Raw genomic sequence first — 72,089 nt, forward strand, 5'->3', positions numbered from 1 at the left:
ATTTTTCAACCAAATTAGTCCAGCCCTACTGATTATCATCAGGTTGTCAGAGATTCTGTAATGAAATTAAATGATAATTAGGATAAAATGCAAAAAAAAAAAAAAATCCTAAAAAATGCTAACAGCATAAAGGTATCCCGAATTTGACTATATTCTCATTTCTTTTGTCAAATTCCTAAAGAAATTTAAAGGCTGAACATTAAGTCCCATTGCAACTCCAAGTCCAAAGAAACTAACTACCAAAATAAAATTTTCTTGCCTTTCTGATAGACGCCCATAAGCCAAAGCCTAAATTTCTCTCAATTTATAATTCTCAAGAGTCACAGCTAGATGGATTCTTAGTAATTTCGTAGATCCTGGGGTTCTTTCAGCAGTTGTAACCTAAATTTTGTCATTAGAATGGACCTAGTTTCTTCAGGGTCTCAGAAAATCTAAGGCAAGTTTCTGATGTGCATTATATTTAGAAGTTCAAAGAGTTAGTAGCACACAAAATAATATCATAACCCCATCACTGCCTATACTACATTTAGAAAAGAAACTATTCCCTAAAGCAACTATTCCAGGTAAATGTGGGCTTCTGAACCACAATATTTAGTATTCATCAAGACCATAGCAGAAATTCAATGATATTCAAGGAAAGGAGAAATTATTCCTTGTTTTAACCTTTTCAGGGTGCCAATTACTTTATGCCAGTTACCCAGATACCATGTGAATTTTTCAGGATTCTCCAGAGAAACAAAAACCAATGTGTGTGTGTGTGTGTGTGTGTGTGTGTGTGTGTGTTCATTTATTTATATTCATACATATACACACATACACACGTATATCCCTATATATCCAGATATGTGGAAGGGGAGTATGAGTGACTGTGGGTATGTGGATGTGTAAAGAGGTTTTTTTTAAGCTTATTTATTTATTTTCTAGTAATCTCTGCACCCAATGTGGAGCTTGAACCCATGACCCCGAGATCAAGAGTCACACTCTCTTCTGACTGAGTCATCCAGGCACCCCGAAAGAAATTTATTTTAAGAAATTTATTCATATAATTTTGGGGGCCAGCTAGTCCAAAATTCATAGGTTGGCAGACTAAAAATTATGCAAGAGTTGATGTTACGGTCCTGAGTCTGAAATCTGTAGGTGTCAGGTTGAATGCTAGGGCAAGGTGTCTATGTACAGTGTTGAGGCAGAATTCTTTTTTAGGGGGGCACCTGGGTGGTTCAGTGGGCTAAGCATCTGACTCTTGATTTTGGCTCAAGTCATGATCTCAGGGTAATGAGATGGAGCCCTGCATTGGGCTCCATGTTGAGCATGGCGTCTGCTTAAGAGTCTCTCTCTCACTCTCCCTCTGCCCCTCCCATTCCCCTTCTCTCACTCTCAAAAAAAAAAAAATTTCATTTTTTGGGAAACCTAGTTTTTTGTTCTTAATGTTTTCAACTGACTGAAAAGGCCGACCCACATTTGTGAAGATAATCTCCTTTACTTCAAGTCAACTGATTAGAAACATTAATCGCATCACAAAATAACTTCACAGCACCATTTAGACTAGTGTTTGACCAAACAACAGTGCAACATAGTCTAGCCAAGTTGACACATAAAATTAACCATCACACCATTCCCTGTAAACTTTAATTAAGCTGTGAACAAATTCCCAGAAAGATGTTGGTTTTCACACAAGATTAGAGAGAGGTGAGTACATGGGGGGGACCCATCGAAGATTCCCCTTGTTAAATAAGTCAATAGCTGACTTAAAATCATGTCATGGGAGGAAGGTAGCCTTGAGTTTGTGTTCAGCACCAGATGGGTCCAAAGTTAGCTTTTCTACCGTTCCTCTGTGTCCCTGAGCACTGAATAAAATTTGAGTTAGTGGTTCTACCATTGTCTAGATTCCTGCTAGAACCTGATTTTTAGAATATCTGCTTTCTAGAACCTGATTTCTATAATAACAAGGAGCTCAATTGCTTTGCAGTTAAGAAGCAGCCAATACTGTTCTGCCAACTAATGACTAAAAAGGCTAAAGGGATTTTTCTCTATAAGACATGTTTGTCTCAGCTGTTACAGTTGAGGAAAAGCAGGGCTTGCTAAAGGACCTCAGGGCCATACTTTGTTAAGACCCCTTTGGTGTTCTTACGTATCTGTGCCTACAACTGAGTCTTTGACTCTCCTAAAACAAAGCAGAAAGTTCTGCTGGCATCTGCAAACTGTCTCGCAGACCTCCGTGCATTCTCTGAGGCCATTCATTCGGCTGCCTTTGGCTTGGGTCCTCTTCTGGCTCTTACCAAGGCTGCTCTCCTGGACTATACCACTGTTGCCCAAGACCTGTTCAAAAAGAACCACTCACTTAAGGTTAAATCATACGTAAGCTGCAGTTACCTCTAAGGCCACGGTGCCATAGATTGATCCAAAGCTTCTCACCAAGGCTGCAGGGGTCAAAACTGGCCCAAAACAATCCTTATTAAAGCACCAAAGTCACAAATCTCTCCCTTTATACCAGAGATTAAGGAACAGAAACAAATGCCCTTTTCATTCCAAGAGCCTCTCCTCATGTGTGCTTTATCTACAATTTTGTTATTTCATTTTTCAAGGTTCTCAGTCCAACACAACTGGGTCCCTTACAGACCAACAGAGACTACTCTTCTTGGCCCAGCTTCTGTACAATATTAAGAAATAAAACAAATGATTAAAGATGAAGCTAAATTATTGTCATTATTATTGACAGAGACCAAGCTGGAAAATATGACTTTAGGTCTTAGCCAAAGAGAATTACTAAACCAGAGAGTTAGACAGAATTTCTCTCTTAAGAAAGAGTACAGGCTCACTCCCAGGAGAAGAGAGTAGCAATGAGCAAAACATGCCAGCCATTCTCTCAAATTTATCAGTTAGATAAGACACTTCACCTCTCCAGGAGCAGAGTGAGTAAAGGAGAAAATAGCAACTCAAAATTAAAACAACCAAGCTCTCTTCACTTTGAGGAAATCTCAGAAGTGTCCTCACTATCACTGGGCAATGCTCATCCGTTCACTCACCTGCCCCAGCAGCTAATTTTTTATCATTTTGAGATTTTGGCCAGCCCTAAAGAGGGCATGGCTCAGCCTGAGAGGGTGTTTCCTGGTGCTTAGCTGGAAAGCATGAGCAGCACTATTGTCCTGGGAATCACACAGTTGGGAGGAGTTCGGCAGTTCAAATATTTCTTGGTTCCTAGTCCTGCTAAATCCTTGGAAGGATACTTTTTGAACCTATAATCTAATTCTAACTGCATAGTTAAAGAAAAATAGATTTTTTGAAGAAAAGTATCTGAAGAAAAGGCTATGGTTAATGAGCTCTATTGGAATAAAATAAAGGGTCAAATAGGTCTTCAGGGACCATCTGGCAAAAGAGTTCTCATAGACTTGAGGCATAAAGTGTAAGAACTGTATGACATTCCTCAAATTATTTTTGTTGTTGTTATTATTCTTGTGAGCCCATTAGATTAATTATCAATTAAGAGGGGCACAGACAAATTGGGTCTAAGATAGCGATTTGAGAAGGTGCAAATAATAGTAACAAAAATAATAAAGTGACAAAATGTTGGATAGAGTCTGTAGCCAGTTATTGGAGCCAGATTATGAGGTATCCAATAGATGGTGACAATTTTAAAAATCTTTTACTACATTTCTTTCAAGAAGAATTATTTACTTTGGAGATGATATTTCTACATCTTCAGACTTTCCTCTAATTCTGAGCCCTGAGACTGATTATGAACTATTATTACAAAAGAAAGAAATAGTAAGTGAGGAAAAGAGTCATGAATTTACTATGGGTGAGGTAGATAGAAGTTTGTTTAGTACATAAGTTGTTTTCCTCTTCTGTATGCGGTCTCCAAGTTTTCTTTGGAATAGAAGTCATGTTTTCATTGTGCAAGTGTTAGTTAAGAAAATAACTTCAGGCCTCAAATGCTCTCAATATATTCTCTGTTATATCAGTTAAGGAAATAATTATTACCACATATCTTTGGCAGATAAAAACATATTCATAAGTTGTCATGTGCATGATCATCTGAATCTGTGCTTACATATTTTAGCTATTTTCTTACATAGTATTTCAGAGCTGAAAATTTATGCATCTGAACTTCTATAGACCTTATTTTTTAGCCATGGTTGGCCTATATTCTGTCTGAATGAAATTATTTTATAAATAAGAAAATAGATAAGCCTGGAAATTGGTAGGTATACTTAGAACTCTTTTTGTGGTATGTCTTAAACCTATGCATATCATATCTAGTAATTTAATCCTTAGGTTGAACTCAAGGAAAATGCACCAAAAATATGTATACCAAAAATATGAACAAGAACATTCATAGCAGTAGTATGCATAAAAAACAAACTGGAAACTCTTTCAATATACAAATAAATACTTGTATATTCCCACAATAAAATATGTATAGTAATGAAAATGAAAAAAAAAAAAAAAACAACTAATAGTACAAGCAACACGGATAAATCACCCAATAATAGTGTTGAGGGAAAAAGGTCAGAAAACCAAAGAATCCATCTATATAATTCCAATAACATAAATTTCAAAAAAGCAAACCTAACCTATGGTGTTGGAAATCAGGATTGCGATTTTCATTGTGGGGATTATTGACTGCAAAGGAGTACAATGGAGGGGAAGGCTCTGATATGCTGATATTCTGTTTCCTGAGATATGGATCTGGTTACCCAGATGTGTTTATTTGGGCATATTTATCAGGATACTTAAGTTTTGTACACTCTTCTGAGTATGTTATGCTTCACAAAATGTAAAACTGTGTTGACAATTGAAAATTCACATATTGCCATAGAACTTCTGTAACACTGAACATTGCCTTCACCAGTAGGCTGCATTGAATTTTACTTTATATCTGTTGACTTTGTTATGTATTCCTGCCTTTTTCTGGTTTATTTTCCTTGTGTTTTGGCTTTGTTGTAGAAGTCCAGTGTGCTTCAAGCCTAAGACCTCAACATATATTAATAAGAACAATTCAGGCAAAAAAATGTGAGTAGTTTTCACATATAACGATCTATTTAGAAATTTAGCTTTTATTCAATGGAAGGAATAATACGCAGGAAATAAGCAAAAATGTTAATGAAATGGAATTTGCACAAATAGTTTAAGCTAGTGAATAGGTCACACATTGAGCAAACTGTGCTGGAAAAGTTACTAATTTCTTTTATTTTGAAACACAGTACACATTTGGCTATAGGCCCAGGGTAGAGCTGTATAATTCACTAAACTTCCTCCTTTCAAATTATATTAAATCACCAGTTTTAAGTTTTATTTACTTAATTTTTTGCATTTCCAAATATGAATCCAGTCAGTACTCTTACATCTATCTATCTATCATCTATCTGTCTATCATCTATCTATCATCTATCTATCATCTATCTATCTATATATCTATCTATCTCTATCATCTATCTATCATCTATCTCATCATCTATCTGTATCTATCACCTATCATCTATTATCTATCTATCTATGTATCATCTATCTATCTATTTATCATCCTGTCTACCTATCTATCATCTATCCATCTGGAAGTTACTTGGAAAACAAGAAATAGCTCATCTTCATCACTTGGAAATAACAATAGGTAATATAACCATTGAATTAACTTTTGTGTTTATATAAAATGCATAACCTGAGGTCACTGTCCAGGCTACATTAGAATCTCTAAGGAGAAGCACAAGAATTTTACGTTCTTTACAAATGCCTTCAATATGCTCAAGAATTTTGATAGTCCTGTTAATAGGACTAGAGGAAGAGAGGAGATATAGGGGATACAAGTTGCAAGGAAATATTTGTCCTTTCTCTTCCTTTTCCTCCCCTACTCAAATTTGCATGAGAAGTTTCTCAACAAGATTTATGACAGCTTGTTCTCTTCCTCCCTGAATAGGAGAGAACAGGACAGTCAGTCCTCATCTTATGAATAGGCTGCATTACAAAAACTATCTTATTAGTCATGTATTTGGACTCTATGCATTGTACCAGAAACATTCCTTTCTAATTAGCGAGTTTTTAAATCAACACTCAAAACATACATTAATTTAGATGAGCTTGAACTGTGCCATCTTTTAAAAAGTGATAAACAAATGCCAATAATACCATAGCTTATGAGAGAAAGGCATTCACAAATCTAATCTTTCACAAGTTTGCAGGAAGTGTACCTGCAACAGTGGGTCTCTGAAAGTGGAAAGAGCTTAGAACGTTTACATTGTCAGCTTGGGCATCGTTACATGAATATGTTTATGAGAGTATTTTGAGAGTTAATCTAATATCTGAAGGAGATTATTTATACATAATTCTATATATTGTCAGAATAGTTAAGAATGACATTTTGGAGTAAAACAGACTTAGATTGAATCTTAATTTAAAGTTTCAGTTTTCTCACTTTATCTTCTTCCAGTTTTATTAAGCAATAATTGACGTACATTCCTGCATAAGTTTAAGGCATACAGCATGCTGGTTTGATTTACACATTAATGTAAATGAGTCCGGTGGGTCCAGTTAAGATCCATATTCTCATATACATACATTAGAAAGAAAAGAAGAAAGGAAAATTAAAAAAAAGAAAGGGAAAAAATTCTCCTCTGATGAGAATTCTTAGGATATACTTTCCTAACAACTTTCTTATTTATCATAAGCAGTGTTAGCTATAGTCATCATGTTGCACATTACATCTCTAGCACTTAGTTATCTTATAACTAGAAGTTTGTACCTTTGAGCACCTTCCCATAATTCCCTCTCCCACCACTCTCTGCCTCTGGTAACCACAAGTCTCATCTCTTTTACTATGGATTTGTTTGTTTGTTTTTCCTTAGATTCCTCATATAAGTGAGATCATACAGTATTTGTCTTTCTCTGTCTGACTTATTTCACTGAGCATAATGCCTTCAAGGTCCACCCATGTTGTTGCAAAAGGTAAGATTTCCTTATATTTTATGGCTAAATAGTATTCCATTATATGTGTATATATATATATATATCACATTTTCTTTATGCGGTCATCTGTTGATGGACACCTAGGTTTTTTCCATGTCCTGCCTATTGTAAATATTGTAAAAAATCTTTACTTTATATGTATATATATACTATAACTTCTTTATCCATTCATCTAGCAATGGACCCTTAGGTTGTTCCCACATTTTGTCTATTGTAAATAATGCTGTGGGGTACAGACATCTTAACAAGTTAGTGTTTTTGTTACCTTTGGATATATTACCAGAAGTGGAATTGCTGGATCATATAGTAGTTCTATTTTTAATTTTTTGAGGATTTTCCACACTGTTTTCCTCATAGTGGCTGTACCAATTTACAATCCCACCAACAGTGCACAAAGTTTCCCTTTTCTCCACGTCTACACCAGCATTTGTTATCTCTTATCTTTTTGTTGATGGCCATGCTAACAGACATGAAGTGATATCTCATTCTTATTTTAATTTCCATTTCCTTAATGACTAGTGATGTTGAGTATATTTTCATGTACCTATTGGCCTATATTTTTTGGAGAAATGCCTATTCAGGTGCTTTGCCAATTTATTGTTTGGATTGTTTGTTTGTTTGTTTGTTGTTGTTCTGCTGTTGAGTTGTATGAGTTCTTTATATGTTTTGGATATTAATCCTTTACCAGATATATGGTTTGCAAATATTTTTTCCTATTCTGTAGGTTGTCTGTGCACTTTATTGATGGTTTCTTTTGTTGTGCAGAAGCTTCTTAGTTTGATGTATTCCTACTTATTTATTTTTATTTTGTTGCTTGTGCTTTCGGTGTCATCTCCAAAAAATCGTTACCAAGACCAACGCAAGGAGCTTTGTTCCTATGTTTTCTTCTAAGAGTTTCATGATTTCAGGTCTTACATTTAAGATTTAATTCACTCAAGTTAATTTTGTGAGTGGTGTAAAATATGGGTCTGGTTTCATTCTTTTACATGTGAGTATCTATTTATCCCAGCACCACTTGCTGAAAAGACTATCTTTTCTCCAGTGAATATATACTTGGCTCCTTTGTCAAATATTAGTTGACCATATATGCTCGGGTTTATTTCTGGGCTTGCAATTCTGTTCCATTGGTCTATTTGTCTGTTTCTATGCCAGTATCATACTGTTTTGATGACTATTGCTTTATAGTATAGCTTGAAATTAAGAAGAGTGATATCTCCTGCTTTGTTCTTCTTTCTCAGGGTTGCTTTGGCTGTTTGGGATTTTTTGTCATTCCATATAAATCTTGTGAGTGCTTTTTTCTATTTCTGTAAAAAATACCATTGGAATATTGATAGGGATTGCATTGACTCTATAGATGGCTTTTGGTAGTATTTACATTTTAACAAAATTAATTCTTGAAATCCAGGAACATGGGATGCCTTTCCATTTATTTGTGTCCTCTTTGATTTTTTTTATCAATATATTATGGTTTTCAGCATGGAAATTTTTCATCCTTCTTAGAAATTAAGACAAAGTATTATTGTAATTACTGGTAAGAAAATTCTTTCAACATCAGGTAGACTTCAATTCTTTGCTTTCAACAAATAACAAGGAAGGAAGACCTATGATATGAGAGTTGTCATCCAATGAATTGTTAACATTTTTGATTCTTTTGATGATTTTTGGCATTTGATTTTTGTCATGTAAATCAGAACCAATGGGGATACACACACACACACGACATACATACATGTATATATGTGTGTGTTTTATACACTTATGTGTGTATATACATACATGAACATATATCTATATCTATCTATATATATATATGTATATATCAAGAGATTTATTGCAAAGGGTTGGTTTGTATGATTGTAGGGCCTAGGTAGGCAAGTCTGAAATCTGTAAGGCAGACCTTGAGACTGGAAAGTCTAAAGCAGGAGCTGATGATATTGCATTCCTTAAATGGAATTTCTGAATTTCTTCTTCTTCAGGGATATCTCAGCTCTACTCTTAAAGCCTTTCAACTGATTGGGTCAAGCCCACACAGATTATCAATGATAAGTTCCTTTATATAAAGTCAACTAATGGTAGATATTAACCATATCTATAAAATGTCTATACAGCAACACCTATATTCAAGTTTGGTGAAATAGCTGGGTAGCATAGCCTGGACAAGTTGATATATAAAACTGACGATCACATATACCAACCTCAATGAATATATCAATATAGTATTGTGTTAAAAAGGAGTCTGAAGCTATAATTTAATCCAGCATGGAAAAGTGCCTTGATCTATTAGTGCAATAGATATATGCTATGTTTATTTAATTTGTGTCATTTATTTATTTTTTTAATTAGGCCCTTATTTTTTTTCCATGCAAAAGGGTGCTTTTATTTTTATTTTATTTTATTTATTTATTTTTTATTATGTTATGTTAGTCACCATATCATTAGTAGTGTCAGCATGGAAACAGCACTTCTTGGACCATGTTAATAGGGAGGAGGGGAACTTCATTCTAAGCCATAGCACACAGAGTTTGAATAAGATAAGTACTTTCTCTGTTGTCCATACTAGTCTAGGAAAAGGCAAGAATATCCTATAAAAACATAACAATTGGCCCTAAATTTAGGGAATTTGGAAGCTCAGAGTCAGGAGCAAAACTGAGACCTGATTGATGACATGCACACAAATCTGTTTTAAAGGCACATTTTCTCCTTTATAAATCCATTTGACTGCCCAAATCAGGTCATAACTGCCCCCATTTTAACAAATTATAGCTCTGTTCTTCAGATTGGTCACATAGACTCTAAATCTCTGTGCGGAACTGAAGCTCGGTTCCAGACATTTCCTTCTTGTAAATGACATCAAATTTCTCATTTTGGGCCACTGTGAAGTAATTCTTCCAGTCACCTGCTTTCCCTAAAAATAAATAAGAAAACATATTAAGGAATAATGTATTTCCATTATGAAGGAAATCTAATGAATACCAAAAGAAAAGGTTCAAAGAGTTAAAGACTTTCCTTGTATTTGAATACTTTAAAATGCCATTTCTCCTTTACTGGTCATTCCTGCCATCTAGAAAGGTCGTTTAGAGCTAAATAGAACCTGACTTTTTCTTTTTTTGAAATATAGTTGACATACAATATTAAATTTGTTTCCATTGTACAACATAGTGGTTCGACACTTATATCCATTAAGAAATGATCACCATGATAAGTGGAGTTGTCATCTGTTATTACAATATTATTGACTATATTCCTTATGTTGTGCTCTGTATCCTCGTGACTTATCTATTTTATAACTAGAAGTTTGTTCCTTTTAATTTCCTTCATTTATTTCACCTATTCCTCCACCCCCCTCCCCTCTGGCAATCATCAGTTTGTTCTTTGTATTTATGAGTCTGTTTCTGTTTTGTTTTGTTTTATTTATTTATTTTTTAGATTCCACATGTAAGTGAAATTGTATGATATTTGTTTTTCTCTGTCTGACTTGTTTCACTTTAGCATAAAAACCTCTCGGTCCATCCATGTTGTTGCAAGTGGCAAGATTTTGTTTTATTATTATTATTTTTTTATGGCAAGTAGTATACACTTGTATGTATATACCACATCTTTACCCATTCATCTATTGATAGTCACTTGGGTTGCTTCCATATTTTGCCTATTGTAAATAATGCTGCAGCGAACATAGGGGTGCATATATCTTTTTGAATTAGTGTTTTCATTTTGTTACCCAGTAGTGGATTGCTGGATACAGTAGTTCTATTTTTAATTTTTTGAGGAACTTCCATATTGTTTTCCACAGTGGTTGCACCAACCCAACTTACATCCCACCAACAGTGCACAAGTGTTTCCTTTTCTCCACACCATCGCCAACACTTATAATTTCTTGTCTTTTTGATACTAGCCATTCTGATAGCTGTGAAGTTGTATCTCATTATGGTTTTGACTGACTTTTAAAGATACATTCTGAGAAGGGTTAATTTTCCTGTCTAAATTTATAGAACATACAATAGTTTCCTGAAAGAGATTCTTTTAGTGTTTCTGTTTGTCATGGGTCATAGGGTTACTACTGAACACTCAATCAATGGTCAGGGCAGATTTTATTTCATGAATTAGTTTGGGAAACTGCACAAATAACTGGTCATCAATGCAACCAATCCATGAACTAAAAAGTTGATAAGTATCATTTCCTATGAATTTATTAATGAAGATAGTATGATACTTGAAGGATACCATTTTCCCTGAGTTCACTAGACTTATACTGTATTTGCATTTTAGATGAGAAGAATAGCATTTAAAGTCAAATGTAGAACATTCTTGAACCATCTGTACAAAAGCAAAACTTTTGGGAACAAATTTGAATTTAATTTCTTATACTTGGATGCTGATAAATATTTATCTGAAAAATAAATTCTTAATATACTGTAAATGTGCTTGGAGATAAACATTTGCTTTATTTTATGAAATATTAAATATGTCCTATTGAATTGCAAGCCACATTAATCCATGATGCCTTGATGAAGATTTCAAATCCTTTTAATGAAAAACATCCCCATAAACAATGTTGTTTCCCTGGTTATTATACTTTGCTCTGTGTTTACCAAAAGGTAAGAGCTCTTTGTAATGTGATAGTAGTGTATATTTGGAATAGTTCATCTGTAAAGATATCATTAAAAACAAAAAGCACAAATTAAACAATAAAAAGTCATATATAAAGTATTCTAATGATTTTCTATTTTGAGTATTAATCATATAATATACACAAACACACTTGCTTCACAAGAGTAAGGGAAGTATAAAAATTTTTTTGATAAAGTAAATGCTGACCAAAGCCCAGATTTTTCTGTTTTGCTGCAATTTGGGACATAAGTATAAACACTGGACATTATCTGTCCTCTTCCTACTTTTACTACTTTTACATTGTGTGATTAAATTATGACATTGATTTAGATTACATAGACTGGGGGCCTGGGAAAAGATGGCGGAGGAGTAGGGCACCCTATTCCAACCAGTCCCCAGAATTGAGCTGGATATCTACCAGACCACTCTGAACACCCACAAAATCAGCCTGAGATGTAAGAAGATAGATCTGGATCTCTACAAACAGAATATCGCAGGTAGTTGGTTTTGAGGTACAAAGCTGGGAGCCGTGATTCCGCGGGCAGATTTTGGAGGATAAATGGCAGGGGGAGGGAACCTGGCTGTGGGGATCCTACACCACAGGTGAGCGATAGCCTCCCGAGCTGGGGACCGGGCAGAGTCGCAGACCAGTAGCAGCGGGGAAAGAACTTTAGGGTAGCCCCCCAGACTGAAAGCTGGAGTGGGGCCCTGTGTGCAAACCGGGGGTGGCTGGTGGTTCTAGAAGCACAAAGGGCAGAGACGTACCCCGACCTGGAGGTGAGGACTGGGAGTGCTGCAGAGGGGTGCACAACCCAGGACACTGCAGTTTATAGCAGCACAGCCAGAAATGGAGATAGTGTAGCCTGGAGAGCTCACTGAAGAACAGACTGCAATCTCTCTGCTCTGAGGCAGAGGGTTGGAAATGGTCTCTTCTGCTCTGACTCACGGAAGAGATGCAGAAAGCTGCCAGGGAAAGCCACCAGAGAACAAAAGCCCCAAAAACTGATTCCCGATGAGCCCATCCCCCGCCACAGGGGGCAGAGCAACTCTGCCCAAACAGGGTTGCCTGAGTAACAGTGCAGCAGGCCCCTTCCCAGAAGACAGGCTGGGAAAACAAGAGGCTGGCAACCCTAAGGTCCCTAGAAAACAGGTGCATCTTGCTTGGGTTCTGGTCAATAATTTGGACTCTATACATTCCTTCAACCACCCCTTAACAGAATGACTAGGAGGAGGAACCCCCAAAATAGGAAAGACTCAGAGACTATGACTTATGCCACAGATTTACAAATGGATTCAGATATAACCAAGATTTCAGAGATGGAATTCAGGCTAGCAATTGTGAAGACAATGGCTAGAATGGAGAAATCAATTAATGGCAACATAGAGTCTCTAAGGGCAGAAATGAAAGCTGAATTGGCAGAATTTAAAAATGATATCCATGAGATCCAATCTAATCTAGATAATCTAACAGCTAGGGTAAGCAAGGCAGAAGAAGGAATTAATGACCTTGAAGACCAATTAATAGATTAAAAGGGAAAAGAGGAGGCCAGGGAAAAACAATTCAGAATCCATGAAAATAGAATCAGAGAAATAAGTGACACCATGAGGCGTTCCAATGTCAGAATTATTGGAATCCCTGAGGGGGTGGAGAGAGAGAGAGGATTAGAAGATATATTTGAGAAAATCATAGCTGAGAACTTCCCTAAACTGGGGAATGAAACAAACATTCGTGTCCTTGAGGCAGAGAGGACCCCTCCCAAGATCAAGCAAAACAGGTCAACACCCTCGCATGTAATAGTAAAACTTGCAAACCTTAGAACCAAGGATACCATCTTAAGGGCAGTTAGGAGGAAGGTATTCCTTATGTACAGAGGGGGGAACATCGGAATAACGTCAGACCTATCCACAGAGACGTGGCAAGCCAGAAAGGCCTGGCAAGACATATCCAAGGTACTAAACGAGAAGAAGATGCAGCCAAGAATACTTCATCCGGCAAGGCTGTCATTTAGAATGGATGGAGAGGTGCAGAGCTTCCAAGACCAGCAGAAACTGAAAGAATATGTGACCACTAAGCCGGCCCTGCAAGAAATATTAAGGGGGGTTCTATAAAAGGAGAAAGACCCCAAGAGTGATATACAACAGAAATTTACAGGGACAAACTATAAAAACAAGGTCTTCACAGGCAACATGATGACAATAAATTCACATCTTTCAATAATCACTCTCAATGTGAATGGCCTAAATGCTCCCATAAAATGGCACAGTGTTGCAGATTAGATAAAAAGACATGACCCATCCACATGCTCTCTACAAGGGACTCATTTTGAACCTAAAGATACATCCAGACTGAAAGTGAAGGGATGGAGATCCATCTTCCATGCCAGCGGACCTCAAAAGAAAGCTGGGGTAGTAATTCTTATATCAGACAAATTAGATTTTAAACTAAAGACTGTAGTTGGAGACACAGAAGGACACTATATCATTCTTAAAGGGTCCATCCAACAAGAAGATCTAACAATTGTAAATATCTAAGCCCCCAACATGGGAGCAGCCATTTACATAAGCCAACTGTTAACCAAAATAAAGAGTCAGATTGATAAAAATACTTTAATTGTAGGAGACCTCAATACTGCACTCTCAGCAATAGAGAGATCACCTAAGCAGAAAATCAACAAATAAACAAGAGCTTTTAATGACACCCTGGACCAGATGGACCTCATAGATATATACAGAACAGTCCACCCTAAAACAACACAATACTCATTCTTCTCGAGTGCACATGGAACTTCCTCCAGAATAGACCACATACTGGGCCACAAATCAGGTCTCAACCGATACCAAAAGATTGAGATTATTCCCTGCATATTCTCGGACCATAATGCTTTAAAACTGGAGCCCAATCACAAGAAAAAATTTGGAAGAAATTCAAACACTTGGAAGCTAAAGACCACTCTGCTCAAGAATGTTTCAGTCGACCAGGAAATCAAAGAAGAACTTAAACAATTCATGGAAACCAGTGAGACTGAAAACATATTGGTCCAAAACCTATGGGATACAGCAATGGCGGTCCTAAGGGGGAAATACATAGCCATCCAAGCCTCACTCAAAAAAATAGAAAAATCCCAAATTCACCATCTAACTCTACACCTTAAAGAACTAGAGAAAAATCAACAAATGATGCCTAAGCCACGCATTAGAAGAGAAATAATTAAGATTAGAGCGGAGATCAATGAATTAGAAACCAGAAACACAGTAGATCAGATTAACGAAACTAGAAGTTGGTTCTTTGAAAGAATTAATAAGATCAATAAACCACTGGCCAGACTTATCCAAAAGAAAAGAGAAAGGACCCAAATTAATAAAATTATGAATGAAAAGGGAGAGATCATACCTAACACCAAGGAAATAGAAACAATTATTAGAAATTATTATCAACAAATATATGCCAAGAAGCTGAGCAACCTGGATGAAATGGATGCCCTCCTGGAAACCTATAAACTGCCAAGACTGAAACAAGAAGAAATTGACAACCTGAATAGGCCAATAACCAGTAAAGAGATTGAAACAGTGATCAAAAATCTCCCAAAAAACAAGAGTCCCAGGCCTGATGGATTCCCTGGGGAATTCTACCAAACATTCAAAGAAGAAATAATACCTATTCTCCTGAAGCTGTTTCAAAAAATAGAAACAGAAGGAAAGCTTCCAAACTCATTCTATGAGGCCAGCATTACCTTAATCCCCAAACCAGGCAAAGATCCCATCAAAAAGGAGAATTTCAGACTGATATCCCTGATGAATATGGATTCCAAAATCCTCAACAAAATCCTGGCTAATAGGACCGAACAATACATTAAAAAGATCATCCACCACGACCAAGTGGGATTTAGCCTGAGATGCAAGTGTGGTTCAATATTTGCAAATCAATCAATGTGATAGAACACATTAGTAAGAGGAGAGAGAAGAACCATATGATCTTCTCAATTGAGGCAGAAAAACCCTTTGACAAAATACAGCATCATTTCCTGATTAAAACTCTTCAGAACATAGGGATAGAGGGAGCATTCCTCAAGTTCATAAAATCCATCTATGAAAAACCCACAGCGAATACCATCCTCAATGGGGAAAAGCTGAGAGCCTTTGTCTTAAGATCAGGAACATGTCAAGGATGCCCACTCTCACCACTATTGTTCAACATAGTACTAGAAGTCCTAGCAACAGCAATCAGACAACAAAAAGAAATAAAACGTATTCAAATTGGCAAAGAAGAAGTCAAACTCTCTCTTTTCACAGATGACATGATACTTTATGTGGAAAACCCAAAAGACTCCACCCCAAAACTGCTAGAACTCATACAGCAATTCAGTAATGTGTCAGGATACAAAATCAATGCACAGAAATCAGTTGCTTTCTTATACACTAACAATGCAACTGTAGAAAGAGAAATTAGAGAAATGATTCCATTTACAATAGCATCAAAAACCATAAGATACCTCAGAATAAACCTAACCAAAGAGGTAAAGGATCTATACTCTAGGAACTACAGAACACTCATGAAAGAAATTGAAGAAGACACAGAAAGATAGAAAAACATTCCATGCTCATGGATCAAAAGAATAAACATTGTTAAAATGTCTATGCTACCCAGAGCAATCTATACCTTCAATGCCATCCTGAACAAAATTCCAATGACATTTTTCAAAGTGCTGGAACAAACAATCTTAAAATTTGTATGGAATCAGAAAAGACCCCGAATCACCAAGGAAATGTTGAAAAAGAAAAACAAAGTTGGGGGCATCACATTGCCTGATTTTGAGCTATATTACAAAGCTGTGATCACCAAGACAGCATGATACTGGCACAGAAACAGACAAAAAACCAATGGAACAGAATAGAGAACCCAGATATAGACCCTCAACTCTATGGTCAAATAATCTTTGACAAAGCAGGAAAAAATATGCAATGGAAAAAGACAGTCTTTTCAATAAATGGTGCTGGGAAAATTGGACAGCCACATGCAGAAGAATGAAACTTGACCATTCTCTAACACCATACACAAAGATAAACTCAAAATGGATGAACGACCTCAATGTGAGACAGGAATCCATCAAAATCCTAGAGGAGAACATAGGCAGTCACCTCTTTCGTATTGGCCACAGCAACATCTTTCAAGATACATCTCCAAAGGCTAGTGAAACAAAAGCAAAAATGAACTTTTGGGACTTCATCAAGATAAAAAGCTTCTGCACAGCAAAGGAAACAGTCAACAAAACAAAGAGGCAACCCACAGAATGGGAGAAGATATTTGCAAATGACACTACAGATAAAGGGCTGGTATCCAATATCTATAAAGAACTTCTCAAACTCAACACCCAAAAAACAAATAATCAAGTCAAAAAATGGACAGAAGACACGAACAAACACTTCTCCAAAGAAGACATACAAATGGCTAACAGACACATGAAAAAATGTTCATCATCATTAGCCATCAGGGAAATTCAAATCAAAACCACACTGAGATACCACCTTACACAAATTAGAGTGGCAAAAATTGACAAGGCAAGAAACAACAAATGTTGGAGAGGTTGTGGAGAAAGGGGAACCCTCTTGTTGGTGGGAATCCAAGTTGGTACAGCCACTTTGGAAAACAATGTGGATGTGCCTCAGAAAATTAAAAATAAAGCTACCCTATGACCCAGCAATTGCATTACTTGGGTATTTACCCCAAAGACACAGATATAGTGAAAAGAAGGGCCATATGTACCCCAATGTTCATAGCAGCAATGTCCACAATAGCCAAACTGTGGAAAGAGCTGAGATGCCCTTCAACAGATGAATGGATAAAGATGATGTGGTCCATATATACAATGGAATATTACTCAGCTATCAGAAAGGATGAATACCCAACTTTTACATCAACATGGATGGGACTGGAGAATATTATGCTAAGTGAAATAAGTCAAGCAGAGAAAGTCAATTACCATATGGTTTGACTTATTTGTGGAACATTAAGGAATAGCATGGAGGATATTAGGAAAAGGAAGGGAGAAATGAAGGGGGGAAAATCGAAGGGAGAGATGAACCATAAGAGACTATGGACTCTGAGAAACAAACTGAGGGTTTTAGAGGGGAGGGGGTAGGGGGGATTGGTTAGCCCGGTGATGGGTATTAAGGAGGGCATGTACTGCATGGAGCACTGGGTGTTATACGAAAACAATGAATCGTGGATTGCTACATCAAAAACTAATGATGTATTGTATGGTGACTAACATAACATAATAAAATAAAATTTAAAAAAAATTATGTCATTGATTTAGCCAATATGGCCTCCCTCAAGACTGAGTGTACTCAACCTTTTGTTCATACATCACTTTGAACCCTGGTTAGCATCCATTTACATGCATGCCTCTTGCATTACATTATGAGGTTCTTAAAGGAAATGCATGTGTCATTCAACCTGGCATGTTCTAGAGAATATGTGCTGCATACAGGTGTTCATGAAGAGTGTTTCCTAAACATGAAATGAACAAATAAATAGGTATTATTTACATGTTTATTGACTACATGAATGAATAAATGAGTAAACAAATCTTGAATTATTTAGACTAAGAAGATGGGCTACTTTTTAATGTATTATTTACAGTCAGAAAAAACATTTCAAATGCTTACATGTCATTTACCATAATCCTCCCCCAAAACTTATGCCACAGATCTTGTTACTTTCTCCATATTTTCAGTGTTGTAACCAGACCTTTGGCAGATTGATTAAATGTATTCAAAGTCATAGATTCAGGGAGTTGAATCTATGACATGATACTTTATGTGGAAAACCCAAAAGACTCCACCCCATGCACCCCTATGAGACTAGCAAAGCCTGGATAAACCCCACATCAATCTGACCACAAAGGTATGTCTTTTTATCACTTCCAGAGGGGATGTAAAGACCGTCTCTATTATGAGACTAGCATGCAGTCTTTTCTGCTTGAAGTTGGAGAAACCATAGCACCCCGATACTGAACTTATGTTATCTACCTCTATACCCTAATGAGGTATCATGGGGTGGTACCAATTTTCATATGACTAGGAATAAAACCCTCCTGGAAGTTACATTCAGATAATCTGACAAAATGAGAATTTGCCTTGTTTAGTAAAGGAGGATTTTTTTTTCCTGATTTTTTCCATCAGCAAAATGTGTGTATGTGAGCATCAGTCTTTGTTTAGACACCATTTACAATGAAAAATTTACTTTGCCTCCTTATACCAGAGGTTAGTTTTGAAAAGTTAAATGTAATGTTTTTGAAAATAAAAACAATTTGAAAACACCAGCACTATTTGCTATTATGATAAGTAATCTAGAAAAATGTTTTAGAAAAAATTTAACCATATAATTCTTTGAAAATCAAGGGTTTTCAGTCATATGTTCATATGTACAGTACATTTTAAGGGTTATGTTTACTTCCTAGCACACCGATTGAAATTCTACCCCTTCATCTCTACTTCAATAAAGAATATTGAAAACAGAGGGTGACATTATTAGGTGGAGAGCTTCTCAAATTTAAGTAAGTACTTTGTTAAGTGTATTATTTTTATCATTAATAATTTACATTTTTGACACAAATCATAACAATAAGCTATACTATGCAGGATTTGCTTCAGTGGAATCAATAGCAAATGCCATATTCCTCTATTGTTATCTTTTTACATTAAATTTAGATTCCACGTTTCCTATAATTCAGACAGTATTTTTAGGGAGCAAAATCTTCCCATAGGGTAAAGAAAAGTCCTTTCTCTTTGTGAATCCTTAACAAAGTGACTACTGTTTTCTAAGTGATATGGGGTCTTTAAAGCAGATGGTCTTGTATTGAATGACATTAATTTATCACTGAGGAGAAGAGGGAGGCCTATGCTTATTTAGGCAAAGATTTAAGAATTAGGAATAACAATTTTAGAATGACTCACATCAGAATTGACAAAACTATTCCCATTTAGTAGCACAGTAAATAGAAGAAGAAATATGTATCAAATACCCAAGGTATTCTGGTAATGGGTTTATAATGCATTATTTCCTCACTAATTTCTAATCTGGTTCAACAACTTTTGTGGTAGGTATTTTTAGTGTCCTTATATTACAGATGAAGAAATTGGTGCCAAAACTGGCTAAGTAACTTGTTAGAGATCATTACTCCTCATTTCAGAGTAATTCATAAGAAAGTGAAAAGGGAAATTAAACTCAGCAAAATATTTACCTTTACGCATAAAAGAGGATTTGCTATGATCCATCACTGTACTTGGTAGATGTGTATAATTCACCAGAGGGTTATCCTTCATCATTTCAAATGAGGTGTGATGGACGATCTTATCCAAGACCTCATCATTCAAATTCTTCTCTAGAAATCTAACAATCTTCTTGACTTCCTGCTTTGGATTCTATCAGTGGTTAAAGAGACATACCCAAGAAAACGGTAAACAAAACATCATTAACATAATGTGAAAACTATAATATCTATAATCTGTTTTCTTAAATGTTGGTTCTGAATATTCAATCCATATTTTGTTGGGTCATCAATGGTTTCTTTTAAATTAATCATATGAATCATGAAAAAAATCAATAATTTATGTTTGGCAAAAATAGATGAAATATTTTGTTTATTCTAAATTTCATATTTTTAGTTTATATCAAAAGGACAATAAGAACAAAGCTTGGGCTAAATATTAGCAATATTTGGAGAAAAAAATAACAGCTATTTTAAGCTCAAGTTGTAATCAGATTTGAACAGTGAATATTTAGGGACCAAGTATGTTTTTATTCTTCCTGCCTTTATTTATTTGTTCTCAATCAAAATTCTTTTCTTGTTTTTAATTACAATATTTAAAAACAAAAATAATAAATTCGTGAACAACTTCAAGTATGTTTGCCTTAGAGTACTTATACCTTAGACCTTGCTTGGACGTAAATTATTAAAAATAAACTGCAGAGGCACCTGGGTGGTGCAGTCAGTTGAGCATCCAACTCTTGGTTTCAACTCAGGTCATGACCTCAGGGTCATGAGATTGAGCTACAAGTCAAGCTCCACACTCAGTGCGGAGTCTGCTTGAGACTCTCTCTCCCTTTCCCTTTGCCTATCCTTCTGCTCACACTCTTTCTTTCTCTCTCTCTCAAGTAAATAAATAAATAAATAAATACATAATAAATAAATACATAAATAAAATCTTAAAAAAAACTCCAATGAACGTGCATTAAGTTACTCATTAACTATTGGAGATACAAAGAGCAAAATCTAAGAAATGAATCATTTTCCAGATTCTAATGACATAAATTTAATATTTATAACTTTTAGGAAGCTAAACTAAACTCTATATGGATACGTCTAGAAATATTTTGAGAAGGTGATATCCAAGCTGAGTTGAAAAAGATGAGTCATAATTTACCATGATGTGTGGTCTGCTGAGGTGTTGGAGAGCGAATTTCTAGTCGAGAAAATAGTCAAAATTCTTGGTGGTATAGGGTCTCATAATGTTTTGAAGGGAGGAAAAAAAAAGCAAAGTGGTTGAAGTTAGGTTTGAGTTGTTCATAGGAATAAGAGAGGCTATAAAATTGGAAAGATAAATTGGGGTAGAAATGAGAAAATCCTTGGATGTCCCACTGAAGGATTTGGACTTTATCTCTTATGCAGGGAAGCCACAGCATTTAATAATAGGTCATTAACTGTGTGTGTGTGTTCATTGTATACACGTGTATATGTTTTGGCAGGGAGTTCCTTACAAGGGAAGTTCTGGCAATATATTATGTCTCAGACCTTGATGAGAGTAGAATGAGATGACCAATTAAGGGGTGTGAGTGCTTGGAATAAGTAAAAGGTCAGAAATGATGATAGTGGGAAAAAGGCCAAAAGAAAAGTTAATAATGGTAGTAGGAAAACCACAGATGGATAGGCAAATAGACAGCAATTTCTATTAGGGATTCAAAGCGTTTGGAGAATAATCTGGCCACCTCCAAAGTATCAATGAGTGTTAGTTTATGTTGCAGTAGAAGTGAAAGCAGAGTGCTGGTACCTACTGAATCTCCTGCTGTATTTCTTTTTCACCTCATTGATTGAGAATTTATGCAGAAGCTCATAAACCAATGTCAATTATTAGACTTTTATTTGAATTTTATTATTGATATGTAACTATAATTTTGTTCTATTGTTGTTAAACTTCTTTATATAACATTGTCTAAAAATGACTGTATGACGGGAGAAAAAGACCATCTATTAAGTATGATGAATGTACAGGTTTGAGTGGGATTCAAAAGATCTAGATATGCTTATAAAGCTGATTGGGCCAGACTGTAAATCAGTATGAATGAGTGTATTTGAATAACGCATTTTAGCTGAATAAGGAGAGAAATGGTTGACACAAGAGTGTCCTGTGGGGGGCAGCATGATGTTGGACTCAGAATGTGGACACCAGCCTGGCCCAGAAAGTGTATTTCCCCATCCTATGGAGAAAAGAGACTATATTTAGAAGCTAAAATTGCTCTTTTCATAAAGTTATTAAGTGCTACTCTGGTGTCCAGAAAGTAAGGAAAGAGTACAGAAGGACAATTTTCTCCTTATAAAGAATTCATGACTTTGGCTAATCAAATACTCAAGGGATATCACCACTTTTTAAAAGTGTTTTCATAAAACCACTTCAGTTTCACAGCTGCATATTGCCAGCAAATTGGAAATTAATTGCCTCAAGCCCTGTATAAATGGGCAATAGTTAAGTTTTAACGATAGATTCTCTAAGAGTTGCAAACAAGTGTGATGGAAGGTGACAGCCGAGGCACAGCAGAAAAATTCAGAGGACTCTTTTTGTTAAAAGTGTGAGATGTGAGAATACCCTGGGGGTTTTTCAGAAATACTTGGATCAAGAGAAATTTTACATGGAACATGATTTTTGCTATGCAAAGGAAGATTGATGTCTCTAAGATGTTTGTTATTATTGCTCATTCATTTATTTATTCATTCAAGCAATCAATTATTCATACAAGTGATTCTATGAGCCCCTATGTGTGTAAGGTGCTATATTCTGTACTGTGAATGTAGTTTCAAGAATGGTAGATATTGTACCTTACATCATGAATCTGAAAGTCTAAAATGTACCCTCATTTGTAAGTCCAATCTTCTTCAAATAGAGGAACTTGGTTTCCACATATTTCTCAGGGTGTGTGTGTGTGTGTGTGTGTGTGTGTTTGCCTAATTTGAGTAAAATGGCCTCAGACTAGGCCTGGAACTTTGCAGCAATATTTGAACTGATACTAGTTCATACAGGAAACTAGATGAATGCTCATGAGTCCCCAAACTAAGAGGGAGATAGTAAGAAAGTAAAGGAAAGGGATTTGAAAGTTATAATAGGTAGGGCATGTGAACCAATGGGATGTTCACAATATAGTGGAACCACATCCACTATATGGAAGTCAATGAGGACGATGTATTTTCAAATTTTGAAAATTAATGGACATGTATGTAAGTGATGAGTCACTAAATTCTATACCTGAAACAAATATAACACTGCATGTCAACTAACTGGAATTTAAATAAAAATTTAGAGAAAAAAAGAAAATTAATGGACAAATAACAACATTAACCAAGAGAGAATAAAAGAAGAAAAGGATTAAATGTTGGAGTCAGAGAAACAAGATGAGTTTAGTTTTGAACATGTTAAATTTAAGGGTCATTTTAATAAAAGCATGTGTCTGAATTAGGGTAGAAGTTAAAATGAAGTTTTGGGGGGATCATTAGGACATAAAGAGTTTTGGCAACAGTAGGCATGGGGTATGATCACCAAAATGTAGCAAACAGCTTATAAAGAAAGCTAAGTGACAGACGGAGATCCACAGGAAAGCCAAGAGAGCGTGATAACCTATTAAATGTAGGAAAGAATTTCAACAAGAGAAGGTGCTCACAATAAACACAATGTTTAAAAAGTATAAGAAGATAAAAATGTCATGGATTTCACCATTAGAAGTCACTAATGATCTTAGCAAGATTTGGGTAAGCAGGCATGATAAAGAGGCAATATAATCACATCTTTTTTTTTTTTTAACTCCATAGATTAAGTTGAAAATATATATTAACCCTTTACCCCAGGATGTAATGGGGGAATTATCCAGAATGAATTTCTATGATTTTACCTCTTTCATATCTTCATAGAACAAGAAAAGTATTGGGTGTTCTTCCTTTTTCTTCCACCAACTCTTAACATGATTAAACCAAGAACCATAAGCCACTAAAACCAGAGAAACAGTCTTACCATAAGCTTTCATCAAATTAAAGGTTTGTTTCTAAACAATAAATCAAATAGTACAAATATTCTGTGGAATTCAGTAACCAAGGGAACTGAATATATAAGACCAATTAAAAATATATATAATCTGGGGCACCTGGGTGGCTCAGTCGTTAAGCGTCTGCCTTCCACTCAGGTCATGATCCCAGGGTCCTGGGTTCGAGCCCTGCATCGGGCTCCCTGCTCAGCGGAAAGCCTATTTCTCCTTCTACACATCCCCTGCTTGTGTTCCCTCTCTCCCTGTCTCTTTCTCTCTGTCAAATAAATGGATAAAATCTTTAAATATATATATATATATATATATATATATATATATATAATTTGCCATTTATGGATGTACAGTAAGATTAAAACAATATAAAGTACAAAGGAAGCATTCCAATACATTGGCCTCCGTATGGGTTTTACTTGGCCTCACATGGAAGGAAACCATTCTACTACTCATATTAACTATTTGTCTAAATACTATAAATATATGTATAACAAATCTAACTGAAGATTTGGGCAGGGGCGCCTGGGTGGCTCAGTTGTTGGGCGTCTGCCTTCAGCTCAGTTTGGGCAAGTTGAACAATTCCCATTGTAACTGGAACTGAGAATAGATTTCTAGCAACTGAAAAAACATTTGAGAATATTCTCATCAAGCCAATGTTAAATACCAAATTTATATATTGATATCATAGTAAAATATTAAGTTAATCTAATTTTTTAATGCTATTTAAATGTACTTTTTACTAGCTTGGAAAAGTAAATATTTTTATAGGAAAAGTCACACCAGTAATAGTTATTAATATTATTAAAAAGGAAAAGTACTTATTGATTTCAAGCCCAGGGCTACCTACCATTTCCAGTCATGAATCTCTCCAGATACTCTTCCCAGGGACCAGGGACAGGTTCCAAATTATTCATTAAGTCAAAATGGTAATATGAGACTGCAACATCCTTGGCATTTCGAGCCAGATAAATCATCTGTGGGGAAAAAAAGAAGAAAAGCACATGGATTTAAAATCCATGAAATTAAAAACAGGAAAAATTAGAGAAAATTAATGAAACAAAAAGCTGTCTCTTTTTTTAAAAAAATGAACAAACTTGATAAACATCTAGCAAGACTAACAAAAAAGAAGACACAACTAACATCAAGAAAAAAACAGGAAGTATCACAACAAATCTTATAGCCATTAAAATTATAATGAGTATGAAAAGATGCTCCATATCACATGTCATCAGGGAAGTGAAAATTAAAGCAACAATGAGACACCACTCTATACTTATTAGAATGACCAATATCCAGAAAACTGGCACCAAATCCTGGTGAGGATGTTGAGCAACAGGAGCTCTCATTCATCGCTGGTGAGATTGCAAAAACGGTACTGTTACTTTGGAAGACATTTTGGCAGTTTCTTACAAAGCTAAACATAGTTTTACCTACAATCTGGCAATCGCAATGCTTGGTATTTATCCAAAGTTGAAAAATAAGGTCCACACAAAAAACTGCAAGTGGATGTATAGAGCAGCTTTATTCATAATTGCCAAAACGTGGAAGGAAACAAGATGTCCTTCAGTAGGTGAATGAATAAACTGGGATACATCCAGACAATGGAATATTATTCAGTACTAAAATGAAATGAGCTGTCAAGCCATGAAAAGGCATGGAAGAACCTCAAATTCATATTGCTAAGTAAAAGAATGCAATTTGAAAAAGCTACATACCATATGACAGAAGGTCATATAGTTAGACCTTCTATACATAGGTCTATGTATTTTTTATTGCCTCCATGAAAACTATGGAGACAATAAAAAAGATCAGTGGTTGCCAGGTTAGGAGGTGAGGGGGATGAATTGGTGGAGTACAGAAGATTTTTAGGGCAGCAAAATTACACTGTAGGATGCTATAATGGTATATATATGTCATTATACATTTGTCCAAATCCATTGAATGTACACCACCAAGAGGGAACCCTAATGTAAACTATGAACTTTAGGTGATTATGATGTGTCAAAGTAGGTTCATCAGTTGTAATAAATGCACCACTCTGGTGGGGGATGTTGATAATAGGTAGCTATGTAGGTATAGGGGCAGGGGATATTTGGGAAATCTCTGCCTTCCACTCAATTTTGCTGTGAACCTAAAATTGCTCTAAAAATAAAATTGCTGTAAAAAATACAGTCTGTTCAAAGAAAGAATAAGAAGAGAATTATGGGGGCACCTGGGTGGCTCAGTCAGTTAAGCGTCTGCCTTCATCTTAGGTCATGATCCCAGGGTCCTGGGATCTAGTCCTACGTCAGGCTTCCTGTTCAGCGGGGAGTTTGCTTCTCCCTCTCCCTTTGCCCCTCCCCCCTTGCTGTCTCTTACTCAAATAAGTAAATAAAATCTTTAAAAAATGAAGAGAATTATGAAACACTTTTCATTACAAAATTCCAAAACTTAGAATTCCTCACAATCACAAACTAGCAAAAGTCAGTTAAGTTGAAATAAACAATCAGAATAGTCCCACAAAGATTGAAGAAATTGAATTTCAAATTTCAAATTTCCCCAGAAGCAAATATCCAGGCACAAATATTTCACTGGAGAATATTACCAAATAATCAAATAAGAACTGACATCCTTATGTTGAGTTTTCAGAGAAGGATAGAATATCTAGGGATAGCTGGGGAATAATAGTAGCAATATTGTGCTGAGATGGGGATCCTGTTGCTACATACCTTTGGCAAACTTGATTATGTAGGTTTAGACTGAAATATATATATTTTTTAATTGAAGCACTTTCTTATGTAGCTCAGTTCTCATGGTATCAAACAAAACATTTGAGCAATTATTTACTATGTGCATGACTAAAGGGATAGGGTCACATTAAAAAATGACTTGCAGGGGCAACTGGGTGGCTCAGTCATTAAGCGTCTGCGTTTGGCTCAGGTCATGATCTCAGGGTCCTGAAGGTCATGATCTCAGGGTCCTGGGATTGAGCCCCGCATCGGGCTCCCTGCTCTGCGGGAAGCCTGCTTCTCCCTCTCCCACTCCCCCTGCTTGTGTTCCTTCTCTCACTGTGTCTCTTTCTATCAAATAAATAAATAAATAAATAAATAAATAAATAAATAAATAATAAATAAAATCTTTTAAAAAAATGACTTGCAGTGTAGAGTATACCTTGCAGTTGTTCTCCCAGAAAGACTTAGGAAGGAGATCAATTGGTAGATGCGTCTTCACAAGTCGCGGTGATGGATTCTTCTCTAATTGTTCTATTCCTGGGAAAATTTTAGTTTTATTTTAATACATTAGAGCCTTCAAGGAGCTTGCATTTCCTGATTTTCTCTGACCATTTAAAATATTTTCGAGCAGAATATAATGCTGCTAAATTTTGAACAAATCACAGGTATTATCTGGATTCTCAGAGGCAATATTGCATAATGGTTAAGGGCATAGTTGTGAGTTTAGCCTCCTTGGGTTCAAATCCTAAGTCTGTCACTTACTCATTGTGAGACATTTGAAAGTATGCTAGTCTCTGTGTTTCACTTTTTCTACCTCCAAAATGAAGGGTAGTAATATCAGCTTTAGCAATTTGGAGTTTTATCATACCTTGCATTATTATAAATCATTATGAAAATAGTTTCTGTTTCTCAAAGCGATATGGATAACTACCAATTCTCATATCAGCTATTGTTTTGCATCTGCTATTATGGTATAGACGTGTTACATTTGGAGAGCATCAGCTGTTGCACCTGCATTTTTTCATTATTTCCTCTATGTGTCAAATGTACATACATGCAAAATGAAAATGTTGTGTAATTTTTAGGTGTTAGCTGAACTCACCAAAGACACACAACTAATATGTGGGAGAATTTGGTTTCAAATCAAGTCATTGGATAAGGGGTTTGTCAACTTCCCTGAGACAGAAAATATCCATTTATTTTGTCTAGTCAGAGCTAGGATGATCCTAGGGGCTTGGATCTCACAAATAAGTGGCTTGGTCAGTCTGAAGGCACTTCTGGGATAAAGGCACACTCAGAATTCCTGACATAGACTAGGAAGAGTGGGGCAAACCCTTTTAATTTAACTATTCTTTTAATGCATTCAGTGGCCTTTATCATACCCCAGATATATCTTTTAAAGATGTCATATCCTATAGAGTCATCAACACCTAAAATCTCCTTCAGATTTCATATCCAATAAATCTTAGAGTCCTACGCATTTTTTTCACAATATTACTTAATATCCAGTCTAACCTCTAGATTACCTGTTAATCCTACATTACCTTCCCACCTTTTGCATACAAAGGCACACCTGCTCAAAATTGCATCTGACTCACTCATTTAAAACAATCTTAAGCTTCATTCGTTTACAAAAAGTTATTACATATGCTAAAAAGCCACTCAATCTCTATTAAAACATCCTTTTATTAAAATATTCTATGTAGGGGTGCCTGGGTGGCTCAGTCGTTAAGCGTCTGCCTTCGGCTCAGGTCACGATCCCAGGACCCTGGGATCGGCCCCTCGTTGGGCTCCCTGCTCCGCAGGAAGCCTGCTTCTCCCTCTCCCACTCCCCCTGCTTGTGTTCCCTCTCTCGCTGTGTCTCTCTCTGTCAAATAAATAAATAAAATCTTTAAAAAAAAATATTCTATGTAATGCTTATTTTTGTTTCAGTCTATTTACTTCTTTGTTTGTTGTCAGCTCCCATGCTTCTTCCCCGTCCCCACCCCCAAACACACACACTAGAATGGAGATTCCCCAAGAGCCAGGATGTAGCTCAATTTGAATGTTCTGTAGAGAACAATGCATAGCACATAGTTATATTAGTATGCAGTTGTATTAGGAAGAATCTCTTAATTTTAATGGGGATAGGGTTGACTGACTTAGGAAATAAAGATCAAGAATCCTAGTTAAGGGGCGCCTGGATCCTGGGATCGAGCCCCGCATCAGGCTCCTTGCTCAGCCGGGAGCCTGCTTCTCCCTCTCCCACTCCCCCTGCTTTTGTTCCCTCTCTAGCTGTCTCTCTCTCTATATCAAATAAATAAAATCTTTGGGGAAAAAAAAATCCTGGTTAAATTTGAATTTCAGATAACAACAGATACCTTTTAGTGTAAGTATCTTCCATGTAATATTTGGGATATACTTATGCTAAGTAAAATAGCTATTTATCTGAATTTCAAATTTAATTGGGTATCTTCAGTTTTATCTGGAAACATTAATTATACACCTATAAAATTCCACCAAGTATTTTATTATGCTACTACTAACCTGGTAACTACAGCCACTTTATCCAGCATAGAAATGAGAAATCATCATCTTCCACAACCCGCTATTCCTCAATGCCCATGACATGAACTTTTACATTTTTTTAATGACGTTTTCCCCTTATCTGTTGCTCCTCTTCATTCCCTCAACTTCACTGAAAGATTACCCAAACTCTAGGTTGTAATTGTTTTTCCATGTAAGGTCTTTAAATCAACCCTTTATTGCACAAATATGAATGTTAGGAATATGTAATAACATTACACACATTCATATTCAGGCTCCAGAGTAAATCTAAGTGACAATTTACCCTCTTTTACCTGCTGACTCTCACTTACTCGCTCTCTGGTGATGCTACACAGCCTCACTCTGCACCTTTAACCCCCATTTCCCACCAGTCATCCCTGACTCCCCCACCCCAATTACTTTGATTCTATCACTTTTTCATTTCCTACTTTTTTAATGGCTCTGGAGTCTTATCTCATTCTTGCACTCACTTTGTTTGCTTATCCCAGAATAATTATTTTAGCTCCAAGATTCATCATTTGCTCTGACTTCAGGCAACCACATGGAAGGAATGACACCCTCTCAGCTGGTTCTTCTCTGCCTATGGAAGTAAATAGCTCTGGTAGGAAAGGGAATTTAGATTCTGCTCTTTAAATTGAAATAACATTCACCACCATACTTCTGTCTTCTTATCCCAGGTTTCCAGCAGCATTTGAAGGCTAGGTCTCACTCCTTGAGCCCTTCTCACTTGCCTACCGGACACCACACTCCTGATTCTCTCTTAGATCACTGAATAGTTCTTGAAAACTACACGCCCTACATGATCTGTCCCTGTCTAGTCTCCAGTTGTTTTTTTATCTCACTTTTCCCCTTTCATTATTGTTGTTTGGTTCCTAGACTACACCAGGGTCTTTCTGTATCTAAGCCTTCATACCTAATACTCACCTTCATGAAATATGTTTTCTCCAACTATGTACATAGCTCTACATCTCAATTCAGAGTAGATATCCCTAAATATCCAATCTAAAGTAAACTCTCTTGTTGTTCCCTATTCTTTGGGTACATGAGCCTAAAAATATTCACATATTATTAGTTTATTTACTTATTTAATGGCATGATATTACTGCAAACTCCTTGAATTTATTAATCATTGAATTTACTAATCATTTTATATCTAGCCCATAGCACAGTGCATAATTCTTTGGAAGCACTCAATAAATATTTGTGGAATGAAATATGAATTGTATTAATAATAAATTTTATGTTTGAGAGGTGTTGGTACTTCTTTACTTACTTAACTACAGCAATGTCCTAAACTAGGAACTTATTAATCTAATCTACCACATTCTATACAACAAAAGTCAATAAAAAATAAGGAACATTTTTTAAGTTATTAACCAAATTTTTAGTTATTTTCTACAACAAAACTCTTTCATCTTAGGTCATCATACTTGGATATACAATGAATTAAACTACAGTTTCTCTATACATCTTGGTGATTGTACTGCTTACAAACTTCCATTTTATGTTACCAAGTTCACTCCATTTTCTTTGAATGTAAATCACAAATACAATAATTAATGTGCTATATAAATAATATAAGGAGGAGGCAAGATAGCAGAAGAGTAGGGGACCTCGTTTCATCTGGTCCCTTGAATTTAGTTGGATATCTATCAAACCATTCTGAACACCCACAAATTCAGCCTGAGATGTAAGAAAATATATCTAGAACTCTACAAGTAGAAAAGCAACTGCTTTTTGCAAGGTAGGAGGTATGGAGTCATGAATCTATGGGGAGATATTGGAAGATAAATGGAGCAGGAAGGGAGCCTCCATAAGCTGGTTACAGGAAAGTGATATAATACTGGACCACAAAATCGAACCCTTAGAAATCTGCTCCAGTGAGAGACATCCCTTTCTGAAAGGGGCTCAAGGGATAAAAAGGGCAGAATTCTAGGTAGGTCATTGTGGTCTCAGAATTCCAGATGACAGAACGAACAGGGGTGCCTGAACCAGTAGATGGCCCAAGCAGTGGAGCAGGGAAACTGGTTATGGTCAGCGAGCCCAGGAGGGGACTTTCAGCTCAGGTCACCATAAGCCCTGAGCAGGGCCAGTCGGGTGACCGCTCTCTGCCTGCACACTCTGAAAAGGACTGGGACTCACAGGCCATTTACCATTTCCTGGGAGGGGTGAAATGGCTGCGCCCACAACTGGGCAACAGCTCTCAGGGTGGCGGTGGCCCCAGAAAGGACAGTAGGGCGACACCCAGCCATGGCCTGGGAGCAGGGACAGGGTACATGTACAAGCCTGCAACCGCTCACAGTCCCAAAAGGTAGTGATGCTCGCAGGTCCCTGGGACTCCCTCTGGTGTGGCAGGGTGGATTACAGTGGGCTTGTACCACAAGAGTCTGCAGAGTTTGGCACACACAAAAGTAAGAACTGTTTGTCCCAGAGGGTTTATTGAAGAAGTGGGAACACGATCTTTCAGCTCTGAGCCAGAGATCTGGGCATGGCCATTTTTACTCTGATCCTCTAAAGAGGGGCAGAAAGCCTCCAGGGACAAAAGCCACACAGAGGACCAGCTTACACTGAGCCCAGCCCCCTGGCAAGGGATGGGGCAACTCTGCCAAGGCAAAGACACCTGAAGAGCAGCACAGCAGGCCCCTCCCCCAGAAAACAGACTGGAAGAAAGGTGGACAAGTTTATGGATCCCACAAGACTGTAAAATTCCAGTACCCGGGGAAAATAGTATATTAATCTCCCTGTGTTTTCTCACAATTCGTTTATCTTTCAGTCTAAAATTTTCCATTTCTTTTTTTTACCTTTTTCCCATTTCAACTAGATTCTTATTTTACCAACTTATGTTTTTAAGTCACTTTTTAACTTTTATCTTTTACATCTACATTTTATAGATATATGCTTCATTTTAGTCTTTTTTTTCCACTCTATTCAATTTTATTTGTATATATATAAGTTTTGCTTTCTTTGCAATTTTGGGATGTAGTGTCTAACACACAGATCAATATTCAATAAGGAACAAGTGGATCACCCTGCTTTGTCCACCCTATGAGATTATAGTCTCTCTCCCCACTTCCTTTTTTTTTGTTTTGTTTTGGTTTGGTTTGGTTTGGTTTGGTTTAGTTTGCTTTTCTGTTGTGGTTTCCAACCACTTCAGATTTGTCTAGGGTATATTTTGCTTGGGTCATGGTTTTTTTGGACTTTGCTCACTCACTTATCCTAGGCATGGGCAAAATGACTAGAAGGAGAAATTCACAACAAAAGAAAGAACCAGAGGCAATGTTCTCTGGCATAGAGATAATAGATATGGATATAAGTAAGATGTCAGAGATGGAATTCAGGATAGCAATTATACAGTTAATAGCTAGGCTTGAAAAAAGCATAAATGATGGTAGAGAATCTCTAAGGGCAGAAATGAGATCTAATCAGGCCAAACTTAAAAATGCTATAACTGAGATGCAGTCTAAATTGGATGCTCTAACAGCTAGAGTAAATGAGGCAGAAGAGAGAATAAGTGTTCCAGAGGACAGGCTGATGGAAAGGAAGAAAGTTGAGGAAAAAGAGAGAGAAAACTCAGAGCTCATGAAGGAAGTCTTCAAGAATTTAATGATGACCTGAAAAGAAAAAAAACTTAGAATTATTGGGGTGCCTGAGGGGGTGGGGTGCCAGAAGGCATATTTGATTCTCATAGGTATGTATGTAGTATATATAATTCTCATAGCTGAGAATTTCCCTAATCTGGGGAAGGAAACAAGCATTCATGTCCAAGAGGCAGAGGACCCCTCCCAAAATCAATAAAAATAGATCAATACCCCGATATATAATAGTGAAGCTTGCAAATTTTAGAGAAAAAGAAGCTATCCTGAGAGCAGCTTGGGAGAGGAGGTTCCTTACATATGGAGGCAGGAACATCAGAATAACATCAGACTTATACACAGAAACTTGGCAGGCCAGAAAGAGATGGGTTGATATACTCAGGATACTAAATGAGAAGAACATGCAGCCAAGAATACTTTATCCAGCAAGGCTGCCATTCAGAATGGAAGGAGAGACAAAGAGCTTCCAAGACAGACAGAAACTGAAAGAAGATGTGACCACCAATCCAGCCATACAAGAGATATTAAGGGGGATACTGTAAGTGAAGATGGACCCCGAGAGTAACATAGACCAGAAAGAAACAGAGACAAACTACAAAACAGGGACTTTACAAGCAATACAATGGCACTAAATTCATATCTTTCAATGGTTACTCTGAATGTAAATAGGCTAAATGCTCCAATCAAAAGACACGGGGTATCAGGTTGGATAAAAAAGCAAGATCCATCCATATGCTGTCTACAAGAGACTCATTTTAGATATAAAGACACCTCCAGACTGAAAGTGAGGTGGTGGAGAACTATTTACCACACTAATGGACCTCAAAAGAAAGCTGGGGTAGCAATCCTCATATCAGACAAATTAGACTTTAAACCAAACCCTGTAGTAAGAGATGTAGAGGTACACTATATCATCTTTAAAGGTTCTATCCAACACGAAGATCTAACAATTGTAAATATTTATGCCCCCAACATGGGAGAAGCCAATCATATAAACCAATTAATAACCAAAATAAAGAAACACTTTGATAATAATACATTAATAGTAGGGACTTCAACATCCCACTCACAGCAATGGACAGATCATCTAAGCAGATCAACAAAGAAACAAGGGCTTTGAATGACATGCTGGACCAGATGGACTTCACAGAGGTAGACAGAACACTCCATCCTAAAACAACAGAATACTCATTCTTCTCCAGTGCACATGGAACTTTCTCCAGAATAGATCACATACTGGTTCACAAATCAGTTCTCAACCAATACCAAAAGACTGAGATTATTCCCTGCATATTTTCAGACCACAATGCTTTGAAACTTGGACTCAATCATAAGAGGAAATTTGGAAGGAACTCTAGCACTTGGAGATTAAAGATCATCCTACTAAAGAATGAATGGGTCAACCAGGAAATTAAAGAAGAACTTAAAAAATTCATGGAAACTAATGAGAATGAAAACACATCAGTTCAAAACCTCTGGGATACAGCAAAGGCAGTCCTAAGGGAAGGACATTGAATTACAAGCCACTCTGAAAACTTAAAAAAATCCCAAAACACAAGCTACCCTTACACCTAAAGGACTCTGAGAAAGAGCAGGAAATAAAGCCTAAACCCAGCAGGAGAAGAGAAATAATGAAGATTAGAGCAGAAATCAATGAAATAGAAACCAGAAAAATAGTAGAACAGATCAACACAACTAGAAGCTGGTTCTTTGAAAGAATTAATAAGATCGATAAACCTCTGGCCAGACTTACCCAAAAGAAAAGAGAAAGGACCCAAATTAGTAAAATCATGAATGAAAGGGGAGAGATCATAACCAACACCAAGGAAATACAATTTTAAGAACATATTATGAGCAAGTATACACCAACAAATTAGGCAATCTGGAAGAAATGGATGCATTCCTGGAAATTTGTAAACTACCAAGACTGAAACAGGAAGAGGTAGAAAAACTGACAGACCAATAACCAGCAAGGAAATTGAAGCAGTAATCAAAAACCTCCCGAAAAACAAGAGTCCAGGGCCAGATGGCTTCCCAGGGGAACTCTACCAAACATTTAAGGAAGAACTAATACCTATTTCACTGAAGCTGTTTCAAAAAATAGAAATGGAAGGAAAACTTCCAAACTTGTTCTATGAGGCCAGCATTACCTTAATCCCCAAACCAGACAAATACCCTCAACAAAAAGGAGAATTACAGACCAATATCCCTGATGGATGCAAAAATTCTCACCAAGATACTAGCCAAGGGGATCCAATCCAATTAACAGGATTATTCATCACGACCAAGTGGGATTTATTCCTGGACTGCAAAGGTGGTTCAACATTCACAAATCAATCAACATGATAGATCACATTAATAAAAGAAAAAAGAACCATATCATCCTCTCAATTGATACAGAAAAAGCATTTGACAAAATACAGCATCCTTTCTTGATTAAAACTCTTCAAAGCATAGGGATAAAGGGAACACACCTCAATATCATAAAAACCATCTATGAAAAGCCCACAGCAAATGTCATTCTCAGTGGGGAAAAACTGATAGCTTTTCCCTTAAGATCAGGAACACGACAGGGATGCCCACTCTCACCACTTTTGTTCAACATAGTACTAGAAGTCCTGACCTCAGCAATCATCTAACAAAAAGAAATAAAAGGCATTCAAATTTGCAAAGAAGAAGTCAAACTCTCGTTCTTTGATGATTTCATGATACTTTATTTGGAAAACCCAAAACACTTCACTCCAAAATTGCTAGAACTCATACAGGAACTCAGCAACATGGCAGGATAAAAAAATCAATGCACAGAAATCAGTTGCATTTTTATACACTAACAAAGTGACAGAAGAAAGAAAAATTAAGGAATCGATCCCATTTACAATTGCACCAAAAACCATAAGATACCTAGGAATAAACCTAACCAAAGAGGGAAAGCATCTGTACTCTAGAAACTACAGAACACTTATGAAAGAAATTGAGGAAGACACAAAGAGATGGAAAAACATTCCATGATCATGGATTGGAAGAATAAACATTGTGAAAATGTCTATGCTGCCCAGAACAATCTACACACTCAACTCTATGGTCAACTAATCTTTGACAAAGCAGGAAAGAATATCCAATGGAAAAAAGACAGTTTCTTCAATAAATGACGCTGGGAAAATTGGACAGCCATATGCAGAAGAATGAAACTGAACCACTTCCTTATACCACACACAAAAATAGACTCAAAATGGATGAAAGACCTAAATGTGAGACAGGAATCCATCAAAATCCTTGAGGAGAACACAGGCAACAACCTCTTCGACCTCAGCCACAGCAACTTCTTCCTAGAAACATCACCAAAGGCAAGGAAAGCAAGGGCAAAAATGAACTATTGGGACTTAAGATTAAACACTTCTGCATGGCAAAGGAAACAGTCAATAAAACTAAAAGGCAACCTATGGAATGGGAGGAGATGTTTGCAAATGACATTACAGGTAAAGGTCTGGTATCCAAGATCTATAAAGAACTTATCAAACTCAACATCCACAAAACAAATAATCCAGTCAAGAAACAGGCAGAAGACATGAACAGATACTTCTCCAAAGAAGACATCCAAATGGCCAATAGACACTTGAAAAAATGCTCCACATCACTTGTCATCAGGGAAATACAAATCAAAACCACAATGAGATACCACCTTACACCATTTAGAACAGCTAAAATTAATAAGACAGGGAACAACAAATGTTGGCAAGGATGTGGAGAAAGGGGAACCCCCTTACACTGTTGGTGGGAATGCGAGCTGGTGCAGCCACTCTGGAAAACAGATCGATAAACCTCTGGCCAGACTTATCCAAAAGAAAAGAGAAAGGACCCAAATTAGTAAAATCATGAATGAAAGGGGAGAGATCACAACCAACACCAAGGAAATACAATTTTAAGAACATATTATGAGCAAGTATACGCCAACAAATTAGGCAATCTTCTTGAGACAACTCAAGAAGTTGAAAATAGAGCTACTCTACAACCCAGCAATTGCACTACTAGATATTTACCCCAAAGATACAGATGTAGTGAAAAGACGGGCCATATGCACCCCAATGTTCATAGCAGCAATGTCCACAATAGCCAAACTGTGGAAGTAGCCGAGATGTCCTTCAACAGATGAATGGATAAAGAAGATGTGGTTCATATATACAATGGAATATTACTCAGCCGTCAGAGGGGATGAATACCTATCATTTACATTGACATGGATGGAACTGGAGGGTATTATGCTAAGTGAAATAAGTCAATCAGAGAAAGACAATTATCGTATGGTTTCACTCATACGTTGAATATAAGAAGTATTGCAGAGGATGATAGGGGAAGGGAGGGAAAACTGAATGGGAGGAAATCAGAGAGGGAGACAAACCATGAGAGACTCTTGACTCGGGGAAACAAACAGGACTGCTGGAGGGGAAGTGGGTATGGGTTGGGGGAATTAGGTGATGGGTGTTAAGGAGGGCATGTGATGTGATGAGCACCGGGTGTTATAAGCAACTAATGAATCATTGAACACTACATCGAGAACTAATGTTGGCTAACTGAAATTAAATTAAAAAGAAAATCTGGTTTTGAATTTAAAAAAATAATAAAAATTTAAAAAATAATAATATTAAAAATTATAATTCTCAAGTAGTTTAAAATTACCTGAAGTTCTTAGTCCAGGGATGGCCATTTCCAACATTGGAACTTTAACTGTTATAACATCCCGCTTACATTTTTCAATATCTCCATTATTTAGAACCATGTCCACAATTTCACTAACCCAAGTGGTACCTGTAGTGAAAGACAACATTTTTTTGTAACCATCACTTGAATCTGGGGGCAAAAGTCCCTACAGGTAGTCTGCCATCTTAATACATTCTATTAGAAACTTAATTCTGCAATTTCCCTTTCTGTGCCCCAAATGCTCATTTTATTTTTATTTATTTATTTATTATTATTATTATTATTTTTTAAGATTTTATTTATTTGCGAGAGAGATGATGAGAGACAGAGAGCATGAGAGGGAGGAGGGTCAGAGGGAGAAGCAGACTCCCTGCTGAGCAGGGAGCCTGATGTGGGACTCGATCTCAGGACTCCAGGATCATGACCTGAGCCGAAGGCAGTCGCTTAACCAACTGAGCCACCCAGGCGCCCCCAAATGCTCATTTTAAATTAACTCAAAAGTACACGGCTAGACTGACTGATAGGAATATTAATTTTATGTAGGATGATAATGATTTTAGAGAGAGAAGCTGATTTTCAAGGAACAAAGACTGAAGCCAGATCTGCATCTGTCAGTCCACAAAACTCACCTGATTTGGGGTAAGTGGCTATCACAATGTCATCTGGCCTGCTGTGGAACTCTTCAATCCTTTCCCAGTTGTTTGCAAAAGCGTAGGTCAGGGGATAGCCATGAATGATCTTCAGATTTTTTCTCAGGAGATCTTTTGGGGAAATCATTTTTGTACCAGGTTGTACAAATACTTCATAGAATATTTTCTGACAATCCAATCATGGGAAAATAAAGAAGATCAAAATCAGAAGCTGAATAACTAATGCTATTCTTAAGACACTGTTACTTGATATAAAGTGAAATTGACCTTTAACACTCAGCACGCAGAGATCTAAATACAAAGGGCATTTTTGTGTTTATGAAGTTGTAGATTGCAAGTGCAGCAACTGGCTCAGTGACAAGCAGTACAAAGGTCTTTACTGGAAGCTTTTTACAGAAATGAAACTACACATCTTAGAATTGAAAATCAGATTTTACAGAAATATGCTAAGAATTATCTGGACTTAAAGCAAAATGAAACTTCCACTCATCTTTACACTTTAGTTGTACCTCATTTTTCTTTTTAGGAAATCCATTCTTTCTTACCTTTGTTCTTCTGTACGTAACACATGTGTTTTATCTGTCTGCTTCTAAGATTTTCTTTTTAAATTTTTTTTTTAGTGTAGTTGACACACAATGTTGCATTATTTCAGGTGTACAACATAGTGATTCAGCTTCTCTATACTTAGCTATGTTCCTCAGAGGTGTAGCTACCATCTGTCACTGTACAACATTATTATAATATCACTGATTATATTCTCTATGCTGGGCCTTATATTCCTGTGACTAAGATTTTCTTTTTTTCTATATCACTGATTTTGAGCAATGGAATTATGATGTGCCTTGGTGTGGTCATTTTCACAAGTTTTGTGTGTGTGTGTATGTTTCAGATTTATTGAGCTTCTTGGAATTGTGGGTTTACAATCATTTCTTCAAATAATTTTTCTCTTTCCTTCTGAGACCCCAGGTCACATACAGTTATTCATAGCTCACTGATGCTTTATTCATTTTTAACAATCTTTTTCTCCCTTTATGTTTCATTTTGAATAACATCTATTGCTATGCCTTCATGTTCACTAACCTTTCCTTCTGCAATGTGTAATCTGATGTTAATCCCACCTATTGCATTTTTACCTCAGATGTAGTTTCCACCTCTAGAATATCATTTTGGAAATGATTATATTTTTATTGTCTCAACTTTTGATGCATATTGAATACAGTTATAGTGACTGTTTTAAGGCCTTTATTTGCTAATTCTAACATCATGTTAGTTCTAGGTTGCTTTCAATTGAATAATTTTTTTAAATTATGGTTTCTTTTTTTCTGCCTCTTTGCATGCTTGATATTTTTTTATTGGGTGTCTGCTATCGTCTCCTTGAAGTGTGGCCTGGGAGTTCCTTCAAGGCAGTAATCTGGGTAAATCATATGGTTCAATTTTTGTTTGTTTGTTTCCTATCCACTATCTTTCATTTGGTTCCTTCATGCAAAACAGTAAATCTAGTTCCTGTTACTCCATCTCGCTTAGAAACTACAATGGTTAATTTTATGGATAGACTTGACTGCACCATGAGATACCCAGATATTTGCTTAAATATTATTCTGAGTATTTCTGTGAGAGTGTTTTTTGGATGACATTAATATTTAAATTGGTATACTGACTAAAGCCGATTGCCCTTCTTAAAGTTAAAGGCCTGGATAGAACAAAAAGGCTGACCATCCCCCAAATAAGAGAGAATGCGTCTTGCCTAACAATCTTTGAATTGACATCAGGCTTTTTCCTGTCTTCACAGTGGTACTAAAACATTGACTTTTCCTGAGTCTTGTACCTGACAGCTTTCAAACTAAAACACCATCAGCTCTCCTGGTTCTTAGGCCTTTAGTCTCAGACTGGAACTAAATCATCAGCTGTGCTGGGTCTCCAACTTGCCAACTTATCTTGCTGGATCTCCAATTTGCCTGCCTGTAAAACTACATAAACCAATTAGGTATAATAAATCTCTTTATATATACATATATAATGTACATGTGTACATTATATACATTATATTATAATGTACATATGTATATATAATAAAAATTGCTTTGCAAACTCTTTGATTAGTAACTATTCTAATCTTAAGCATACTAATAATACTAACTCTGAATTAGAATCTCATTGCTCTTCTAAATCTTCCAAAATTTTTGAGTCCTGGGAGGAGACTACATTATTATTCTCTGTTCTCTAGAGAAACAGAACCAATATTATATATATGTTTGGAGAGAAATTATTATGAAGAATTGGCTCATGCAATTATGAAGACTGAAAATTCCCCGGATCTGTAGATGGCAAACTGGAAACCCAGGATTGCTAATGTTTAGTTCTAATCTGAAGGCCAGCAAGTTTGAGACCCAAGAACAACCAACTCTTCAGTTTGAGTGTGAAGGCAGAAAAAAACTGATGTCTCATCTAAGACAGTCAGACAGGATGAATTCTCCCCCATTCCCAGGAAGGTCAGCCTTTTTGTTCTATTCAGGCTTTCAACTGATTGGATAAGGCCCATTCTCATTAGAAAAGGCAATCTGCTTTATTCAGTCTACTAATTTAAATGTTAATTTCATTCAGAAATACCCTCACAAACCTAGAATAATGTTTGACCAAATATCTGGGTTCCCTGTGGCCCAATCAAGTTGACACATAAAATTGGCCATCACGGAGAGCTATTCATTGTTTATTTTTTCCACTTCATCTCCACTGAACTTTGTAAGTGAAACTCTAACTGCTTTAACCACTGTTCCTGATTTTACAACTCTCCCTCCACACACACAGAATGTAAACATCCTAGAAATAGATGGAAATGTAAAATGTAGAAGTTATAAGATCCTTCATAATCTATTGTTCCATTTATTTCAGAGAATCTGTCAATCAACAATAATACGTAATATATACTACATATGAATAGCGTTTTAATTAATAACCATCTGAATTATACAATATCTTAGATGAACTCTTATTGCTGCTAGTAAAATAACTATAACTGGACTTCAAAGATTGCCAGCCAGAGGTTTTATCACGTAAATATTTTGTAAGTAATTTGGTGATTCCAAAATTCCTTGATGGTACTTTAAACAGTGACTGTACTTATTAAGCTCTCAATATTTACTTGTATAATGGGAGCTACAAACAAAATCCCTAATTTAAAAGCTAGCTGCTGCTTAAACTGTTATCCCTAAAATAAGTTTGTATAGAAAGAGGTATGTTTTTTATTAGGAAAACCTTGTTAATACAACAGCCTGATGTTTTAGAGGCAACTCTTCCACACACCCCCTAAAAAACAGTCTAGAAGAGAGAAATCTGGACAAAGATTTCTTCATTTTACATTGTAAGGCATGCATTATATATCATAATTTTATATCTTATAGTTAATAGGTATGCACACAAAAATGTGTCTTTTTGTTTCCCCAGGAAAAGTTGTTATTAAATCATGGGTTTGTCTTTAAACATATGTCATCTTATGTGAGAAAAACAGTAAAAATAGTTAGAATTTTGCATCTTTATTACTCCTCATAAAGTAAAAGAGCTGGGTCCTTCAGAGACCTGAAGAAGAGTATATTGATGGAAAAGCAGATGCATGGGTAGACACACATAAATTTAGAGAAGGCAAGATCCTGAGGTGAAATGCTGATGAAAGCTGAGTGGCCAGGGCATTTTAGGAAAATTATATTAAGAATTCCATATTAAATTGTTGCCTTCTGTAAGCTTCTTAATTATCTTCTATTTTGTAGTAAATGTCTGGTTGCCTTCGCAGTCCCTTGTTAGTGAAGGGGCAGAGTCCAGTAGAAGAAATTCTCCAGCATGAGTTACTGTGGAATATGTCAGCAGCCTCAGGAAAGGAATAAATAATATGGTTGGTCAGGAACCCAGCAGAAGCAGGAAGTGCAAAGAAGTGAAATTAAGTCTGTAAGCTCTGTAGTTGGAATGAAGCAGATGTTGAATGAACTGAAAGAGTGAATGATTGAACCTGCATGTCCCACTCAGAATCTTCTAAGATCTTGGGGATAGTGTTACTTCCCAGTTTGAATATACATATATAAGAATGAGTGACAGCAGAAGTCAACATAGTATATTTGGGTATTAGACCTGAGTTACATACAATAAATGAAACAGTTTTCCTTGAAACATTTTGTTCTACTAATTTCTTAGCTAATTGTTTCTTCCCAGATTATATAAGGGTAAATATTGATCCCAAATATCATTTGGATGCTTTTTTTTTTTTTAATTGAGGAAAATAAGTGAGGCTCTCTTTTTCTTCTTTGGCTCCAGAATATAAAATTTAGTAGTGGTATAATTGCACTAACCAACTCTTATTATACATACAGATTATTAGGGGAAAGCAAATAAATATTGAGGACACAGTTCCCATTTTTATACTATCTGCTACAAATCATGTGGACAAATTTGTTCCCCACTTAGTGGGGGGTTAACATTATTTTATACATTTATAACATCATTCCTGGGTCCATTCATGTCTTCACTCATCCTTTTTCATTTCTTTATTAATTTTGATTTATTTGTACTATTGTTTTATATTTATATAATCAATTCACTATTGCTATTCAAATACAGTTCATGTACAAGCACCATGTGCTATTGGCATTACCTGAGAGCTTGTTAGAAATGCAACATCTCAGGCCCCAAACCAGAATCAGAATTTATATCTTAACAAAGTCCCCAAGTAATTAGCATGCTCAAGAAAAATGGGAAGTATGACTTTAAGCCACTTTTCATCTACTCTCTATAGGGTGTATATAAATGATTTATCAAAATGAATTAACGTCTTCTAGAAAATAAATGGTATTGACTGTGCTACCCACCCTGATGATAAGTCTTACTTCCATTTTGTGGATGAGATTAAGGAACAAGTTCAGAGAGTCTGCTCAAAGACACATGACAAGTGAGTGGCAACCAGAAATAGATGAGTTTCCCCAGTTCTGAGCACTTGGTCATATCACAAATCTACTGTGGGTAGGCCTGCACCAGAGTCGAAGTGTCTGTGATCTTCTCTCATCCAAATCAGGGTGTTCACACTTTGTAAGGAAATTTTACTTTGACAAAGCAAACTTCCTCTGACAAACACCTCAAGCTTTTCATGCTGCAAAAATGTTGTCAGAGAAGCATGGATATGAGTAACAAAATGAAAGTAAGGCAGCTGATTCTGAATACATCCTAGTCACATCTGGGAAGTGGGTGTAACCAATTTAGGAATCTGAGACTAGTAGTCCTGAATTGCACTTCTTGTTGTGACCCATGGATGATGATGAGTTCAGAATCACACGGGAAGATGGATGCAGGGGGTAAGGCTGGAAGACATAACATAACGAATGTCACTGAACCAGATACCCTGAAGAGTGACTTCTAAAATCATAAAAATTAGTTTATAAAAATCTTTTAAATCCTACCAAAAACTTAGAATTTTATGTGGTTATATATGAGAGCCTACATGACACCACAGGTCTTCCTAGTTGAGTGATAGGCTGAAAATTACAATGTCTAGAATTGGCTTCTAAAAAGATCAATGATAAAAAAAGAGAAAAATGAAAAACAACACCCCTCTTAGGAGAAACTAACCGAGATATCTGACATTAAAACCTAATGGTTGGGGCACCTGGATGGCTCAGTGGGTTAGGTGTCTGCTTTCGGCTCAGGTCATGATCCCAGCATCCTGGGATCGAGCCCCATGTCTGTCTCCCCGCTCAGTGGGGAGTCTGTTTCTCCCTCTGCCCCTGGCCCTGCTTGTGCTCTCTCTCTCTCTCTTTCTTTCCCTCTCTCTCAAATAAATAAATAAAATCTTTTAAAAAATTATAAAAATAAATTAAAAAATAAAATTGAATGGTTCTTTTAATGAGAAAAGAATATTTCTTCCATTTATTTCACTCTAATAAAGTCCAGCTTTATTCCTTTATGAGGCTTACAGTTTCATACGAAAACCCCCAATACTGGCATGCTTCAGAAGAGTCCAGTTGAACCTAGAAAAATAAAAGTGATCACGGAAAGCCTGATAGATTGTGCACAGCATAAACAACAATACCGAGTTTCCTGTGGGAAAATTGGAATTAGGCAAAAGTATTTAAATTGCAAGCATGTGTTCAAAGCAGAAATCACTGCAGAAGCCCAAAATGCTCTGCAGATGCCAGACAAAAACTTCAAGAAAAGAGATTTTAAAAAGCAGATTTTACCTCACGCTTTAGTCTCCGCTTTCAGTTTTCATTTTCAGCCAGTGGTATTGGTGCTGACAAGAACCCTGGGATGGAGGTGGTGGTAGTCCCAGGAGGGCAGGGCGGGGGGAGACTGGGAGGCTCACTTCTGTCTCCGGGAGAAAAGTCAGTTCCGGATTTGATCTGAAGGTAGTAGTCAGTGACTTTACAGGCAGTTAAGATATAAAAAGGTTGACCCATCCACACATACATGCACACAGAGGCAGCACTGCTGTTTCAACAGCTGCTGCAGCCGGGAAGGCCTGAGAAGGAAATGGATCAGGGTGGTGGCCAGAGGCAAGCACAGTCAGAGGGCCTGGACTTGAAGGTTTCCCCAGGGTTTCAAAGGGTCTGAGAGAAATGCCTAGGGGAAGGATCTGAAGCATCCGTGTACGGAAGCCTGTTGCTTCTCTGCAGTTTGTAGGAATGTCTTCTAATAACTTTGATCATGATAAAAAGTCATTGTGTGTGAGTGTGTCTGTGTGTGTTTGTGTGTGTGTGTGTGTGTGTGTGTTCATCCGGAAGAAACCGAGGTTTCCAATGTCACGGAAAGGGCAAATATATACAAACATTTACTAAAGATAATACTAAACAATTTCCATTTCAGCAAGTGGAAACAGGGTAGAACTGATGGTTTCTGTCACTCTAATCATTTCTACAACCTCTCAGTATGTTGTTTTGTTGTTGTTGTTTTTATTTTTTTTGTAAGCTGAGTCACATATACACAAAGAAGGATTAAACAACAAGCTTGTGTGTGGAGGGGAAGAAACTTTGCCCCAGAAATATGCTCCTGTTCTCTACCCCTGTTATTTCAGCCACCCTGTGAGATCCTCTTACGGTCTAGTTGCAGCATCAATCCTTTAGGTGAGGGCCCTTAACAAGACAGATCCCACTATCTGTACGCAGCGCTTGCCCAGCCCTTGCCGTGGAGATCATACCTGTGCAGAGCTGGCAAATACAGAAAAGCCCAGAAGGAAACTAGCATGTTCTTTAAGACCCTCCATTTTACTTACAGATCTTTAAGGACATTTTAAAAACGTGTTTGTGTCTTTAAAACATGTTGCCAACGAATTCCTAGTTTTCTCTGAGAGCTGGTGTTGTTTCATTTTTGGTTTGTGTGGAGGGTAGGAGTGTGTGAAAGAACAGAGAGAAAAAATGTTTATGTGCATGGGGTATGGTGCATCAGGTTCACAAATCTGGAGAACATCGAGACTGAGCGTAGTGATGCTAATCTGGCTCTCTTTGATTAGGGATCCTGAACTGTTGATTTTTCTGAGATGTTCTCTGAGCTAGTTTGTCCATTTTTGTATGATTTTGTGACTCTAAACTAAGGTTAGGATTTTATTTTTCCTTTTGATGACACACATTGTGCATAAAGCCACTGACTCCCACAAATCACCTTCCCTTCCTGCCAAGCTTCATGTAATCAAATGACACGTTCCAAAGATACAGGATCAACACAGTTCTTCCACGTGCAGCAGTGGACCACCAAAAACAAATGCTCATGTCATTTTACTTTCAATTAGGTGTACAGATCCATGATTGAAAATGAATTTTTGCTGTTAGTTAAAAACCAACTACATAGGCAAGATAATAATGGATATCTAGACTGCCTGGAATCAGGCAAAACTTAGAGAGCTGTGGAATTATACCTCAGGAATTACAGGAATTGTACCTTCATTTCTTAAATGAACTTATAGGTGAAATAGCTGATGGCACTATCCCAGCTGCAATTAGTGAAGCTATGGAAAACGACATCAGGCACATGGAAAGCAGTGGGAGGAGCAAGAGGATGGTCTACAGACCCAGACTCCCTGGGCTTTAAATCTCCAGCTCAGTAATCCACCAGTTTTGTGAATAAGGCCACCATTTCAACCTCTCTGTGCCTCCATTGTTCCATTGGGATGGAGAATGCCATCTTTTTTAGCTTTAATTGTAGGAAAATACACATCATATAAAATTTACTATCTTAACTTATTTATTATTTATTTATTTATTTATGAGAGAGAGGAGGGGCAGAAGGGGAGAGAGAGAGAGAGAATCTCAAGCAGGCTCCATGTCCAGGGCAGAGTCCAATGTGGTGCTTAATCTCATGACCCTGAGATCATGATCTGAATGTAAATGAAGAGTCTGATGCTTAACCGACTGAGCCACCTAGACACCCCTTAACCATTTTAAAATGTACAGTTCAGGAGTATTAAGTATATTCACATTGCAGTGTAACCAATGTCCAGAAATTTTATCTTACAAAACTGAAACTCTATACCCATGAAAAAACAGTTCTCCATTTCCCCCTCCCTAAGGCTCTGGCCTACTCTTCAATCTGTTTCTATGAATTTGACTACTCTAGATACTTCATGTGAGTGGAATCATACAATAGTTGTCTTTTTGTGATTGACTTAATTCACTTAGTATAATGTGCTCAAAATTCATTTATATTGTAGCATGTGTCAGAATTCTCTTCCTTGTTAAAGCTGAATAATATTCTATTGTATGTATAAATCACATTTTGTTATCCATATCCACATCAAGTTATCCATTGATGAACACTTGGTCTGCTTTTGTCTTTTGCTTACCATGAATAATGCTGCTATGAACATGGGTGTGCAAATTTTTCTTTGAAATTCTGCTTTCAATTCTTTTGGATCTATACCCAGAAATAGAATTGCTGTATCGTATGGTAATAAATATTTAAAAGTTTTTGAAGAGCCACCAGACTATTTTCAGTAACATCTATACCATTTTACGTTTCCACTAACAATGCACAAGGGTGCTAATTTCTCTACATAGTTCTTCTGATTATTAAATGAGTTAACACAATCAACATGCTTAGAATCAATCCTGGCAATGACATCTTTCCAAAAAACTTTATTATTATTAACATGTTTGTTAAAAATTCAGCATTTCTTATTACAGAGATACAAATGAGTTGAAACCTTGGTATCTGTCCTGTGAGAAATTTCTAAATAATACCTAATATAATCATACTACCAGCAGCATATAAAATCCAATCATATGAAGCTTAAAGGAAAAAAAATCACCTGAATTTTTTGTAATGTGAAAGAGAATTCAGGCTTAGTATCAATACAAGAGAAAACAAATTCTAAAAGAACAAATTAAAAGTTGCTTAAGTATTACTTGAAGTCCACATTAGAATTATCTTATGAGTTCATGCATCATAGGATTATAAGGAAATGGTTAGACTCCATGCTGTAGACATGGGCCACGCTGTGGGACAGCAAAGAGAAAGGTGTGGTAATTAGCTTAGTTTATTGTGTCAAATATATGAGAAGAAAAGAGTACTGGTAAAGAAATTTTCCACATAATAATTAGGATTTTGTTATTCTTGTTTGTATGTTTATTTTCATAAGAAGTGTACAAACCAATAAGTGTGTGTACATTTGTACTGATGTAATGAGGTTTTGTACAGAAACCAAACTCTGTGAGTGGGAGCTTTCATCAAAACCACATGCACACTGCACCAACGTCCACATACATAGATTTTAAGACAAAATGATAATATTTAAAGACATTTTATTCTTGGCATACATGATTTGGGCTCTGCTTCTAAACTTGCCCTCTTTCCTCTTCCCATACCTAGGATCACATTTACCTTTGTCTTTTGTTAGAGGATCTTCTATATTAACTTTGAAAAGGGACGGTAAGTCTGGAATTGCAAAAGCAAATACCTATGAATAGGGTGACCTATAATTTATCATCCAAACCAAGATACTTTGGAGACAAAGGGAAGACTATGAATAATTAGGTGGGACAAATGTATAAACTGAGTCTGTCCCAGACAAACTGGAAAAATGAGTCACCCATGCATTCATAGACAGTTTGTGAAACAGCTTGAGATTAAGAAAAACAACAGTTCAAGCAAGATAATAAACTAATATTTGATCTCTGGAGTGGGAGAATAATATGATGATGATGCTGGAGGAGCTAAGGTCCAGCATGTCTTGCCATGAAGAAAAAGAGGGCAACATTTTTTGAGATCTAGATTCTTTTTGTAAAGTGTCCAAATGCTAAATGTTCAAGTACTGACAACCAACTACATGCACCAAATACATAAACACTTTCGTATGGCACATGGCAAAGAATGCAATTTGCAAACTTTGGCACTAGGTGTTAATTTCAGAAGAACTCTACTTAGATGTGCATGGATTGCCTAGGAGCTACATTGTCAATGAACTCATCAAACTCCAATCAGTACATACTAACAATTGAAAAGCAACCTAAGTCAGAGATTCTTAAATTTTAGCATGCTTCAGAATGATATTGGAGGGCTTGATAAAATGCAGATTACTAGGTCCCAGTCCCCAGTCTCCAGGGTGGAGCCTAGAATTTGTAATTCAAACAAACTCCATTGATGTTTGAAGACCATACTGGTTTGAAGACCATACTTTTAAGAACCATGAATAAAAATTTGCTCTTGCTTTCAAGGAGATACTAGTATTCTATGGTCAATTCATTCATTAATCCATCTATCCATTCATTGATTTATTTAGTTTCCAAAACTATCATGTCCTAGACACTATATTAGGAAAAAAAGAAAGGCATTGTGTTTGCCCTGCTGATTTATAAATAATTATCGATTTAGGGCATTCTAAATCTGTTAGTAACTCAAATTTTACCTATGAGGTTCAGAGATTCTAAATCATTTGGCTAAGGTCTTACAAATACTGGGTAACAAATCAGCTTCAGAAAACAACTTGTGACTTCCAAGTCATGTAGGCTTAAGTAATGGAGATGGAAGAGAGATTAAGAAAGATTTGTGGAAAAGATTCACAGTGGATGCATTCCTTTTTCCTTGAAATTGGTCCTGTGTATACATCAACCACTCTAAACAGAAGTATTTGAGAAGTTTAGATTCTTTCAGTGCCACTGCCTAATAAAATAAGTAAGTAAAAAAATAAATCAATGAGGTGTTATAAATATTAGGAAATTTGTTTATGGCAGGTGGGAAAGAAAAAATTTGAGAGGCACTTATGTATAATATTTGCTTTTTTCTATTTATGAAGGTAATAATATTTGCATACTGCAAAATAACTCTAGAAGATACAGAAAATATGGACTTAAATTTGTTCTAAAATTCACCTACAGGAACAATCACTATTAGTATTTGGGTATTTAAAGAATATTCTAGGGGCGCCTGGGTGGCTCAGTCGTTAAGCGTCTGCCTTCGGCTCAGGTCATGATCCCAGGGTCCTGGGATGGAGCCCCGCATCGGGCTCCCTGCTCCGCGGGAAGCCTGCTTCTCCCTTTCCCACTCCCACTGCTTGTGTTCCCTCTCTTGCTGTGTCTCTCTCTGTCAAATAAATAAATTCAATCTTATAAAAATTCCCCCCCAATGAAATTATATTATACACAGCAGTTTAAGATGAATTTTACTTTTTTTTTTTTTTTTTAGAAAGAGAGAGAGAGAGAGACTGAGTGCATGTCCGGTGGGGAGGGGAGGGGCAGAGGGAGAGGGAGAGAATCCTAAGCAGTCTCACGCTGAGCGCAAAACCTGACATGGGTCTCCATCTCAGGACCCTGAGGTCATGACCTGAGCCGAAATCAAGAGTCAGACGCTTAACTGACTGAGCCACCCAGGTGCCCCTAATTTTACTATTAAGAAAAATTATTTCTTCAGAAACGTTTTGGAAGCAGAATCAAAGGTATGTACTTTGTAAAGTTTGTACCAATTTAAATACTCATCAGCAGAATACCAATGCACCTTTTATCCATCCTAGTGACCAACATTTGATATGGCAAAACTTTATGAGATTGTATAATCTTATAGGCAAAAATTGTCAGTCATCTCATTGTTTTAGTTGGCATTTCCTTACTTATATCAGAGCTTGACTTTTTTTTTATACTATCCTGATTTAATGTTGTTTTTAAGGGGGTGGGTAAACTTAATTAATCTTTTCCCATTTTTCTATTAAAATATTTATGTTCTAATCATTTTAAGAGCTCTTCATATATTAAGGACCGTAATCATTTTTCTTCCGTAAATAGAACAAATATTTCCCAAACTTGTCATTTTAATTATTTCTTTTCTTGACAGGAATTGTGGCATGCAATTTACCTTTGCATAATATCTTAGTATTTATTAATAAATTTCAGTTTTTTGTTACTTATCTTATAAGAAGGTAAGTTCCTTGAAGACAAAGAATGTGTCTTATGCTTTAAAAAATTGCATATGCAGGGCATATGCAAGGCAATTACAAAGAAATGCTGAATACGTACTTGCTTTTTATATATCAGCATGGGTAAGGAAAAGAGCCTCTAAATTGTAGCCACACAAGCTTATGATGACCGCAGTGCGTGGTATTCTTTACTGCATATTTTATTTTTTATTTTTATTTTTATTTTTTTTTATGTTTTAAAGATTTTATTTATTTATTTGACAGAGAGAATGAGAGAGCACAAGCAGGGGGAGCAGTAGAGGGAGAGAGAGAAGCAGGCTCCCTGCCAAGCAGGGAGCCCGATGCGGGGCTCAACCCAGGACCCTGAGATCATGACCTGAGCCGAAGGCAGACGCTTAACCATCTGAGCCAATCAGGCGCCCTCTTTACTGCATATTTTAAAAGACAATATTCTCAAATTGTGAACCTAGTAATACTGAATAAATGTTTCAAAATTTTTAAAAAATTTTTAAAAATTTTATTTATTTATTTGACAGAGAGAGAGAGCGCCCAAGCTTGAAAAGGGGGGAGGGGCAGAAGGAGAGATTGAGAAGCAGACTCCCTGCTGAGCAGGAAGCCCCCCAAGCGTCAAGGGGCTGGATCCCAGGACCCTGAGATCATGACCTGAGCCGAAGGCAGATGCTTAACTGACTGAGCCACCCAGGCACCCTAAATGTTCTAAATTTTTTAAAGAGCAAGTTCAAAAATGGAAAGTGAGAGGAAATGTTAGAACTGGAAATGCTATTTTCATGACACTTAACTCAGGGTAATGACAGTTTTTCTCAGATTATGTTTTTCCTAGTTTCCTTTTAAATTCTGATCACATTTGTTTTTATTTTCCTTATCTAAGAGTGTACAATTTAATATTCTAATATCTATGTTCCTCAATTTCTTTGTTTTTATACTAGTGGTTTCTGCATGTATATTTTTCTCAGTTACCATTCTTACAAATGTGTGAGTCCAAAGGAGAAGCCAGTCTTTTGTGCAACTTTTGCTTCCATGTAAATTATTGGGCATAGGGCCATCTTTTTCTTTTCATGATAGAAATAATGGTAAGAGTCACTTCCTTGAAATTCCTTGTGTCATCATAGCTCATCTACCTGAGAAGGCAGGGATTAGGATGGACATGAATCTACTTCCCTCTCTGAAGGCAGGTTACACTGACATGTGTCACCAAAATGCTTTCTCCTCACTTCCCTCTTCAGAACTGGAGAAGTCCCTCATCTGAATATTGACATCCTTGTCAAGTCATCTTTAATGGGCAAGAAGAATGATAGCAGTGAAGGGTCATTGATGGATAAGAAATATCCACAAGAAATAAAAATTACTGACATTGGGAACTAAGTGAAAATATCCAAAAGTGGGCTTGACAGAATCTGGATCTTCTTTCTTTAGATGTCTTCAAAAGCAAAGGCATCCACTTGTTTAACACTAACTCAAAGTCCTTTGATAATGGCAAAACCTGGAGCTTATTCCTCTTCATAAACTAATTGACTTTCAAGGTCTCACTTAGGGACACCAGGTTGTGCACTGCGATATGAATGACCTGGAATTGCAGAGTGTGCAACATACACAACTGTACTTGCTGGTGCTATAGGCTAGCACTAATCCCAACCCTTAGAATGCGTTGCTAAATGTTTTGATGAATGAAAGGCTTTTAGATTTATGTTAATAACTATAGTTAGATGATATACTAATAAGAGTTTTTAGTCCTAAATATAGGAAGTAGATTGATTTTATTTAGACAATTGTGTTTGTTAAATACTAGCATGTAATTAATCTCATAATTACTTTTACCTCTAATTGTTAATTTGTTCCAAAATCCAAGTAATTAGCCTTCATTGAGAACATAGTACAGTGATGAGATCATGAACTTATGTATCTGGAAGATAAAAGAGTTCAAATTCTTCCACTTGTCGCTTATTGGGTAAACCCTACTGAAACCAAAATGAGCACAGAAGTACATTCTTATATATAACTGCCACCAGTCACATATATTCTCTTCTTCCTCAAGAAAGGGAGGTTTTTTGGTTAGGCAAGACGAGGTTCTTGGGGCTGTGTGTATGGATATGTATTATTTCTTTTTTCTTTCTCATTGTTAGTAAAAGTGATTTTATAGAACAATAGACAGTGGATGTCTCAGCACCAAAAGTTGCAATCTTGGGTGTTACAGGAGTGTTGACTTTTTTAGCTGCCAAAGAGAAAAGCCCCATTTGGCAGCTGTGGTTTTGTATATCACCCTGGCCTTCTCTTGCCCCCAGAGAAGGAAACAAGGAAACCTCTTACCTGATATCTGGTCTCCTTCCCATTTATCCACACCCCACCCCACCCCACCCCAACACACACACACACACACACACACACACACACATTCCCTTTCTAGGCAGAAAGACAGGACAAGAAAGCTGCTTTCCTGGGAACCAGCCCAACACACACACTCTGACTCACAAAAATACAAGGAGCGTAATCCCGCTCTTGTTCAACATAATGTTAAAGGGCTTGATTTGGAGATCTTCCCTCCTCGTATTCCAAGTGGGGGAAGAAGCAAGTAGAAACACAGGTTGACTATTTCTTTCCTTTAGCAGGCCTGGGAAAAAGCTGCCTCCACTGTCCATACTTCTGCCTGTGGCTTCCATTTCCTGAAAAAGAAACAACAAAAGCTCCTTTCAGGAAGGGAGCTTTTGGCCTGAGACCTTATAGCTATCTCAGCAAAACATGGAAATTATGTTTTCTGTTAACATTTAATTTGCACTTTAGTATCTCAACCTTTGCCCCATTGCTTCTGTCTCTCTGATTTCTATAGCTTTGGAGACACCTACCCCATATCTGAATTTTGTCCACTCTCAGCCTCCAGAAGTGTGTGGTTGGGCAAGAGTCCCTATTGAAGACATTGCTTGGTATAAGTTTTTTTTTTTAAATGTATATTTAATAATTTGTGTTTTAGATTGAGTAGTAGTTTTTTGGACATGCATCAGTAACTGAATCAAAAATACTATATAACCAATTTTAAAGATAACTTTAGAAATTATAATTTCATAGCTGAACAAGTTCTTAGAAAAGCTTTCTGCTGTCTTTTAATCACATACCTTCTAGATTTTTACTCAAATTGTTTTTGCAAATAATTTCCCTCATTTACTGTTTTAGAAGAAGTTGTATTCCTAATGCTTTTAGGAATTTTAACTTTCATAACTCGATGAGGTAAACATATCAAAGAGCAACTAGTCTAAGATGTTCACTTTATGACTATATGAAATACAGAACAAATGGTTGCTTTTATTTTACCTTCATGAAATAAAATATATTTTTTCCTTTAAAAGGTATAATAATAAAATTTTCATTTTGCTTTTGGTAAAATCAAGGTGATACTATATCTTTTAGTTATTGAGCTTTCCAAAGTTCAAATTCACTTGAGATCTGTGAGGCCTTTTATGGTTTTGTATATTTCTAAGGAAATAGAGCTTAATGTCATGTCACCTGATCATACAGTATATTAATTGATGTAGCAATTTGAATATACACCGTATAAATATCTCAATGTACTCAGAAAATAATAAAGAAATTTAACCAGGAAGTAAACACAGAATGGTGATTCAAACTTCTGTAAATATGCATGGCTCATGTATTTGCTATTCCTGGTATCATTTTTAACTTTTCCTGAAGAACTGTAGCTCTACACAGAAAATCTATGAGGGGTAAAGGCATAGAAAGTGTAGAATGGTGTATTACAACTCACACCCTTACCTCATTCACATTGCCTGTGTCTCTTTTGTCCAGGATATAATCTAAATTGTTGTGTCATGACTTCATTTTTAAATCCCCTTCACTGGGGCGCCTGGGTGGCACAGTCGGTTAAGTATTGGACTCCCGATTTCAGTTCAGGTCATGATCTCAGGGTTGTGGGATCAGGCCCCATGTCAGGCTCTGTTCTCAGTGGGGAGTCTGCTTGAGATTTCTCTCCCTCTGCCCCTCCCCCTTCTCTCTTTCTCAAATAAATAAAATAAATCTTTTTTAAAAAATAAATAAATCCACTTCACTATCGGGTCTGCACCATTTTCAGTCAATTATGTTAGAGGTGTAGGGCTGAAGGTCAGAACTGAAGATACTTTCTAACCTGGTCTCTGTCACTTTGCTATCAGGATAGCCTGGGAAATATTCCTTAATTTGTCCAGTGCCAATTTTCTAAGTTATAAAGCACTAACTTTGGTTAGAATGAAGTAGGATTGTGTAGCAAAGCAGAGCTGCCTAGATTCAAATACCAGTTCTGTTGGACATTAGGGAAGCTACATACTATTCTATATTTCAGTCATGTCTTATATAAAAAAGGGGATAATACTGTACTAAATTCATAAAGACAATGTGCAAATTTTAAAAAGTGTTTGTGAAGCGCTTTTACCATGCTCCAGTGGTAGGCAGCACTAAGCAAGTATGAACTTTTTATCATTATTCTTCCTGTATTCACTTTCTAATTCAATAGCAGGATAGGCTGGAGCAATGGATATGGTTTATGAGCAGAAATGAGCTATTTCACTGAATTTTTAATAAGCCAGATGCAGTTCTGCTCAGAGTTTTGTCCACAACAGGAGTAACTTTATTCCCATAGAACTGCCATCCACAGCTGGCTTCCCTCTCAACTCTGCTAAAACTACAAGAAATTATGTTTAGGGTTTTCCATTCCATTGTCTCAGGAAGCTCCATCAGGACACCCAGCATTGCTACTATGTATCAATATGTGTCATCAAAGTGTCAATGCATGTCTGCATTCTTTCCCCTCTCCAGTTTTCTTACTGTCTTCTTTTTTTTTAACAACCGAACCCCCCAAACTCAGACACCATAGGCATCCACTGCTCCCTACACTGTTCACATTTGCTCTTACCAAATTTGCTCTCAGGAATTTTGAAGCCCTCGTAGTGCTTTGGACATAGAAACTCTTATTACAGACACAGTGATAAAAATTGTAACATCTGTTTTCCAGAAGTTTTATTTGCTTTCCAAAGCAAAGCATACCATGGATTGTTGAGTTAAATTATGGTTTTGATTTATCAGGCCTCATGTTCAAATCTTTAGCAGATATCTAACAAGGTAATGATCAGTGCAAATTATTGGACTGTCAGAACCATATTGGCACAGATGTTACTCTTTTCTTAACATTGCCTTAAATGAGGAGTGTTTGTAGTCTGAGAGTGAAACAGAACATATGACTTCATATTTATTAGCCAGAATTCACAATTATTAAAGCTCATTTAATACAAAACTGTTTCTTTTCTTTTCCCAATTTCGCTCCAGCTGAATACTAATAGAGTCTGGTTTCACGGGCACATTTTTTTTTAAAGATTTTATTTATTTGTGAGAAAGAGAGAGAGCAGGAGTGGAGGGGAAGGGAGGGGAAGAGGGAGAGGGAGAAGCAGACTCTCCACTGCGCAGGGAGCTCCAAGTGGCGCTCCCAGGATCACGACCTGAGCCAAAGGCAGATGTTTAACCGAGCCATCCAGGTGCCCTTCATGGGCATCCTTCTGGGAGCGTTGCTTGCAGTAAAAACCACCACCATCTATCACTAAACCCCACAGTGCCAAAGCCAGTGCTGCTGCAAATAGCATTTTTAAATTTTTGTGTGGTCCCTTTTTTAAAAATTTTTTGGAAAAGGATGCATAAAATCTTTTCTTTTGCTCCATTATGTAGTAACCTCTAGTCACCGGGAGTTGTTAGAAATCAGAAGGAAAGAATGAAAACACAAAACAGGATTTTTAACAGTGACAAACTAACATTCAAAAAAAAATCTCTCCACGATAAAATAGAATTTATCACAACAAATATTGCAGAGCTAATGAAATCAGGGACACCCCACAATGAAAGATGTCTCTCTCTGATAAGACTGTGGGTTGATAATAACTAGAATTTGTTACCATAAGCCTGCCTTCATGCGAGTCTATGATCAAATGGGTCCTATCTCCGCAGACCTGCAAATTAAAGCCCGGCTATTAAAGCTGCAATAAAATGATTCCAGGTTAGTAGTGGCCACTGATGCTTGAGAAATGCAAATACAAATATTCTCTAAGGAATACTGTCTTAAATACGGGTCTCTCAGGGTTCCAATATGTAAAGTTCACCCGATTATTACCTCACAATAAAATCGCATAATATAGGAAGAAGTAATCCACTACAAAAAAGAGATTGTGGAAACAAAGATGATGGATCTAAGTCTTTCAATATGTGAAGTGTTGGTTTTATCAGATAGAGAGTTTAAATTAACTGTGATAAAATATTTTAAGAAATAAGATATCAGTAAAAATTAAACTATTAAAATGACTATGCAGCTGCAAGAAAACACTGGAACACAATTTTAAAAATTAAAATCATAGAAATAAAAAATTCAATAGATGGGCATACAACAAGAGTACAACTGAACAACACTAAAAAACTGAATAGTCCTAAAAAAGAATGACAGCAAGAGAGAATATGAAAGGAAAGAGTAAGAGAACAGAGATGTAGAATATAAGATAAGAAGGGGAATCCTAACATATGTGTAATTAAAGTTCCAGCAGGAGAAAATAGAAAGAATAGGGGAGATAAATTATTTAAAGAAATGATGGGTGAGAATTTCCAGAAATTATGAAATATGTGGCTTCTTAGGCTCAAGATATACATGTTGCAAACACGATACATATTTTTAAAAAATCCAGTTGTGAAGCTGCAAATATCAAAGTGAAGAAAATATCTTTAAAACAGGAAAAAAGATGAACCATAAAGGAATAACAATTGGACTGCCAATCAAATTCACAAGCAATGATAAGAGCCAGGGGCAGTAAAATAACATACGGAAGTGCCATGAAAAAATATCTGTGCAATTTGAGTTATGTGTAGCAAAATAATTTTTTTAAAAGCAAGGCTAAATTAAACACATTTTATGCCTTTAACTAAAAGCTAAGAGTGTACCACCAGTGGAACTTCACTACAAGAAAAGTTAAAGAATAAAATTCAAGAAGAAAGAAAGCAATCCTGGTAGAAAATTCTGAGGTTCAGGAAGGAATGTTGAGGGACACCTGGGTGGCTCAGTTGGTTAAGCGTCTGCCTTCGGCTCAGGTCATGATCCCCGTTTCCAGGATCGAGCCCCCCATGTGGGGCTCCCTGGTCAGCGGGGAGCCTGCTTCTCTCTCTCCCTCTGCTGCTCCCCCTGCTTGTGCTCTCTCTCTCTCTCTGACAAATAAATAAATAAAAATCTTTAAAAAAAAAAGAAATGCTGAGAAAGCATGATAGTAAATATAAACAAATTTTGTGTAAAACTAAAACAACCTGGGAATTACAGGATTAATAATATATGGCAAAACTTAAATACAAGACAAAATCAGCATATTGGTTGAAGAGATGCATGGATTGTTATATAGGATTCTAAGTTCCTTTTATTATTTAGAAGGGAAAGTTCAAGATTTTGATTATTTTTAAATCTTGTTTATTATCCAGGAAAAATTTTGAGAGAAGTTACTAAACTAATAATAATTATAATAAAGCATGTAACTTCCAAACAAGTAGAAGTGGAAGAATGAATAGGGAAAAATCAATCCAAAAGAAGCAAGAAGTAAGAAAAAAGGTGAAAGGAGACAGAGAAGGAAGATGAGAAAGAGAATAAATATAGGTATAAAATAAAATGGCGGAAATAAATCCAAATGTATCTGCAATGTAATTTTAAAAAGGGGTTAAATTTACCATCACAATACAGATGACTAGGAAAAAAGATGCAGCAGAAGTCTTTTACAAGAAAATACATAAAGCATAAAGAAGAGTAAGACTAAAAATAAAAGGATGTTAAAGATATACCTGCAAAATACTAATCAGAAAAAAATTATTAGACACATTAAGATCAGTTAAAACAGACTTGAAGACACATACCAATTCTAAAGAAAAGCAAGTCACTGAAAAGTGATATAAATTTAGTTCTAAAACTGCAAAAAATAAATAAATAAAATAAAATAAAAACTGCAAGCTATTGGACACAGACCTTATACCATTTACAAAAATTAATGTAAAGGGAAAAGCTATAAACTCCTCGAACATAACATAGGAAGAAAATCTAGATGACCTTAGGCATGGTGACAACTGTTTAGATATGACAGCAAAGGTACAATCCATGCAAGAAAGAATTGATAAACTGGATTCATTAGAACCTCTGAAACAAATAATGCAATATATGTTAAGAAAAAAAAAAGAAGAAGAAGATAACAGGAGGGGAAGAATGAAGGGGGGGAAATCAGAGAGATGATGGACTCTGAAAAACAAACTGAGGGTTCTAGAGGGGAGGGGGGTGGGAGGATGGGTTAGCCTGGTGATGGGTATTGAGGAGGGCACGTTCTGCATGGAGCACTGGGTGCTATGCACAAACAATGAATCATGGAACACTACATCTAAAACTAATGATGTAATGTGTGGGGATTAACATAACAATAAAAAAAATAAAAGTAAAAAAAAAAAGAATGAAAAGACAAGCCAGAGTGGAAGAAAATATTTGCAAAAGACATATCTGATAAAGGACTATTCTCTAAAATGGACGAAAAAACTCTTAAAAATAAGTAAACAAACAACCCAATTAAAAGGGGCCAAAGACCTTAGCATGCACCTCACCAAAGAAATTATACAGATGGCAAATAAGTATATGTAAAGATGCTCCACATCATATGTCATCAGGGAAATGCAAATTAAAACATCAGTGAGATACCACTAAAAAACCTATTAGAATGACCAAAATCTGCAATCCTGACATCAAATCCTGGCAACAGGAACTCTCATTCATTGCTGGTGAGAATGCAAAATGGCATATCCACTGTAGAAGACAGTTTGGCAGTTGCTTCTAAAACTAAACACACTCTTATCTTATGATCCAACAATCACACTCTGTGGCATCTTCCCAAAACAGTTGAATATTTATGTCTACACAACAATGTGTGCAGGGATGTTTATCGCAGCTTTATTCATAATGACCAAAAGTTGGAAACTGCTAAGATATCCCTATGGTAGGTGAATGGATAATTAAACTCCAGACAATGGAGTATTATTCAGCACTCAAAAGAAATGGACTACCAAACCACAAAAAGACATGGAGGAAAACTAAATGCTTATTACGAAGTGAAGCAAGGTAATGGGAAAAGGCTATCTACTATATGATTCTAATTATATGAAATTCTGAAAATGGCAAAATTATCGAGACAGTAAAAAGATTGTTTTTTGGCAGAAGTTAGTGGGGAAGAGGGGATGAATAGGCAAAACGGGATTTTTAGGACAGTAAAACTATTCTGTGTGAGAAAGGTAGATATATTAATATATGTTTACATATAATTATATACATAAATTATATACGTCTCATATATTTTATATGTAAATATTATACCAAGTTTATATATAAAATACAATCCATTCTTTTAAGTTATCTTAAAAAATAAATCTGGCTGTGACAATATTGGTTAAAATTTTTCAGGGATTCCCCCATACCTTTTGGTTAAAGTTATAAACCCTTATATTTTTACCAGGACTTTCTTAAAGTCCTTGGTTGAGATAAAAAATTTAATATTTTTCCACTTTCTTCAGCATAGTATTTATGTGTTTTTTTCCACTTTGAAAAATAAAAATACAGGGCATACTAATGGACAGGATTCATAACGCTAGTTTATTTTTGGTTTAAACTGTTCAAAGAATCACATGTAATTCTATACTTGCTAGAAAGATTTAGAGAGAAATACTGACTTTTCATATTGAAAAATTTTCTCTCTCTAAAGAATTAGAAGCAATGGAAGGTCAGTTTGTTTCCCTCTTTGGATGCAGTAGTCTAATAGGAGAGGGACCACATATATAAAATGGAATTCTCTCTCTCCTTCTCTCATTCTCTCTTTCTCTCTTTTCTTTTTCCCTCCTCCTTCTCTTCCTATCTTACTAATTCTTTAAAACTATTTTAACGAATTCTTCCTTTGTTTTCTTTAACATTTAATATGAAAATTCTGGTCCATATCTATTATTGTTTAGATTCTAATAATTCTCTCCACATCTTCCTGGTCTCTATCTTTTGGCATATAGACCAGTGATACTTAATTGTTTAGGAAGTTCTAATTTATAAAATTCTAAAGAAAAATGCCCCCCTCTTTCCTCCTAGAGACAAAAACAATCTTGACAGGCAATATATACTCTGTCTCTCACAGCTGAAAGAAATATCATATCAGAATTCCAGAGATATTTCATGTCTGAACAAGACAATTTAACACTTAGTATGTAGTCCCATATCTCTCTTTGACTTATTTATTTGTAAGCTCCCCAAAGAAAGAAGCTACGTGCTCTGCATTTGTTTGTTCCTAACGTTGACTAGTATAGTGAGAGAAACATAGATCCATGTGTTCATTAACTGGTTGATGGAAACCAGTGAAAACCAAGTATAGGAAATTGTGGTTTAGAGAAACAGTCCCTTTTAATGATCCCTTAAGAATTCTATTTATTTGGTTTTAATTTTTCTAAATGTTACCATTCTGAATAGAATATGCATGAATTTGAATCACATATATATTTTTATTCATATTCTTCTTTCCTAGGAGCAGCTCCAATTTCTTCCTTTCTTTCTTTGGGCTCTGTATAAGCAATAAACCTTCCAAGATATTACCTAGGTTGGTACACATATATTATAACATTATGTAATATAATAATACGGTATTATAATTTTATAATTAATATAATTATTAACATCATATTATAATAGTATAATAATATTATATAGTTACTGAATTTATGAAATTTATGAATTTATGAAATGTTTTTCACACTTTTTAAAATTATGTAATCAACTAGAATAGGTCTATTTATAATTATGTATCAGTACATTATTAGTTTGCTAAATTAATATCGTAAGAAAAGTGACTACACATCATTTACTGCAACATAAAAGCAACCACCTACAGTTTTAATCTTGAGTATCTTTTCTTTCTCATTTTACTTTGAAGAGTGTCACATGGCTCTGTCTAGAGTAGTAACACAGCAACTGTCTTATTTGTTTTAGGTGAATGTAAGGTACTCAAGGTATAACTACCCTGTTTCCTAACAGTGTCAGTTATTTGTATTAGAGAACACTTCCTAAGTTTATGATTTGGGGAAAATCATTTAAGTTCTTTGTGATTGTTCTCGATATTTAAAATAGTCATAATTAATACTATTTTTTAATTATTTTTTAAAAAGATTTATTTACTTTTTTTTTAGAGAGAGAAGGAGAGAGGCAGGTGGGGAGGGAGAGAAGCAAGCCCGATGTGGGGCTCCCAATGTGGGGCTCGATCTCACAACCCTGAGATTGTGACCTGAGCCAAAATCAAGACTCGAGTGCTTAACCAACTGAGCCACCCAGGCACCTCAGTCATAATTATTAAGAATATCTACAAGGTGAAGAAAAGTGAGGACACTTCAAGATCTAAGGTAAGGCAAAATAGGAAATAAATATGGATTAAAAGAAGTTTGAAAACTCAGTTTGTAGCATTTTATACAGATTCTTTTATTATTAAATCTCTGCTATGTGTATATACCATAGTCAAGAAAAAGTAAAAACAGAATCCAAGAATATTTATTATTTATTCTATTGAAGATTTTTGAAACAAAGCGGTTTCTCTTATTGTCTCAAAATGCATGAAACTTGAGAACATCTGTTATTTCCCCATCAGAGAAGATTTTCAGTGATCTAAACCATTCTAGGGCAACACTTTTCAGTGAACTCCTTGTACAAAAATGTCATCAACCTTATATTACACTGGTATCATTCTAAGCATATAACAAAGGAAATTAAAGCCTTTATTTTTTTAAAGATTTTATTTATTTATTTGACAGAGAGAGAGAGACACAGTGAGAGAGGGAATACAAGCAGGGGGAGTGGGAGAGGGAGAAGCAGGCCTGCTCCGCGGGAGCCCGATGCAGGACTCGAGGTGGGGCTCGATCTCAGGACCTTGGGATCATGACCCGAGCCAAAGGCAGATGCTTAATGACTGAGCCACCGAGGCGCCCCTAAATAAAGCCTTTTTAAAGGAATATTTTGGTTCTAATCCACTCATCTTGAAGACCCCCCCCCCGCAAATATCTTCTTTGCAAGTCCAATGACCTAGAACTTGAATTTAAAAAAATAAAGCAGGTATATTTATAGATTTTAAACTTCATTTTATTATTTTGTCTTTAAGAATAGTAAGAACATTGTGGAAGGTAATTAAAATCATAGAGACAGTATTGGTTTCTCATATGTGGACTTTGAAATTCTTTGAATATTCTATTACAAAGCACAAATATTAGTAAATACAGAAATATTAACATACAGAATTTTTGTCACTAAATGTTTGAAGGAATTGTTTTTCTTTTAATTTAAGTGCCAGCTAAGGGAGTCAGAGAAAGAGCAGGTTTTTTAAATCTCTGAACAAAACCGCAGTGTAGACCCTTTCATTTTCTTTTCATAATCTTTTTCAAATCTTTCATACTGGGCTACAGTGAACTGGTTTTTGCAATCTCTTGAAATACCTGAAAAGAAAGATAAAATGGTACATTTGAGACTACTACAAAATTTCCTTCTTAGATCAGTTTTCATTTGAATTTCCACACGTGTATTCTTAAACCTTTAACCTTTTCATATCTGCTCCATAACTCCATTCCTCACTCCCAAACTCTTGTGTGCACTGCCAGTTTACTGACTAGGAAAACCGTGAAAAGTTCCTAGTCAGTAAACTTGTTGATTACTTTCTTGTTGCTGTTTAAGAACATTAATGTAGAAACTATAACAGAAGACTTCTTAGTTTTCCAAAAAATCCCATGGATTTTTCCAGTATCTTATAGAAAGAAGTAATCCCTTCAATATTTCAAGAAATGTCACTGGGAGAAAATCCAATGTCTCAAAATCTTTATTCTTTGGCCTCAAGAGCTTTGTTAACAAAAAGTAAAGAATTTTTCAGTCCTTTTAAAACTATATTTTTCAATGTCAAGTGATAATTCATGAAAAAAATTTCTATGATCAAGTAAGATTTGGAAATCACTGGGTTAAATGTAATTAAACATATGTATTATCACAGGATTTCTCAATTTTCCAAAGACTAACCATATCTTAAGACCTTGAAGGAAAGACAGATATATTCATATATTAATTTGCAAAGAATATCTGATAAAAACAATGCCATTTCTCACAGGTAATCCAGAAGTCATTTGCAAGCCAAGGTTTGGGGGGGAAAAAAAAGAGCAGGGAAGAAAACATGCCAAAATAACTTTGTTAATCTGTCCCAGGATTTCCCAACTTTGGTATGTTATTTTATTTGTTTATATTTCCACTGTTGACATTCAAAGCCAGACCATTGGCTGGGCAGATGTGAGATTGTCCTGTGCATTATCGTGTGTTTAGCAGCATCCTCGGCCTGTACACATTAGATGCCTATAGCATACCCTTAGTCATGACTCTCAAAAATGTCTTTGGATGTTGCCAAACATTCTTTGGGAGGCAGAATCATTCCTGGCTGAGATCCAGATAGTCCTAGAAAGACTTATCCATGGCTTACTTTCTGCCTCATTAACTTAGGGCTTGGATTTTGGATATGCTTTGGCTAATGGAATTTGAATATGGGCAATATATACCACATCTAAACAGAAACTTTAAAGACATTGTAAGTTTCCAGTGCCTCTTTTGCTCTTCCTGTCTACCATGATATTGGGCATATCCCACAAGTGGGTAGCTCTTTCAGCCTATGTTTCATAAAGAGAAGACATAAGAGGCTGAGACCATGAAAGTCAAAGTAAAATTGATCAGTATCAAAAAGAGTAAGTAAAACTGCAGCAGCCACTGGTGGCCAACATTCAGCAACATTAAAGAAAAAAAAAACTTGTGGTTTTAAGCCACTGAGATTCTTGGAGTTGTGCGTTTTTTGTTTTTGTTTTTTTTTTAAGATTTTATTTATTTGAGTGAGAGAGAGAATGAGAGAGCACAAGCATGGGGAGGGTCAGAGGCAGAGGGAGAAGCAGACTCCCCGCCAAGCAGAAAGCCCATGACCTTGGGATCATGACCTGAGCTGAAGGCAGACGCTTAACTGACTGAGCCACCCAGGTGCCATTTGGAGTTGTTTGTTTCATAGCAAAACTAATACATACACAACTAACAGAATCTCTCCTCTCTCTTTCTCTCTCTTTTTCTCTCTCTTTCTTACACACACATGATTCAATTCAACACATCTTTATTAAGGGACTATTTTTTGCAAGATGCTAGCTACTACATTGAGATCAGTGTTGAAGATGCAGTGATTTACCATATCATAACAACAACCTCAAGGAATTGACACTTTTCATTATTCATTTGGTATGCTTAATATCATTTAACCCGGCTACCCACTACAGCAAAAATTTAAAGGAATATGAAGAATATCTAGAGAGTTCAGACAAATGAAAGACATTCTTCTGATACAGCAAAGGATGCCAAGACTCATGCTTATCAAGGCATAGACTCTTGAGTAAACATTTTTCATTAGAAGGTTTGTCTTACATGTCAGGCTTACAGAAATTATAGTTTATTTGCCACAAATTATTTCCCCTAAGGTTTTTGTTGTTGTTGTTGTTGTTCCTATTTTTTTTCCTTGCCAGCATACTCAATCTCTTTCCATTTCCTATAATATTGCTATTTGCTTCCGACCTACACTCTCCATGACTGTAATTAGTGAACTGTATAGAAACTAGTATATGATTTCTCACCCTTTCTCATGAAGGGAGATACAGAATGATCCATATCAAAATCTGGTACAGTGATATAATTTGTACTGGATTCTGCTTCATCACATTGAAAGAGCTATGATAGAGGATTTTATCCACAGTTTCTTCTGACAGATCTTTGTCTAGAAACTTTAACAACTTCTGAATTTCATGCTTTGGATCCTAAAAAAATTACAAAGAAAAAGAATTATTTCAGGTAGATTTAGTCATGAAATAGGCAATGCATTTAATAAGGTTCTACATTTGTCAATGTGGTGAAAGAAATGATTTTATATTTTTATGTGCATTTTTCATTTTGCTTTTCAAAGTACATGTCCTATTCTTGGCCAGGCAACCATCCGCTAAAAGGAAGAGTAAATTTTGTTTGTTTTCAAATTTTTATTTAAATTCTAGTTAGTTAACATATAATGTAATATTGGTTTCAGGAGTAGAATTTAGCAATGCATTTCTTACATATAATACCCAGTGCTCATCATAGCAAGTGCCCTCCTTATGACCCATAATTTTGTTTCAAAAAATGGAAAAAAAAGTGTTGATATTCAACCTTTCACACTCAAAAATAGAATTAACCTGTAGAATAACGAATGGTAATAAAGCAAGCTACTATTATCATAAGGTATAATTTTCAAAATCCTTGACCTCCTTTTTTTTTTTAAGATTTTATTTATTTATTTGACAGAGAGAGACATAGCGAGAGAAGGAACACAAGCAGAGGGACTGGTAGAGGGAGAAGCAGGCTTCCCACAGAGCAGGGAGCCCGATGTGGGGCTCGATCCCAGGACCCTGGGATCATGACCTGAGCCGAAGGCAGACACCTAACGACTGAGGCACCCAGGCACCCCCTTGACCTCCATTTTTAAATCATACTGAATATAAAGAATAGATTACCTACCAAATGTGTTTTAAAGGTTTTATTTATTTATTTGAGAGAGAGAGAGATAGCGAGAGAGAACACGAATGTAGCGGGGAGAGGTGCAGAGGGAGAGGGAGAAGCAAGCTCCCTGCTGAGCAGGGAGTCAGATGCAGAGCTCAATCCCAGGACCACAGGATCATGACCTGAGCGGAAGGCAGAGGCCACGCAGGCAATCCTACCTACCAAACATTTAAAGAAGAATTAATACCCATTCCCATTCTTCTCAAACTCTTCCAAGAAGTAGAAGAGGGAGTAACAATTCCAAATCCATTTTACAAGGCCAGCATCATCCAAATACCAAAACCAGATAAGAACAACACAAGAAAGTAACAGGCTAACATCTCTGATGAACATCAATGCGAAAATCCTGAATGAAATATTAGCAAACAAAATTTAACAGCACATTAAAAGGTTTGTATACCATGATCAAATGGGATTTATTCCAGTGATACAAAAGTGGTTCAATATCAGCAAATCAACCAATGTGATATACCACATTAACAAAATGAAGGATGAAAATCATATGATCATTTCAAAAGGTGCAGAAAAAGCATTTGAAAAAATTCAACATCCATTTATGATAAAAACTCTTAAAGTGGGTATGGAGGGAACATACCACAACAGTAGTCCATATATGACAAGCCCATAGCTAATATACTCAATGATGAAAAGCTGAAAGCTTGTCCTCTAAGATCAAGAACTATAGTCAACAATAACTATAGGTAACAATACTGCACTGTATATTTGAAAGTTGCTAAAAGAGTAGATCTTAAAAGTTCTCATCACAAGAAAAAAAATAACTATGCGTGGTGTTGGATATCAGCTAGACTTACTGTGATCCTTTCATAAAATATACATATATTGAATCATTATATTGTTAATATTGTGTTATATGTCAATTATGTCACAATAAAAAAAAACAGATTACCTATTACCTAGAGCTATAGTGGAAAGAAGATACTCTTTCTACCTCTCACTCCTACATAGATTTTTTTGATAGTATGAATATATGAGGAGAAAAGTAAATAAAATTCTGTCCATTTCCAGCCTAAGGAATGGTGGAGAAGAGAAAGAGGCAATGATGAAGAGGAGATATATTTGATATTTCTTATGATTTCACTTCTCTATGCTTCAGACTCCATAGGATAGCTTGGAGTATCTAAGAACAGTGAAAGAGTAGCACTCAGCCCAAATAATTTGTGCCCTGTTACCCATTGGAGAGGTGATCTTCTTGGTGGTCCAAACCAAACTGAGGCTGAGAGCCATAATGTTAGTGACATTGTGAGATCAGGCAGAAAGGTGATCTGTTTAGCTTTATTGAGCTACCCATCTCAATTCATGGAAACAGAACCAGAGAGTCTTTGTAGTGGCTCTAAAAGAATCTATTCATTGTAGAAACAGTAATGAACTTGGTGGAAATCAGACACACATCTTAATCACAATGAAGTCCCAGTTATGTCAGGTCTATCCTGTGAATGTTAAATGGAAGAGTGATGGGGAAAAAGTACACTGCTCAGGCTTGGAATGGGAATATTTGGGGTGGATTTGATGGCACAGAGACTCTAGAACCCTTGGGTAGTTTTGAGCCTTTTCTGCCAGCAGATGTAGATTCTCCTCCCATATTTGAGGAGACTAAACTTCTTTTGCTTAAAGACCTTATTATACCTAAGGTGGGTAGTTTTCTTTCCAGGTAACACCTATCTTCTCCAAGATCCACCCCAATCCCTACTTGTTGCTTCTAGACACATAATTAGGGTAATATGTCACCCCTTAATCCAGAGTGACAGGTAAAAAGTGGTTTGAACAGGATGTAGAAGAAGCTGGGAATTTAACTAATGAATCTACCAGAGGGAGTCACCTTAGCTGGGTAAGGTGGTTTCCCTAGAGGCTATAGAACAGATTTCCCAAATAAGAGATGAAGGGTAGTCATAGTTATCTAAAGGAATTTGGGTGTGGACAAGCTTCCTGAAACACATACAATTTAAGAGATGTGAAACATTTCTTAAATGGACTATTTAAATAATCAGATCAGGATAAGTTTTTGATCAAATTGGAGAGTGAATTATTTTTCATGCTAATAACCAGATAGAAGATGAAAAAATAAAAACTAGATGTTCTATAAATTAAATAACATATTTTCCCCACTGTGCTGGCCCCTTGGGGAAGCAATCACAAATAAGATAATTTTAATCCCTACATCCAAGGAGCTTACATTATACTAGAGGAAACCAAGAAAATGTAAGAAACACATATATAAAATAATTAGAAGTGGTGGTAGATGCTATGAAAAGAACAATAGCAAAAGATTTTAATGGATAATAATAAGGTGAATTATTTGACATTGTGGACATGAACAGAATTCTGTGGAGAGTTAACATTGAAATTAAGACATGGAGGATGAGAAAAAGTTAATTTGAAAATAGTGGGAAAAAATATTTCAGGCAGGCTTACTTGGTAAGAAGAGGAAAAGTGACACCAGAAGAGGTTGGAGAGATAGACAGGAACTAAATAATGTTGAACTCTAAATTATCTTAATGATTTTGTATTTCATGTAGAGACAGAAGTCATTGACATATTTGAAGAAGGCAGTGGGCATACTCTCATTTAGGTTTCAAGATCATTTTCTCTGAGTGGACAGTAGAAGCAAAATGAGATACTCCAAGTAAGTCAAGATAGGTGCCTAAACTAGAGCAGGAGTCAGTAGTGGTAGAAAAAAGTAAATTAAGTAAGAGATCGATTTTCAGGGCAGAGTTAGCAGGATAGTGGATTAGTAATATTTATAGATCAAGAAGAAAGGAAAATGTGATACAAAAACAGATGAATCTTGGGTTTCCTTAAAAAATAAAAAAGAAATTATAATTGCCTCTTACCTCTTTCATGTCTTCATAGAATAGGTAAAGGATACGATAATCATTCCTCTTCTCCCACCAGCCCTTCACATGGTCATACCAAGAACCATAAGCCACTAAATTGAAAGATACAATCTTTGGAAAATTAAAACTATTTACATAAAGAATTGTTAAATATTAATCCATTAGTCATCATTATCAACACAAACACACTTATTAGTTCAAGAAAGAGGGATGGTAGGATAATTACCCCTGTTCTCATTGAATTTGCAATCTACTTGGAAAAGAGTGGCAGGGGAGATCATAGAAGAAGGAGAAAGGGAGAGAAAATCATAGGGATGGAGAGTTAAGGAAGGGCTGCCGAGGAAGAGTATATTTGGATCTAAGAATAACTGGGTTTTAATAATGATAAGAATGAGTAGACATATGGGCAGAGAATAGTCCAGGTAGCAGCAGGAGTAAAAATCTGCAAGATATTGAGATGTTCTTGCCTTGAAAAGAGAGTTTTTATAGAAGAATGTTTATATGAGAACTTTAAGTAGAGCTACTACTATTGGCATAAATATGTTTCCCTGAAAGAGAGAATACACAGGTAGAGAAACAGAGCCTTGAGGATAAAATCTTTATGCAAGAATTTTCAGTTTATATAATAAAAATAAGGGAATGATAGAGAAAAGAGAGTCCAAGAAATATGTGTAAAATCAAAACAATAAAATGGATGCACAGCAAGAGAAGAAACCAGTTGCCACTAAGCACTAATGAAATAATAAGACTAAGAACTGAAATATCTGTGCTACCTATTCCCCAAAAGTTCTGAAAGGGAAGAGACAACTATGTATTCTGCTTCCTCTATAGTCTTCCTAAAACAGTAGAGTGCTGGGCACATATTAGGTTTATAATAAACACAGATTTATATTTGATCTTTCTATCTCCTTGAAAAAAGACTTTTCACTATAGAACTCCTTGATTAAAATAAGAGTTGAACCCACCCTTCCCAGTCATGAGTTTATCCAGGAATCCCTCCCAGGTGCCAGGCTCTGGGTGTAATTTTGCCATCTGGTAGAAATAATAGTAAAGCACAGCCACATCCTTAGCATTTCGTGCCACATAGACCATCTGTGGGGAGATATGGGAAATCATCATTTCATTTATATTATTTAATAGTTTGTAAACTTTTGTTTATCTTGCAAGAATGCTTATTTTCTCTTTTCTATTTCCTGATCTCAGCATTTACGTGTATATCCTGACATAGAATATCACAACTATATATTGTTTTAACATAAAGGCTTGTACTTTCACACCCTGTTTCTCTTTAGCCTTTGAAAAGAACATCTCTTAAAACACAGAAAAATGAGTATCATAAGAATTACAGTAAATGTTAAATTAACAAAAAAGAGCTAATATTGTTCTTAAATTTAAAATATTTTTTCTGTCACTTATTAAACATATAAAAAGAAGCATAAAAGTTATAAAACATAAAAAGATAAACATTTTTATTTTTTTTATTTTTTCACTATTACTTTTTTTTAGAGAGAGAGAGAGTGCACACGTGCATGAGGTGGGGGGAGGGACCAAGAGAGAGGGAAAGACAGAATCTTAAGCAGGTTCCAAGCTCAATGCAGAGCCCAATGTGGGGCTCTATCTCACAGTCCTGAGATCATGACCTGAGCTGAAATCAAAAGTTGTACGCTTAACCAACTGAGCCACGCAGACGCCTCTAAAGTAAAATTTTTAAAGCTGAAAAAATGTCCTATTTTTAATTGAAAATAAATTATTATTCAGGTACATTTAATCAATAAGGATTAAACATTCTTCATTCTGTTCACGATCACATAACAATCATTGCTGTTTATAAGATTTGGTGTGAGATTAAAATTTATTTTATGTATAGAGCCCTAAAGATTGCTTAGAAACAGAAATTTTGAGCATATTTTCCAATAGAAATGACATTGTTATGTCTCAGTGGTAATTAGGTTTTCAGGCAAGTCCACTGAAATCCATTAAGCTTACTTCTCCCCTGAAGTACATCTAATAATACTGAGGCCTCAGCCACCCATGCAGTAAATAAATCCCTAAGGGAAAATGCATTCAGGAAGAAATCTCCTTTCCTCTAATTAGAAACAGCTTTCTTCTTCTCTTCCAATTGATGGGAAAAGGAAATGGGAAGTTTTATATTCCCAAATCACTGATAGTAGTTCTCATATTCTGGGATAAGAAGGGAGTGGGTGGAAAGAGGTTTTTTGAAAGACTGAGTATAGAGTTCTAAGAGTTGAGACAGTTCTTGAGATAAACATTTCCAATAACTTCTTATTTCAATACCAAGAGACTATGGTAGTGAGCCAACTGTTTTCCTCTATCATCATCACCTCTAAGTTCTTTAGTGAGGACTATTTCCAGTTACCTCAGTGTAGATAGAACGTACATTGAAGTACTATTTTAATTACTGACAACTAGCAACCACCCAACTATCTATTAATAGTACTGTGGGTAAGTTGGTTGTGAAATATTCACATAGACCTAATGGAATTCCTTATATCAGTGATTCTCAAACAGTAGCATGACTCAAATTCACCTGGAGGTTTTATTAAAGCTCAGATTTCTGGACCTCATCCCCATAATCTTTGATTCAGTAGGTCTGAATTGAGCCTAAGATTTGCTTCTCTCACATGGCTACTTTTGCTCAGGGTACCACATTTTGTGATCCACAGGCTACATTAAAGAAAACAAAACAAAAACAAGGTGACAGCATGATAAGAATTGATCTCATAAATATTATGTTAAATGAAATAAGTTAAATATTCAAGATTATATACTTTCCTATTGCAGACAAACTAATTTATAATAAAAACATTCAAGATAGTGGTTATCTTTGAAAGTAGGGATTGCTGCCCGGAGTGCGAAGAAACAGAGCTTTTGGGGTGCTGGTAATGTTCAATTTCTTGATCTGGGTGCTGGTTTCATGGGAATGCTCATTTTGTAAAAATTCATCAAGCTGTATGCCTAAGATTTATGTACTTTTCTCCATATGTGTTATACTTGAATTAAAATGGTTATTTTAAAAAGAAGCCTAAAATGAACCCATATATATAGTATAAGATATATATAATTATAAATCCATATTTGTAATTTCAT

The 72,089-nt window shown here is 36.1% G+C and overlaps 2 protein-coding genes across 2 annotated transcripts in view; both read right to left on the reverse strand.

Moving 5' to 3' along the window:
* Positions 1-9,637: 9,637 nt before the first annotated feature.
* LOC116628089 (sulfotransferase family cytosolic 1B member 1) lies at positions 9,638-44,324 on the reverse strand. Its single transcript, XM_032398193.1, has 8 exons — positions 44,275-44,324; positions 38,042-38,228; positions 37,392-37,520; positions 27,017-27,114; positions 24,714-24,840; positions 23,723-23,817; positions 19,809-19,989; positions 9,638-9,862 (listed from the first exon to the last, which is right to left on the reverse strand). The coding sequence occupies exons 2-8, from the start codon at positions 38,187-38,189 to the stop codon at positions 9,750-9,752; spliced, it is 891 nt and encodes a 296-aa protein (XP_032254084.1). The 5' UTR covers positions 38,190-38,228; positions 44,275-44,324; the 3' UTR covers positions 9,638-9,749.
* An 18,538-nt stretch (positions 44,325-62,862) lies between these two features.
* LOC116629205 (sulfotransferase 1 family member D1-like) overlaps positions 62,863-72,089 on the reverse strand; it is a 24,495-nt gene continuing 15,268 nt past the window's right edge. The window contains 5 exon segments of the mRNA XM_032399515.1: positions 62,863-62,975; positions 65,178-65,240; positions 65,243-65,357; positions 68,979-69,073; positions 69,947-70,073. Of these exon segments, the coding sequence (XP_032255406.1) occupies positions 62,863-62,975; positions 65,178-65,240; positions 65,243-65,357; positions 68,979-69,073; positions 69,947-70,073 (513 nt within the window).

The sequence above is a fragment of the Phoca vitulina genome, unplaced genomic scaffold (assembly GCF_004348235.1).
Source record: "Phoca vitulina isolate PV1807 unplaced genomic scaffold, GSC_HSeal_1.0 scaffold3, whole genome shotgun sequence".
In the NCBI taxonomy this organism is placed as follows: Eukaryota; Metazoa; Chordata; class Mammalia; order Carnivora; family Phocidae; genus Phoca; species Phoca vitulina.

What these genes read in the sequence shown, in the direction of transcription:
- LOC116628089 (XM_032398193.1), bottom strand. Translation starts at nt 38,189, where the DNA reads ATGATTTCCCCAAAAGATCTCCTGAGAAAAAATCTGAAGATCATTCAT. An exon ending in CCCTGGACTAAGAACTTCAG is followed by an intron (nt 27,115 to 37,391) that starts GTAATTTTAAAC and finishes AAATTTTCCCAG; the next exon opens with GAATAGAACAATTAGAGAAG. An exon ending in GAGATTCATGACTGGAAATG is followed by an intron (nt 23,818 to 24,713) that starts GTAGGTAGCCCT and finishes CTCTGGTTTTAG; the next exon opens with TGGCTTATGGTTCTTGGTTT.